The sequence below is a fragment of the Acomys russatus genome, chromosome 26, assembly GCF_903995435.1.
Source record: "Acomys russatus chromosome 26, mAcoRus1.1, whole genome shotgun sequence".
Lineage (NCBI taxonomy): Eukaryota > Metazoa > Chordata > Mammalia > Rodentia > Muridae > Acomys > Acomys russatus.
This window is the reverse complement of record NC_067162.1, coordinates 35631783-35702715: the sequence shown is the minus strand read 5'-3', so window position 1 is coordinate 35702715 and position 70933 is coordinate 35631783. Positions and strand designations below refer to the sequence as shown.

The following is a 70933-nucleotide window of genomic DNA, read 5'->3' as shown; positions in this document are numbered from 1 at the left end:
TCCTATGCTGTTAGATTACATCTATTTTTGCATTTTCCATCGAGTGGAACCTTTCCCCCTCAGTTTGAGTCCTTGGTTATGTATCATTTCTTAAGGCATCAATGTGCTTTAACTAGCTGATGGTTCCTGGTTGTGCCTTAAGTTCTTCAGAGAAGTATTATGACTTCATGCTGCAGCCCTGGCTGGTACTGCTTCCCATCTGCTTTCCTTGGTTACATATTTTTATATCCTAGCATTTATTATAGTGAGGAGACTACTTCAGTATATATACATTTACCTTAAAATCCATTCCATGGCACTTTTGAGTGCCACTCAACCTTTTCTGTCATAGCTTTTCGTAGTTTGCCCTCTGAGATGTTACTTGTCATAGAGGATTGGGTTCAATTCATACTTAGCATCCAACACTATTCTTATAAACTATATGTTGAGCTTATTAAATCTCTAGACTTGTACCTGCTCTCTAGTCAGAGTACTCAAATGTGTACTCCATGAGGAATCCTAACAAAGAATGGCTCAGGAAGGCAGAAGAAACCAGAACACCTTAAGTGGCTTCCCTTTTAGATTCCAGTACAGCCTGCTAATCCCCCTGAATTTTTGTCATTTGGTCCACTGTTGACCCTCAGGTTATAAGTCCATGAGTGTAATTCTCCCTCTCTTACTCCCATTGCCTGAAATTAGAAACAGTAGGTCCTAGGATAGAAAAACAAGGTGGTATCATACACTGAAGTGTTTTAATAGAGTGGGTGACTTCCAGCCCCTGATTACTTCCTAACTCAACCACGCTCTTACATTATAGATTATTGAATGTCTGAAAGAAAACAAGAAGCAGCTGAGTACCCGTTGCCACCAGAAAGTATTTAAGCTGCAGGAGACAGAGATGATGGACCCAGAACTAGACTATACACTCATGCGAGTCTGCAAGCAGATGATTAAGGTAAAGGGCCAAGTATGATATGAATGTCAGTAACAGCATGAGCCCCTTTCTGTTGTACCTTTTTAAACACAGCCACCATGGTGATATAGTCAGCTGTGGTCTGCAGACCAGCAGCATTGTCTTCAACCCCCACCTTGGGAATTCCTCAGCCCCAAGAATCCCTGGGGGTGGACAGTATCTGTTATTCCTCCAGGCAACACGGATGCTGGACAAGTTGGAAAAAAAATCACAGAGCTGATCTAACCAGCTTTGTTTTAACCAAAGCACAGTTGAATAGGGAGCCAGGATAGGTGTACTGAGAAAGCCACAATCCGGTGTCCTTATCTGATCATCTCACACAGTCAAGATGGTGCTTTCATTTCAAGATCTTTAAATGTTATTTTATGCATATGAGTCTTTTGCCTGTGTAAATGGGCTCCGTATACGTGCCTGGGGCCCACCAAGACCAGAAGAGGGCATTCGGTTCCCAGAACTAGAGTTATAGGTGGCTGTAAGCTGCCATGCAGATGCCTGGAGCCAAACCCAGGTCCTCTGGAAGAACAGCAAATGCTCTTAAGCATTGAGCCATCTCTAACCTGAAAAATGTGTTTCTCTTCTGTATATTCTGTTGCTTCAAGTAGCCCTCCAGGGGATGTTTTTTGAAACAGAGTTTCTCTGTGTTTAGTCCTGGCTGTCCTGGAAACTCAGTACCTGTGTAGACCAAGCTGTCTTCAAGCTCACAGAGATCTGCCTGCCTCTGCCTCCTGAGTACTAGGATTAAAGGCGTGCGCCATACCACTGAACTTCAGGAAATGCAGAAAAAAAAAACTTGAATAAAACTGATTTCAGCTTCCCTTAAAAATAGCTGATCCTATCAATAAACTTCAGTAGAAATGTAATGTTTACATGCGCAAACCAAAGAAAAGGGGGAAAGGAAGGATGGAAGAACATGAACACTAAAACAAGCAAGGGAAACCTTGTGGTGAAGGATCCTAACCCGAGTTTGAGGTGCCATGACTAGACATGGAGGTTAACAAATAGAGCCCTGAGCTGAGCTCTGAAGTAAGGACAGTAATAAGCATATGGGAGCTAACCCCATGTATTTGGTAAATTATAGCCCCAAACTTAAGGTAAACCACATTTATCTTTACCCCAAATCCATGTTTACATTGGTTAATAGTTACTTCCTAAGTTCTGCCACTGTGGTTGAGTAGATAAGGCTTGAGGGATGGATGGTACAGTATTCTATTCATACTCACACAGTAATTGAAGTGAGATGGTCTATACCTTAACATAGCCGTAGTAATAGGAACCAAACCCATGTAGAACGCAACCAGGGCTGGCAGAGAGAAATGTGAGAAATTCAAGAAGGAAGAAGTAAAGAGGGACCCTGGCTGGGCACTTACTGATGTTGTCTGTTCCCTGCTTACATCAAGTGATGCCTTTGACTTGTGCTTCTATGAGCTGTGCAGCTGTGAAAGTAACTGTAGATAGACTAGTTCCCAGTTTGAGATAGCATTTTTTATATGCTTTTGTTTTCTTTGCAGCGGTTCTGTCCAGAAGCAGATTCTAAAACTATGTTGCAGTGTTTAAAGCAAAATAAAAACAGTGAATTGATGGATCCCAAATGCAAACAGATGATAACCAAGCGTCAGATTACCCAGAATACAGGTACCACATTGGCTCAGCTCTCCTGGTCCATTGAGTGTTAAGCTCAGGTAAAACTGGCAAGACATGTGACCTGAGCAGCCTGCATATGAGCATGTGCCCTCCTCTTCCTCCTTTGCAGGCTATCCAGAAAAATAGAATGAAGGGAATGGGGCTGAAAATCTGGACAGCTGCTCTTAAAACAAGAAAGGAATCAGCATTAGGGCTCCTAGGAAGGAGAATTCTGGAGATTTACTCAGACTTCATGAGCACGGGAAATCATTTTCAGAATGAAAGTTTCAGCTCCTCACTGAGAAACCTTGTAGCTTAGTGGACAAAAAGTGTTAGATAATTCTTTCATGATGCTTTCAAAAATATTATGGGCAAAGTTTCTGCTATCTGGTTGATTTTATTTGTTTGTTTTTTAATGTTGGACCACAAATCCCCGCAGAGCTGAAAGATTCCTGAGAACTAACAAAGTGCTCTTGAACTGAGCTTCATTGCTGGTCAGCAACATTGGAAAACGGGTGTGGTTGCACACACACACCTAATCCCAGCACTTGAGAGGTTGAGGCAGGAGGATTGTGTCTAAAAAATGTGACTAGCAGACCTGCCGCCATGCCTGTCTAGCTGTGAAGGGTGTATCCCTGGAACTGCAGGAAGCCCTCACTTTCTTCAAAGACAGTCATCCTGGCATGATATCTTATTTGCCACTTACTAACTTAAATTGGTGTTTATATTCATGACTATTAACATAATATGCCCCCCTCCCCTTTTATGTGTAGGGGTTGGTTTTTCAAGTCAAGGTTTTTCTGTGTAGTCCTGGCCCTCCTGGAACTCACTCTGTAGACCAGGCTAGCCTCGGACTCAGAGATCCACCTGCCTCCCTAGTGCTGGGATTAAAGGTGTGTGCCACCACTGCCTAGTTAATATGCCCCATTTGGAAGATGAATTTCCAAAATTTGTGGAAATTTACAGGTGATCCATTTTATCATAAATTGACATGTTTTTATTCTAGATTACCGCTTAAACCCAGTGCTAAGGAAAGCTTGTAAAGCTGACATTCCGAAGTTCTGTCATGGTATCCTGACCAAGGCCAAGGATGATTCAGAGCTAGAAGGCCAAGTCATCTCATGCCTCAAGCTGAGATATGCTGACCAGGTACTCTGGTGGGGCTCTATAGAGAGCTGTATTAATGTGCATTTTCTCCACGGACATCACTAGCATACTCCTGTTGTTCTAAGTAAACCCTTTCGTATGACTTCCCCGAACTGGGGTGTGAGGGGACAGGTCGGAACCTGATGCTCTCCGGTGGGCTGATGTGTTCTCCCTTTGTCGTCTCTAGCGCCTGTCTTCAGATTGTGAGGACCAGATCCGCATCATCATCCAGGAGTCTGCTCTAGATTACCGCCTGGACCCTCAGCTCCAGCTGCACTGCTCAGATGAGGTAGGCTATCGGTGCAAAGGAGAGCTTCCCAGAAGAGGTAATGGGACAAGCTCTTTATCACACTCACTTCCCAACACGGGGCTGCTACAGGCCTGCCTTGTAGGAAAGACTTCCAGGTTCTACAAAACACTGAACCAGGCTTGGCATTGGTTTGTTACTCTACAGCATGGTTTCCACACTTCTCTGCTGAATGAGAGTGTTCTTTCATTATTACTTATATATGTAGTATGATCCTCACTTATTCTGGATAAATATTCAGAACTCAAGACTTCTATAATGTGATCTGATGCTTTCTTCTGGCCTGCAGGTGTACGTGCAGGTAGAGCACTGTATACATAATAATAAATAAATAAATCTTTAAAAAAAAAAGACTTATACACTATGGAATACTACTCAGTTATTAAAAACAAGGAATTCCCGAAATTTGTGGATAAATGGATTGAGCTAGAAATGATCATAATGAGTGAGTTAACCCAGAAGCAGAAAGACTTAAATGGTATATACTCACTTATATCTGCATACTAGCCCAAGGGGCATGTCCCACGAAAGCCTTCACTTACCAGGAAACTGGGACAGAGGGGAGGGCATCCTATTGGGACTCTAGATGAGAGAAGCATGGGAGAATAGCAAAATAGAAGGATCCAGAGGGTCCTAGAAACCTACAAGTAGAACATTATGATAGGCAGATTTGGGCCCAGGGGTCCTGCTCAAACTAAGGCACCAGCCAAGGTCAATACAAGCGGTAAACTTTAAACCCCTACCCAGATCTAGCCACTGGGCAGAACATTCTCCACAGTTGAGTGGAGAGTGGGATATGACTTTCTCACGTACTCTGGTGCCTCATGTTTGACCATGTCCCCTGGAGGGGGAGACCTGGTGGCACTCAGAGGAAGGACAGCAGGGTACCAAGAAGAGACTTGATACCCTATGAGCATATACAGGGGGAGGAAGTCCCCCTCAGGAGCAGTCATAGGGGAGGGGAATAAGGGGGAAATGGAAGGGAGGGAAGAATGGGAGGATACAAGGGATGGGATAACCATTGAGATGTAACAAGAATAAATTAAAAAAAAAAAAAAAAAACTTGCCAGAAAAAGTGCTCTTCTAATGGCTCTAAGTGCCTGTCCATGGAAATTATTGATCTTCCCAGCTAGAAACAGCCACCTGAGGAGCCCTGTTTAGATTGCTCTTGTAACTGTCCAAAGAAAGTTGTTTACTTGGGGCTGGAGAGATGGCTCAGTGGTTAAGAGCACTGGCTGCTCTTCCAGGGGACCCATATTCAAATCCTAGCACCCACATGGCAGTGCCCAGCTGTGTGTAATTTCAGTTCCAGGGGTTCTGACACCCTCACAACAGACATGCATGGAGGCAGGACACAACACCAATGTAAATAAAATTTAAAAATAAAAAATATATTCTAAACTCCTTTTTTTTTTAAATAGGGGTGAGGGTGCTGGAGAGATGGCCCAGTGGTTAAGAGCACTGGCTGCTCTTCCAGAGTTCCTGAGTTCAATTCCTGGCACCCACATGGCAGCTCACAACTGTCTATAACTCCAGTTCCAGAGGATCTAACACCCTCTCACAGACATACATGCACATAAAACACCAGTGCAAATAAAATAAATAATTTTTTAAAAAGGAAATTGTTTACTCTTTCCTCTAAAGATCTATGAGTTCATGTCATGTGCAACACAGGTCAAGTTGTAAATCTGAACCAGGTGTTGTTTTTTTCTGCTTCTAGTATTTTACTTGGCTGTTTGACCTTCCTCCTGTGGAATCACAGAGTAGCCTTCTTTATGACAAGTCCTGGAATAATGTGACATTTTCAGAACTGACAGTGTTTAAGTGTGAAAGGAGAACAGGGCTTGGAAGTGAGGATGGGAGGAGTGCACACTCACTAGGAAGTTGTTAAACTGACAGAGTCAGCCCTGATAGTGTTAGAGGCTCAGGTTTCTGAAGACAGCGGCATTGTCTCATCTGTCCCTGAGAAGCAGGCCCACTCAGAGTCAGCAGCAGGCGTTGTGTATTCAAGGCTGGTTGGACAGGCTTGGTCTTCTGGAAGCCAGTTGTTCCTCAGCGGGGTGGCCCTGTTTTCTTGTTTCCTGAGCAGATTGCCAACCTATGTGCTGAAGAAGCAGCAGCTCAGGAGCAAACGGGCCAAGTGGAGGAATGCCTGAAGGTCAACCTGCTCAAGATCAAGACAGACCTGTGTAAAAAGGTAGCCATGCCCTCATCCTTGCCTCATCTCCTGCCGCCTTTTCTCTTTTTCCTTTTTGTTTCATTCCATTATTTATTAGAGACCCATAGCCTCATGTTCAATGGCCATATTATGGCTTAGAAAGAAGTAATAGCATAGACAGCTTATATTTTGTATTTAAATACTTCTTTGGTTTCTTGAGACAGGGTTTCTCTGTGTAGCAATGGCTGTCCTGGAACTCATTCCATAGACCAGGCTGGCCTCAGACTCAGAGATCTGCCTGCCTCCGCTTCCAGACTGCTGGGATTAAAAGCCCAGGTTTCTGAAGACAGTGGTGTCTGAGCTATCCCTGAGGAGCAGACCCATTATCATAGTCGGCTTGGGTTTGATTTTCTTTCTTTTTTTTTGTTTTTTGTTTTTTGGTTTTTTTTGTTTTTGTTTTTGTTTGTTTGTTTGTTTTTGTTTTTTGTTTTGTTTTGTTTTTCGAGACAGGGTCTCTCTGTGTTGCCTTGGCTGTCCTGGACTCACTTTGTAGACCAGGCTGGCCTCAAACTCACTCAATCCACCTGCCTCTGCCTCCCAAGCTGGGATTAAAGGCATGTGCCACCACGCCCAGCTTGGGTTTGATTTTCAACCAGCTCCTACCGCTCCTCAAAATGTGCACTCAAACACTTTCAGCAATGTTAAATTAATGTCATAATCCCAACTCCTTAGTAATCAAATACAAGTTGAGCGTGGTGAGTTCAAAGCCAGCCTGATCTACAGAGTAAGTTCCAATGATGCACAGAGAAACCTGTCTTGAAAAGGGGAGGTGAGGGCAGAAGTAAAGTAGAACATTTTGTAAATACAAAATATACCCTTATGTGGTTGAGAAAGTAAGTTCTTTTATTTTTAATTATGTGTGTGTGTTGTCAGCATGTGGGTATGTGCACATAAGTGCCAGGTGCCCGAGGAAGCCAGAGGCATTTGATGCTGTAGGTGCTAGGAACCAAACTCGGGTCCTCTAGAAGAGCAGAACGTGCTCCTTGTCACTGAGCCAGCTCTCCAGCCTCTTGACTGAGAAATAGAATTCAAAAGTTAAACTTATAGGCTGTATATTAAAATTCTCAGCCATTCTCAAATCTAATTTTTGAATTTCACATTGTTAAGGCTTTTCTAAAGTAACAGAATAACTATTACATCAATAAAGTAGTGACATGTACATAAAAATAATGTGGCATAGCAGAATGCCAAGAAGCCCTGCCTGGTCATCCAGTCACATGTGTACTACCCTTAGCTCCCCTGGGCCCTTACTGGATTCCTCTGAGGTAGTTAGCAAATTAAATTGGGTGCAAATGTCTGTGCTGTGTGCATACATGGCCATATTACCACCCTCCTATCCCAGAGTAGTTTCCAGTTCCCCTTCCTTCTTTGGCATGTCTGTTTGCATGTTCTATAGAGTATTACAAACAACAGATTGGGTACATTTCCTCTTCAAAGCTCTCTCCACAATGGACTTCCTTTTCAGGAAGTGCTAAACATGTTGAAGGAAAGCAAAGCAGACATCTTTGTGGACCCAGTCCTTCACACAGCATGTGCCTTGGATATTAAACACCACTGTGCAGCCATCACCCCTGGCCGTGGGCGTCGTGAGTAATGTTTGTTCACTCTCTCCCTGTCTGGACGTCTTGAGAGGAGCAAAGGCTGCCTCTGAGTTACCACTTGCAGCTACTCTGCTCTGTGGCTGTACAGTATCTCCTCCTGTGTATCTGTTCAATGGAAAAGCTAGGCCTTGGTGGCTGTGAGTTTGGGAATCATGTTGCAGGTTTGAACTGACTAGAGCCAAGATTCAGTGAAAACAGAAATTTTGAGTTATTTATTGGGGAGTCAAAAATTCAGTTACACACTATTAATGCCAGCACTCAAAGGCAGAGAGAGACAGCCTAGACTATATAGAGGTATGGACAACCAGGCATACATAGAGAAACCTTGGATTCAAAAAAAAAGAAAGAAAGAAAGAAAGAAAGAAAGAAAATGTTCTGTCCCCTTTCCTACACTGAGCATCCCCAGGGTTATAAAAGGATAGCCAGAACCTGGAAACAACCTAAATGTCCCTCAGTCAAAGAATGGATAAAGAAATTGGTACATTTACACTAAGGAATACTACTCAGCTATTTAAAATAAGGAAATGCTGAAATTTGTGGGCAAATGGATGGAACTAGAAATGATCATGCTGAGTGAGATAACCCAGACCTAGAAAGACTCACTTGGTACATATACTCACTTATAATTGGACACTAGCCCAAAAGGGGTGTCCCATGAAAGTCTTCACTTACCAGGAGATTGGGATAGATGTGGGGACCTCCTATTGGGACTGTAGGTGAGAGAAGTATCTGAGAATGGGGAAATAGAAGGATCCAGAGAGTCCTAGAAACCTACAAGAAGAACATCATGATGGGCGGATCTGGCCCAGGGGCCTCTGCTCAAACTACTGCACCAATCAAGGACAATACATGCAGTAAGCATTGAACCCCTACTCAGATCTAGCCAATGGACAGGACATTCTCCATAGTTATGTGGAAAGTAGGGGATGACTCTGACATGAACTCCAGTACCCCATATTTGACCACTTCCCCTTCGTGGGGAGGCCTGGTAGCACTCAGAGAAAAGATAAGCGGGCTACCAGGATGAGACTTGATAGGCTGTGGTGGACGAGGAGGTCCCCTTCTGTCACAGACCTAGGGGAAGGGAATAGGGTGAAGGAGGGAGGGAGGGGGGAACGTGAAGATACAAGTTAGGGGATAACAATTGAGGTATAATCTGAATAAATCAGTTAAATAAAATAAAAAAGAAGTAACTGGGGGTTGGGGGGAAAGGTGCTATGGCAGCTTCTCAGCATCTGAAACTCAGATGATATGCAGTTTGTTTTTGAGCCAGGAACACCCAAAGAAAATAAGAAGTGTTAGAAGATCTTGAGCAGCTAATACTGGAAGCGACACTCTTTACCAGTGGGATCTTTCTTTAAAGATTTATTTATTTATTTATTTATTTATTTTATTCAGTATTCTGCCTGCGAGTCAGAAGAGGGCACCAGATCTCATTATATATTGTGAGCGAGCCACCATGTGGGTGCTGGGAACTGAACTCAGGACCTTTGGAAGAACAGCCAGTACTCTTAACCACTGAGCCATCTCTGTTCACCTTGATAGAGTTCCTAGAGAAAAATTTGATTTTGTTGGTCCTGAAGAGCTGAGTTCTCAAATGCTTGGGAATCTTCTCCCCGGCTTTACAGAATTGCTTCTGTACAGTTGCAAACTTCTTACTCATTTGCTCCCACAGAGATGTCCTGCCTAATGGAGGCTTTGGAAGATAAGCGAGTGAGGTTGCAGCCAGAGTGCAAAAAGCGCCTGAATGACCGAATTGAAATGTGGAGTTATGCAGCCAAGGTAAAGACCAAGAGAGCCTCTGACATGGCAGCCTCTTGTGCCAGTTTTCATCTCTGGCATATGCCATTGGTGTTATCTTTGCTAGAAATCTAGCACTAGATATATTCCAAAAACTAGGCCAGCCTGCTTTACATAGTGAGTTCTAGGCCAGCCAGGGCTATGTAGAGACCCTGTCTCAAAAGAAAAGAAAAATTACTAAGTTTCTAAATCTGAACTCTTCATAATCCCAGAACTACATCTCCCTTGCAGCAGACTAGGTCTGCAAAGCTTTGTCAGACTGGTCTTCTTTGTACTCAGTTTCTTGGAGTCCAACACTGAAAGGTTATTATTTATCTTAACAGTCAGCCAATTCCTCTCTAAGGGAAAAAGCTGCTTGTGGAGCCCCAGGTTAGGTGGAAAGCCGACACTAAGTCATCTTCCCATACTGTGTCCCCTCCTTTGAGCTGCTCAAGTTATAGCTGAGTGACTCAGAGGGACTCACTGCTCATTGTATGCTAACAAACCTCATTCATCCTGCACCTCCCTACTCTGTTCTTACATACGTGTTATGGATAGAGGAACCACACAGGTGTCTCTTGACCACATGCTTCCAGGATGATACTCAAAAGTTGCATGTACACTTAGAAAACCTTTGGAGCTGGGCAGTGGTGGTGCACGCCTTTAATCCCAGCACTACGGAGGCAGAGGCAGGTGGATCCCTGTGAGTTTGAGGCCAGCCTGGTCTACAAAGTGAGTCCAGGACAGCCAAGGCTACACAGAGAAACTCTGTCTTGAAAACCCAAAAAATAAAAAAATAAAAAGTAAATGTCTACAGATTGGTGTGTAGGAAGCATATTCTTAAGTCCTGCTTGACAATGTTTGTTTGTTTGTTTTGTTTTTGGTTGGTTGGTTGGTTGGTTTTTCAAGATAGGGTTTCTCTGTGTAACAGTTCTGGATGCCTGGACTTGATTTTGTAAACTAGGCTGGCCTCGCACTCACAGCAATCCACTTGGCTCTGCCTCCGTAGTGCTGGGACTAAAGGCCTGTGTCACCACGCCCAGCTTTGCACAATGGTTTTTATGTGAAAGTACTTCGAATGTAATGCTTAATAAATAAAGTCAAAATAGGAAACTTGATAGAGACCAGTGTGGTGATGCATGCCTGTAATCCCAATGCTTTGATGAGGTAAACGCATCACAAGTCCAGGGCAGCCTAGACTATATAATATAGCAAGACCTTCATCTAACAACAATAAAAAAAGACAAAATCACACTTTCTCTCCAAAACAGCAATAGAAGAAAAGAAAAACATACAACATGGTCTCAGCTTTTTGCCTTGTTGTTTATGAAAGATATCAAACACAATGAAGGACATAAATGTATCTGAAAACCTGTAACCTTGTGACGTCACTAGGACTGGATCCCAGACTGCAGTCTTTATTGTAATGTGGAGTGATGGGGTCTCTCCTGTCCTGGTGTAAGCAGAGAAAGTGAACGCATAGCCGGGCGTGGTGGCGCACGCCTTTAATCCCAGCACTCGGGAGGCAGAGGCAGGCGGATCGCTGTGAGTTCAAGACCAGCCTGGTCTACAAAGTGAGTCCAGGATGGCCAAGGCTACACAGAGAAACCCTGTCTCGAAAAACCAAAAAAAAAAAAAAAAAAAAAAAAAAAAAAAAAAAAAGAAAGTGAACGCATGCAGAGACCTCACCCAGGCTGGCATCACATCCACAGCCGAGGACGTGTCAGCATGCTAACAGCACAGAGGGTGATGGTGCTCTTTGTGGCCTTCTGGGGTTTGTTGTTGTTGTTGTTTGGTTGTTTGGTTTTTCAAGACAGGGCTTCTCTATGTAGCCTTGGATGTCCTGGACTCGCTTTGTAGACCACGCTGGCCTCGAACTCACAGTGATCCACCTGCCTCTGCCTCCCAAGAGCTGGCATTAAAGACGTGCGCCACCACGCCCTGCTACTCTTTGTGTCCTTTGGTATCTCACTTTGGGCAGGGGACACTTGCAGTTTTATGACCCAGAAAAAGTGTCATGGCTGTGTTGATTTTCTTTCTTCTCAGGGTAAATCAAAGTACACAAGATGGCTGAATGGGTAATAAGGCCTGTTGTGTAAACCTAAAGACCTGAGTTCAATTCCTAGAGCCTACTTAAAGATGGAAGGAGCGACCTGACTTCTGACTCCACATGTGCATCATGATGTGTGCATCCACATATTCACATTTTACACACATACACACATGCATAAAATAAGAATACTCTTTTTTAATCCCAGCATTTGGGAGTCAGAGTCAGGCGGACCTCTGAATTAAAGGCCAACCTGGACAACATAGTTCCAGGTAGCCAGAAAAAAAAGAGAGACCCCCATCTCAAAAAAAAAAAAATAAATAAAAATAAAAATAAATAAAAAATTTTTTATTTAAATTAATGAAAAAAATTAAACTAAGAATTCAAGCAACAGGCTAGATATCTAGCTCTGCCACCTACTTAGCACTTCTCAGAGGCTCATATTGCTGTCTCCTTTCAGGTGGCCCCAGCAGATGGCTTCTCTGATCTTGCCATGCAAGTGATGACATCCCCCTCCAAAAACTACATCCTATCTGTGATCAGTGGGAGCATCTGCATATTGTTCCTGATTGGCTTGATGTGTGGACGGATCACTAAGCGCGTGACACGAGAGCTCAAGGACAGGTAGAGCCACCTGACCACCAAAGGAACTACCTGTCCAGGGCCCAGTTTGTACAGCCTTCCTGTATAGTGCACCCTCTCACCTCGCCCTTCTCAAAGGTGGCACCAACACCCACAGTAGAACAGCATCAAGTGCCCATTGCATCTTCCCATCCAGACTTGGCCACGTCCTCCGTGTCCTCCTCCTCCCAGCTGCCCTTGCAGCATCGGCAGCTGGCTGCTTTGGTGGTAGCCTTTGTTGGCGAAGGGTTTACCTGCCTGTAGACAATTCTGTCATACCAACAGAACTGCCGGTACTTCCAGAAATGACTCACCTGACCTGCAACTCAATTTTTTTTAAAAACAAAAAGACAAAAGACAAAAAAAAAAGTTTTAAAGAAAGGAAAAAGTGTATATAGTAGCACATCTCTTTCAGTCTTGACTCGCACAGTAGGGTTATTTCTTTCATGTAAATGCAGCAGGTGACAGCAGGACTTGGAGGAGATACGCATATTGGTGCCTGATCATTGAAATGTCTGGGTCTTCTCCTAGAAGCAACTGTGGGCCACATCAAGACAGGATCTTCAGCAAGCAGTGGGGATGCTAAGCCTGCTCTGGGTCCTGTTTGCTTCTACTGCAGTGTGATGCCTTCCATCTCCCACCCCAGACTTCTACCCACAGTCCAATAGCAACAGGCATTTCTATGATCTCCACTTCAGTGCAGAGACATGAACCTCCCTGGGTCAGTGGCAAGTGGACTAGGGAAGGGACAGAAGTCTGTGAAGCAGGACTGAGCCCACAGCCAGCAGGGTCCCAGCCATCATCTTCCTCCAAGATGGGATGGAGTTGCCTCAACTTTATGGACCCTGTTGAGCATGGGGTTGCCCTGGAAGTTCTCTACCTCAACAGGAAATAGTTACTAAGTTGGGGTGTGGGGCTTTAAAATGACGGTGAGGGTGGCAGGACAAGGAGGAATGGGAGTTGGACACTTGTTTTGAGCAACAGTACAGACCAGAAATGATGGCTTCTAAAGACTTAGTATGGTTTTGGGTGTGTGACGGGCAGTGAAGCCCAACTTCCTGCACACACCAAGCAGACTTCCCCAACAAGCTCCTTTGTGCCTCTAAATGAAGGGATGTGGAAAGTGATTGCATTAAAACATGGAGGATTTTCTCCGTTCTTTTTTTTTTTTTTTTTTTCCATGTTAATTTGCTGTGTGTACCCACTTTAGTAGGCACTGGCTAAATCTTATATTTTGGTATTTGTCAGCCTTCCATAATCTGAGTTTTACTGGAGCAGGATTCCCAGCCATCTTCCCTCACTCCTCCAGTGTGAAGATGACGGGGTTGGGGCATAAGAGGGAGGACCCAAGGCATTGCAGTTCACCTTTGGCTCACCTCTGGTGAGTTTGGGCCATGGCGTCACAGTGGCTATACAGAAGGGTGGCATGTACAGTAGGAGATATATTTATATAATATATATTTTATTAACCTGTTAGATGTCCACAAAGTATTATAAATCATGTGCCTAAAACTGTCCACATAGACCCAGGCCCCTTTGCGGTGCCCTCCCTGCTCCTGCCTCCCGTTTGCACCTGCAGGTCCTGCTGCACCTGAGCAGTGTGTGTCTTCCCTGAGCTGTGTTCAGTGCAAGCTGTGTCAGTTATAGATCATTTGCTCCAATTACTCCTTGTCTGACCTGACTGACATTCATTTGAATACTGTGGTTTTCTTTCCCGCTGCCTTTTTTAGTGGCAGTGAATTCCAGGGCCAAGCTATATGTCCCCTGCATAGGATAACAGGAGTCAGCAAGGGGAGCTGTTTGCTAAGCTATCTGGTCCCCTAAGTACTGCTTTTAGGGTCTTCCTGATTCTCAGCAGCTGTCCTGGAATTCTTGAGTTTAATGAGACTTAAAACCCCTGCTCTGAAAGCAGCAGCCTCCATTGCTAACTGCCTGAGCCAATTCAAAGTCCCTCCCTCCCCAGGCTGTTCACTGGGGCTGATACCCAGAGCTGCAAACATTGTGGAAGGTAGCCGGCTGACATCTCTGTGGTTCAGGGTCACATTGATGTTCACCATTAGACTAGGGTAGGATCCTGGTTCTGATCGCTGAACCCCCACTTCTGATGTCTTGATACTTCTGTTTCTATACTGACAGGAATCCTCTCTGCCTGCAGCAGATTTGTAGGTTTGATGAGTTTGGTTCTTAAAACATTTGTCATTGGAAATGATCAGAATAGAAAAGATAGCTACTAGTGTCTTGAATTGCTTAGTACGAGGAAGTGTTCATCTTCCTTGGAGTAGTTCTGACTGGTTCTTGATGGTCCTAGGCCTGTTCTGGAGTACATATTTCTAGTCTGTGTCTAGGCGGCCCAGAGCTGTCTATTCTGTAGCTCAGTGGACATAGTGGAGTGGGCTCTGCGGCTTAATAAGTCAATCATAGTTACAAATTAGGTAGACGTGAACTCGGGTCAAGAACCCTGACCCTACTACAGTGGGAGCCAAAGTCTGAGCCTTTCCTTTAACTGTTCTGCTTCGTTACCTAAGAATAGGAATAGTTAGGAGGGTTTAGGCCAAGGCTTCAGGCACTGCTAGGTCACTGTGGTCTAGCCTTGCCAGCTTATGCCCGTGTCTTGGGGGCTGTTGGTGGTATACTTCCTTTTCCTGGTTCAAAAAATCAGAGGTCTGAGCCAGGGCCTCTGTGGACTAGGAGGTCAGAGATCTGGACAGTAAGCCAAAAACCAGACAAACTGAACTTCTTTTCTGATGGGGCATCTCCCAAATGAAGGCACACTCCAGGAGCAAGACATTTCTTTTACCAAGTCCCTGGACTTGACTGCTATTGCTGCTTTGGGCATGTGCCAGCAGTCTGACCCTGGGAAAGCCTTACCTTCTGCATGCCCAGAGAACACCTGGCTACCATTTCCAGCCCCAGTTCTGAGGATCAGGTCCGCTTGCTGAGCCAGTGCATCCTTAGTAGGTAGGGGCACTCCAGGGCGTTTAGTGGTCAGGCAGTAACAGCGCCTGCCTGTTACAGGTGCCATGGCTGCCACCTCCTGCTCGTGGGTAGGAGCATCCACGCCAGCATAGGACCAGAGAATTATGAGGAACCGTCCACTTCCCCGAGGCGTTGGCAGAAAATTGTTACTCAACTTTATTATGTCTTCCTGCTTCCTGAAATCAACTGTGGAGGACGCCCTGTTTATCAGACACTGTAGGACTAGCGTGTGGTTACATGGTTCTTGCCCTCAGCCTTCCCTAGAGAGCACTCACTCCTATGTGTTAGTGTGACTTCGGAACTCCCCTCTCCCCCTCAGAGGCTGTGGTGCCATTTCTGGGCTTTCTAAAAATAAACCTTCCTTCCCATTCTTTTCTCCCTGTCCCAAAACAAAACAAGCTTCCTCCACTTGCCCCAGGCTTGGTATCTCAGAAGTCATCCAGCCCAGCCTGGCACCTGAAGGCTAAGGCAGGACCACAACCTAAAGAAGGTGGTGGCTTTTTGAATGACATGCCTCTCAGAAGTTGAAAGCTCTCAAAGCTCAGAATGCTCCCTTGGGTTCTTACCCTTTGGGCACACTTTGTAGAATATGACCTTCAGGGCCCAGGTCTCCTGACATCTCTGCCCCTCCTGACTAAAGTTGCCGAAGGGCTGTTCCTGATGCTCTGGCCTCCCATTCCCTCCATGTGGCTTTGGTTTGCCATCTGTCCAGCCACACTTGGCCTCTCCGCTAGGGAGGGCCAGATCACCTGTTAAGATAATCAAGTCTAAAGCCAAATTTTCCTTCTTGCTACCCAGATCTCAGACAACAGTGAGTTGTAGGCAACCAAGATTAAACCTCAGGGTGACACACTCCCCTGAGCAGACAGTAAGACTGCAGTAGGGGCTCAGGGACTGCTTGTCACCCAGAACACAAAGATACAGTTGTCTGTGCAAATAGATTGTGACAGGATCCTGACAGGCGTCTTCTCTGATGTCTTTACCCTCTACCTGGGCACTGAGCACCAGGCAATGGAGAGCTTCCTAGGTAAGGAGGCATGCAGATGATGCCTCTAGGTCATGTTTTGCCTTTTCCCAACCCAGACAGACATGAGAACCTGAGAGCATGGGGTCCCTTGCTAGAACAGGTCCCAGATCACTTGGCCGCACAGTGGGTGTCAGGAGGCTTCCTAATGGTGACTTCCAGCAAGCAAGTCAGTCCCAGCAGGAAGGCAGAGTGCACTGCAAGCACTGTGCACGATCTAACCTGTTTTTGCTTTCGTTTTTGTTTTGTTTTTTTGAAAGAAGGAAAAGTACAATTAACAAGCCTTTTTGTAAATGGGTTTCCTTTCTATGTATAAAATCCCTGCAGTTCCTTGTTTTTACATGTTCATGCTGTGTAATTTTGAGATGTTACTGAGACTCTGAACATAATGTGCATTTTTTTTTTCTGTACAGATGAAATGGGAGAATTTAATAAAGAGTGTGCAGGTTTGTATTTGTCGGATCCTCTCTGTGGTGAGCAGGAAGGCTGTAACTGTTGCAAGCTGTGGGCTAGCTTACACAACACAACAAGCTGTGGGCTTGTTCGGGCCCAGAAAAGTGAGACTGCAGGATTTGGGGGAAAGGGAACCTGCTGCGGCAGGGTTGGAAGCCACATCTTGGGGTTTCTGAGTGGGGCTGATCCGTCCTCAATAACTCATTTGTCCATATGTTTAATTAAAGCTCTGTTCCAGGGAGGACACAGGTGTGCCACCTCCCCTTGGGGTCTTACACATGGCAAGCCTGGCCCTACAAGAGGTACCTGGCCTCAGTCCTTGCCTCTTCCTTCTTCGAGCTCCTCTCTTCACTGTCCTGAGCCAGGGGTGGTTTAGATGTTCTTCCTGAATCGTCACCTCTGACCCTCCCATTCTCCTGGGAGAATCTAGGTGTTAAAAGTTATCAGCTAAGGAATGTGCTCGGAGCAGGGAACTCTGAAGTGACTGTGTCTTTGTTGCAGTGAGAGAGGAAGAGAGGAAGCAGGCTGAGCCCAGGGCTTCTCCTTGGACTTGCTTCTGTTCAGGTCAGCATGTGTCACTTGGAACAAGAGGCCAGAAAAGGTGAAGAGTTAAAGAGGAAAGGACAGATTTGAGGGCCTGTGTGGCCTCACGTCAGGAATTCCTTTCTCCAGAGCCTTGGCAGGCATCAGCCCTGTGTGAGAATACTGCTCTCAAGTTTGTGAGGTAGGGTCCTTGTGGGTATACAGCACGAGGAAGTTGTGGTTCAGTTGCCCAGCCCTGCTCTGCCTTCCAAGAATACCAGAGCACCAAAGGCTCTGTCTGGCCCTCTGGGGAACACACTGCCCAGCTGCAGCCTTAGTAGCCACCCTTAAACTTTATGGGTAAGAATTTTTTTTGGTAGAGTGCAGGCCAGCTTTAGTCCTCAGAGGCGTTTGGCATTTGTTCTCAAGGGTCTGAGATTTAGAGGGTGTTAGCCAGAAAAGGGGAAACATGATGGGACCTACACACCAATAAAAGTGTTTTAAAACATCCTGGGCCTGCAAGATGCCTCAGCAGGTAAACTAGCTTGCTGCCGAGCCTAAGCACCTGAGTTTAATCCCTAGGACCTACATGGTAGAAAGAGAACCGATCCCCAAGTCCATATGAACAGGGAGCTCTTCTCCCCATACCCACACACACAAAATTTTTAAAAATCTGCCAGCCTATGAAACTAGCATTTTAAATAAAGACAGGCTAAAGACATGGCTTAGTGATTAAGAACACTGCATGCTCTTCCAGAGGACCTGGGTTCAAGTCCCAGCACAACCACCTGGCAGCTCACAGCTTCTGTCTATACCTCTAGTTCCAAGGCTTCATTTTAAAATCTTATTTAACGTGCATATAAGTATTTTGCCTGCGTGTACGTCTGTGAACCACATAAATGCAGTGCCCATGAAGGCCAGAAAAGAGTGATCCATCCCCTAGAACCAGTTGTACGTGGTTGTTGAAGACCGTGTGGATACCAGGAATCAAATGCGTGTCGTTGGGAAGAGCAGTAAACAAGTGCTTTAAACCACTGTGCCTTCTCTCCAACCACCAAAATACTGTTCTCTTTCATTTTAGGTAATAGAAATGTAGTGGTCCCAGCTCCTCCAGGGACTGACATAGGAGCTGACCGGAAACCCATTTGACCAACTGGACAGTATAGAAACAAATGTAAAAGGACACAAATATTACCAGGCTGGTGAAACTTCTTAAACTACATTACTGTGATGGCTGCATAATTCATAAGTTTAACTTACATGCTTTAAATGGTTGGAATCCTGGGGTTGGTTCCCAGCACTGCATACAGCAAGCATGGTGAGTCACTCCTGTAATCCAAGCCCTCTGGAGGTACAGGCAGCAGGGCCGACCCAAAAATATCTACAGTACAATTCCTAACAGTAGCAAAATTTCAGTTAGAAGTAGCAATGAAGTAGTTAGAAGTAGCTCATTTCATGAAAGGGTTTCCTAGTTTACCCTTAGCCCTTCCCTCAAATCTTAGAGTCTATCAGACACCTCTGTAACTTACTTGTGCTAATGAATGGTACTTCCCCTCAGCTCACTTCTCTTCCTGTGTAGAGTTACCATGTGGTGTTGAGAACTTTCCTGATGCTTGAGAAGATGGAATTAAGAAGCTGGCTGACAGCTGGCTGTGGTGGTGTACACCTATAGTCCCAGCACTCGGGAGGCAGAGGCTGGTGGATCACTGTGAGGCCAGCCTGGTCTACAAAGCGAGTCCAGGCCAAACAAGGCTACACAGAGAAACCCTGTCTTGATAAACAAAAACAAAAACAAAGAAAGAAGCTAGCTGACTGAGCTGAGTGTAGTGGCTTATGTCTTTGATCCCAGCACTACAGGAGGAAAAGGCAATCAGATCTCTGCAAATTCAAGGTCAGCCTGGCCTACATTGTGGGGACAGCCAGAGCTACACAAACCCTATCTGGAAACCAACACAAAAAAGAAGCTAGCTGACTGGGCATTTCGGCTTTCTCTGAATATGTGTTGACACTCTCTATACTTCCAGCTTCTACTTTCATTTAATAGTTTTCCTATTACTAGGTGTTTTAAATGAGTATGTTGCTGTTAGTTTAACAGTACGGCCAAATATTTATGACTAGGCTATAGTTATTACAGCAGTATTTTCTTTTTTTTTTCCCACAGCAGTATTTTCTAACCCACAATTAATAAAGACATAGACACTGGTTGTATTTAATTAAAATAGCCTTGATTTACCTGGGGTAGGTGTTAGGATTCTGTTTCAGTTGACCTACCTGCCACAGGGGTGGGGTGGTGTGGTGTGGGGTGTGGGTTGTGGGGGGCTGGGAGGTAAGGGGATGGGCTTTGGGGGTGTGGTCTTGCCCAGAGCTATATAAAAGGACAGTCCTACCTTGCCCCCCCTTCCTCTTTTACTCTTCCTCTCTTCCTCTGTCTCTGTCTCTGTGCTTCTCTCTCTCTCTGGGGTACCCTTTCCCCTTTTCCTTCTCCCCCATGCTCATGTAATGAACTTCATATAATAAAATATCTTCTGCCTGGTACCTTATCATATCTTATTGCCTTATATCTTATATTAAACATAAAAGCAGGGCAGATATCAATCCCCTAAACTACCTTCCATATCTCCCAGCCCCCATCTCATACCATATACTTCTAATAATTTCTACTGAGCTACCCTCTATCCATAATCCCAAAATATTTCCTAATGTTGTCCATCTCCTCCATCCGTGCCTCCATCAGGCCACCTGCTCTCTCCACCTAACCCATTGCTGTGGTCTTCTCCCTTCTCCTTCAGGACCTGTCTGCTTCCCTTTTCCCAAAATCCTCTCTGTCTTCCAAGCCCAAGAACCTTCTCTCTGCCCCTTCCTTCTGCCTTGCCCAGGTGTAGGCCTTTTATTCAACCAATCAGGGAGGCAAGCTTCAGGGCAGCAACTTGTTCTTGGGATCCAGTAATTAACATAAAAATGCATAGTGTTAGGCCAACCTTCAACATGAAGAAATGAAGTTTTGTTTGGTTTTGCTTTGTTTTGTTTTGAGACAGGGTTTCCCTGTGTAGCCTTCGCTGTCCTAGACTCGCTTTGTAGACCAGGCTGGCCTTGAACTCACAGAGATCCACCTGTCTCTCATAACACTTAATTTAAAATGTCCACCATTTGTAGTAACTTGGTACTATGTATCATTTCACATCTCAAAGGATGCCCTGTCCATAAAGCCCTTGGCATCTTTTGTTTTGTTTTGTTTTTGTATTTGAGACAGGGTTTCTCTGTGTGTAGCCTTGGCTATCCTAGACTCGCTTTGTAGACCAGGCTGGCCTCGAACTCACAGAGATCTGCTTGCCTCTGCCTCCCAAGTGCTGGGATTAAAGGCGTGTGCCACCATTCCTGGCTCCCCTCTGCATCTTGATACTAAATTGTAAAGTTTTGAAAACCAAAGTAAGAAAGGTACACACTTGAGTCTGACTCTCCATGCTGTGTGGAACTGGCTGTGGAGAGTCTCCCTTCTTCCTCCTGCGCTTAGTGTTGCTGACAATACACTTCACTGCAGTCTACCCTTGACTCATAGTAAGGACTGATGGGACCCAGCCCCATATGTATGTCTGCCCATGTTCATGTTGAAGCCGAATGGAAGGTATGTGCACGCCTTTCCATACCCAAGGAAGAACGACCTTGTCAGAGAGAAGCAGCTGGTATCCTTTCACTGCCTGAGTACCTTCCATGCATGGTCCACAGGGCACTGTGGCTGCACCTGCTGCCTGCTGTGCACCTGTTTCCTAGAGACTGTGTCAAACTGACTGACTGATGACCTACAGATGGCCATCATCTCTACTTCTGTGGCTTCCTGTAGTGCCTCCCTCCCACTTCTCTCCAGGGTCTCATGTAGCCAGGCTGGCCTTGAACTCTTGAACCTTTTGAGTGTTGGGATCACAAGCATGAGCCACCATGCCCAACACTCCTGGTAATTTTTGTTTGGCTTTTTTCGAGACAGGGTTTCTCTGTGTTAGTCTTGGCTGTCCTGGACTTGCTTTGTAGACCAGGATGGCCTGGAACTCAACAGTCATCCACTGCCTCTGACTCCAGTGCTGAGATTAAAGAGGTGAGCCACCACCACCTAGCACTAGCAATTTTTTATAAGCATGACAGTCATATTAGATTAGGGCACACCTAAGGACCTTATTTAACCTCAAATACCTTTTTAAAGACACCTTCTCCTGCCAGGAAATGGTGGCACATGCCTTTAATCCCAGCATTCAGAAAGCAGAGGCAAGCCGGGCATGGTGACACATGCCTTTAATCCCAGCACTTGGGAGGCAGAGGCAGGTGGATCACTGTGAGTTCGAGGTGGTCTACAAAGCGAGTCCAGGACAGCCAAGGCTACACAGAGAAACCCTGTCTTGAAAAACCAACCAAACAAAAAACCAACCCCCCCCCCTCCGCCACTTCTCTAAATCCTGGCACTCTAGATAATCTAGGACCAAGCAGGTGTGATACTAGGGCCTGAGGCTGGATTTCATCTGGTCACTGCCTTGAGAAATGTCCTCTTGACACTTTTCCTCCTGTGCTGTGGAAAGCTCAAAACTTAAGAGTATTTTTTTCTTTTTCCCTTTTTTTTGGGTGGTGGTGGTTCTCTGTGTAGCCTTGGCTGTCCTGGACTTGCTTTGCTTTGTAGAGCAGGCTGGCCTTGACCTCTGCTTCCCAGAGTGCTGGTATTATAGGTTATGGGCCACCATGCCCAGCTTAATTTATATTTTGTTTTTTGAGACAGGGTTTCTTGGTGTAACCATGGCTGTCCTGGTCTCACTTTGTAGACCAGGCTGGCCTTGAACTCAGAGGCTTGAAGTAAAGAACGGCAACTAAAGAGTTAAGGCAAAGGTGCCCTGGCATCGCACCATTTCTAGTTATGGGTACAAAGGATGTATTTACTGGGTGTTGAAGGTGCTGAGAAGCTGCGCCTGAGTAAGGTTTGGACCTCAAGAGATCAGGAGGCCGCGTCTACACCAGTGCAAGAGCACCCAGCGAACACACATATTTGAGCTGGTGACGAGCTCTGAGAAGGAAAGAAAACTGGGCGACTGTGAGCTGGAGGGGATGGAAGGTAGATGTTTCTGAGGTTCCAGTAAACAAAGCCTCTTCCCTCCGGGCAGAGACGAGCTGGGAAGGCGCAAGGAGGAAGCTGGGAAGTCAGGTCGCTGCTTCGGCCTCCGAGGTCCAGCCAGGCCCGCAGAACAGCTTAGCGATGGGCTCTGCCAAAGCCTGGCACGGGAAGGCCTCAAGCGACGTGCAGGGACAGAGAAGAGCGCGACCACCGGCCCGACATGTGGCTCCGGGCTGCGGACCCACCGCAGCAGGCCCGCGGCTCAGGCCTGCAGGCGGACGGCCACCCGAACTGCCCGCGCTGGGTCGAGACTGTATCCAGGCTCCGATGCCCGGGCTCTGCGCAGAAACGGAGCCGGAGGCGGAGGCTTCGCGGGAGGGGCGGGGCCTGGCGAGACCCAAACAAGCCCACGTGCGGGCCGGCCCGCCGCGGTGACGTCACGGCGCGCTGGCGCGCGCGCCGGCCTTACCCTTGCCGCGGGCCGTAAAGCGCGGAAGGTCGCGGGCCCCTGCGGTCCCGGAACTTCCCGCTCTGCGTCCCGCCCCCTCCCCATGCCCTGTCCCCCTTTCCGGCCGGCGCAGACCCTCTTCTGCCGTTGAGTTGCGCTTCACTTTGGCCGGGCGTTGCTGAGCGCGCTGCCCGCAAAGCCGCGGGCCCCTGAGGTAAGAAGGCGGGCTACGACCTGCCGGTCCGGGCGGCCTCGTCGTCCCGTGCACTCCTGCGTTCCCCACCCCCCTGTCCTCTGAGCTTGGCCTCCGGCTCCCGGCTCTTCCTCCTGGTCTCTGAGGCGGTGCGCTTGGGCGCCAGAATTCAGCCAGCGGAGCTGTGCGGGCCTCGGGGATCCGCTCCGGCTGCCCGGGGCCGGCGCGCGGGCTCTCCCAGGGCGGCCGGGCCTCGGGGCTGGCTGCTGCCGGGCGGGCGCGCACCTGCTGTCACAGCCAGCTGGGCTCTTGCCTCTCTGCAGGTGGAATTGCTTTCCCACCGTGAAACGTCAGAGACTGAGTCAGGGCGGTGGGGTTCCCAGTGGGCGACTTGAGGGGACTGTTGTGTCTGATCCTGAGGTTCCAGGCCACGCTCTCCAAGCCCACTTTGTATTTTGTCTTTGGGTCGGCGAGTGTCGCAGGGAGAGAGAAAGTCTGTGTTGGTCTTCCTGTTTAAATGGAAGGATTTCTGGAGACTCAGAAACCCAGGAACCACACAGCTCTGAGGTGGGTTGGCAGGGGGTTTGGAGAGCGGCTGGATCTGTGTGAGATTTAGGATGAAGACTACAGGGAACGTCCTGAGTAGTGACTGGAGAAGACAGATGAGAGAGGGAGAAACCTGGTGACACTCTGATTTATAGTATGTGGAGCCACTGGGGACAGACACAGTGTGGGAAGCATGGAGGGGGAAGGAGATGTGTTTGTGTTGGGATGTGCTGGGTTTTCCCTGTGGGGTCAGGTGGGCGTGGCCACTCTGCACCTGATACACAGATCTGAAGCTCAGGGTGCAGGGTTCTTGGGTCAGGCTGTGCATCATGGTGACACTAAAATCACCCTGGGGAAGGATGGGGGGAAGGCTTGGGGTAGAAGACAGGCTCCAGCAGAGAGGTGCTAGCCAGGAACCTGCCTGCAAGCAGGAAGGAGTGGCCTGTGGTCTTAGCAGCACGGTGTGTGAGAGATCCTCTAAAACCAGCAAATTAGGTGTATTGGGTGGGAAAAGTGTCAGTGCTGTGCTAGGGCCAAAGCCCCGTGGGGCGACTATTAAATGAAGAAAACAAGGAGTACGTGTGTGATGTTTTGCATAAGAAAGTATGTAAACATCTATCCTTTTTATCCCTTCCCCCTCCCTTTAAAGAATAGAGAATAAAGCAGAAACTGCTGAGATTGGTTACCCTCATGGGACAGGTGTGCCAAGGTTGGGAGCAGCAGGAGTATCGACACTTAATGTTTACTTTTGTTGGGGACCAATGTTCAGCCATCTTATCCAAGTCTGCACCTTTTAAGTCTCTGTCTTTCCCAGAGCTTACCTTTCACCAGAACCTAGCTGACCCTGTTGTGAATCAGCAGCTAAAGACAGACAGGGATAGAGCGACCCTGTTGTGAATCAACAGTTAGACTAAAGCTAGATGAAGACAAAGGTCATCAACCTGCCTGGAATTCCCTATGTTTTGAGAAAAACTCGCAACTGTGTTGCTATAGCGATATGCTTCCCTGCCTTCTGAATTATAAAAGCTGCTGCCTGACTAATAAAGTTGAGAGCTTGATCAATCAGACTTGCTCTCCTTCCTTGTGTCTTACATTTCTCAACAGGTGACCTCCCTCCCGAGTTTTAGTCGAACCCTGCAGGTCGGAACATACTTTGTGTAATTCTTTTATAGTGCCAGGTATGAAACTCAGGATTGGTAGGCAAGTCCTCTACCACTGAATTATATCTTCAGTCCAAGTTGGTGAGATTAAAACAAGCACATACAAGTTCCCCTAGGTAAATAACAAACATTGTGACCACCAAGAGGTGATCAGCACCTCATATGTACCGTCCATGTAAACATCAAGCAATAAACACAATCCAGATGGTTATGACCAGCTAGTCCATAGGGAAGTGGTTGGCAGGAAGCATCTGTATGAGTGTTATCTCTGTATCCAGCCTCTAAAGCAACTAGTACAACACGGTGAATGAGATTGGCTTTGTGAAAATGTCCAGCTGGGACTTGGGTGGTGGACCATGTGCTTAGCACATACAAGACTCTGGGTTCAATCATGGGCCCCAAGACAAATTTCTGTGCGTGTGTGTGTGTTTCCCTCTCCTCCCCACCCCCCCAGACAGGGTTTATCTGTAGCCCTGCTGTCCTGGAACTCAAGAGATCCACCTGCCCCTGCCTCATGAGTCCTGGGATTAAAGGCGTGTGCCACCACCACCTGTCAGCTTCTCAGATTTTAATACAAACTTCTAAGGTCTTCCAGTTTGCCCCAGGCCTAACCATAAATTTTTAGAAATTTATGTTTTGTTTGTGCACACAGTATACATATGGAAGTCAGTGGACAAACCACCAGTTCTCTCCTGCCATGAGGGTTGTTGGTGTATTGAACTCTAGCACTCAGGCTTAGTGGTAAGCTTTCACCTGTTGAGTCAGCTCCTCATGCTTAATGAATTTCCCAAGTTATTCCATCCCACAAAGATTTAAGGCCAGATTAAGACAAATTTTCCCAAAAACGATCACCAAAACTCAGTCTCTTTGTGGTCAATAGGTTTCTACCACTCAGAGCTACAACTACTTTCAAGCATAATTCAAAGCAGTGAGCGTTGGACTGAATTTGTACAAATTCATGTTGCCTCAGCATTAATGTGTGTGTATACAAAACTCACACCAAACGGGGTGTGGTGGCATAGGCCTTTAACCCCAGCACTCAGGAGGCAGAGGCAGAAGGATTTCTGAGGAATTATGTTAAACCACCTCTTTTAAGAGCATAACGTGGTGTACTGAAAGCAAACTATATGCCTTGGTTATTACTGGTAATGTCAAACAGCAACAGTGCTGCCTTGCCATGCATTTGTGCCTTAGTATATATGAAGTTTTAATTTATACTGTGCTTTGGTTGGTTGGATGCTTGTCTGTTTTCTGACAGGGCCTTTGTACATAACCCTCACTGTCCTGGAACTCAGAGACCCACCTGTTTCTGCCTCCTGAGGCTGGGATTCAAGGTGTGTGCCACCTAGCCCAGCTATGCTTTATTGTCTTTAAAGACATTTCTCTGGTGGCCCACACCATTATCCCTGCACTTGGGAGGCAGAGGCAGGTGGATCGCTGTGAGTTCAAGGCCGGCCTGGTCTACAAAGCGAGTCCAGGATACCCAAGGCTACACATGCTGGGATTAAAGGCACCACCGCGCCCGGCCCTGTCTGTACATTTTAAGGTGCCAGATCCCCTGGAATTGAAACTATAGATAATTGTGAGCTGCCATGTGGGTGCTGGGAATTGAACCCAGGTCCTCTGGAAGAGCAGCCAGTGCTCTTAACCGTTAAGCCATCTCTCCAGCCTGCACTTTTGTTTCTTACAGAATTTTCTTAAATTTTATAGCTTCCTAAATTTTTTCTTTTCTTTTGGAGGAGGAGACACGTATTCCAGGGCAGTCATGAGCTCCTGAACCTTCTGCTTTTACCACGTTCCTAGTGCTGGGATTTCAGGCCTGTACCACTATATACAGCTTAACCAGTTTCTTTCTGTAGCTGATTGAGAGGAAAGGCCCACTATCTTTGAATATAATAGTATTTTTCTCTGGGAAAGAAGCCCTTTTAAAAGTAAATCCTCAGAATGCCTGTATTTCTTGATGACTGTTTTTCTTCTTGGAATATTTACCTAATGAGTGTCTGTCTGGTTTATTTTCCAGGATGTTACCAGTTGGCCTCTAAGGGATCAGGGTCAGTATTTCCAGCAAAATATTTGTTAAAGTTGCATGGTGAGAGCATTGTGTCCCCACTGGCCAGGGACTGGGTGTCTAAGACATTTGTAATTGTCCCTAAAGGTTTAAGCTACATTTTAAGAATTTTGGTATTAGCCACCTCTCCGGCTAATACCCTTTGTTCCTCTATTACACAACCATGGGCTTGCTTGCATGCGTTTAGTACTGTTCATTCTTACCCAGAAGGTATTCTTCCCCACAACTATACTGCACAGGGAATTGGCCGTAAGCCTGTCTTTTCTTTACCTGGGTTTGTAAACCCCTTAGCATCACAAGTGTAAGTGTATTTTATCCTTTGAGAAGGCAAATAACATGTTGTGACCAAGTTAAAGAACATTTCAGAAGTGGACATGATATTTATCAAAGCACTTTTTATTCATTTATACACCTAATACATGAAAAGAAAATTTCAATTGAAATCCAGCCATCTAGAAATAATTCTGGCCATAAAATGCAGTTATCCCATGTATCTGCTGAGTTTGCTCTTGAAGAAAGTTTTTATTTACTCCAATGTCTAAAATGTCCTCAGGAGCACATGCTGACAGTACAGAGAACAGAAGGGAGCAAAATACACATTTATACCATTTAATAGTAGTTGTACTGGTGTTTTATATACTTTAAGTAGCGCCCAGAGAGTTAGGTATGAACTAGAAAAGCTTTCAGTGAAATGAGCTGCAGAACTTTTACCCACACCCAGATTATTCTGAGGAAGGAGTGCTGACGTCGGGGAGGAGAACCCACAGACTGAGCATTTTCTTCCTACCTCAGTCCACTACTGGACATTCTGGAGTGTAAGGCACTAGAACTGGGTTGAGAAAAATGTTCCAAGCTTCAGTTCTTGGTGTGCAAAGGAAATCTTGGCATAGATCTTTTGAAACATGATAAAAATAACTCCTCCTCGTCTTGTAAGACAAAAAGACAAGTAAGTAGATGTTTGCAAAGATTTAAAGCAGGTGAATCAAAATATGAAGGAAATGCATGATTATTCAGATGTGGACAGTGGCTTAGAGAGGCCAAGAGTCTTACACAGGAAAGATGCTGATGTTTAACAGATTAAGAAAAGGCAAAGGTGTGTGAAACACTCACTGTGAAAAAGTACTGTTAGGGACTGTGAGAGGAAGCCCCATATTGACATGAAAATGGGGCTTACAGATCAGCACCTTGGAGACCAAAAAGAAGTGACAGAGGAAGAGAGGTGCTGCCAAATCCACCCACTGCTCAGCTAGAGCTGAGCTCAGACGTCGCACTTCGCCTACTCTCCTCTATGTGCCTACAGATGTAAGTACAGATGAGCCTCTGCTGTGTTGACACTGTGCTGCTTATCTAGCAACACATGTGAGACGACGGGGTGTTGGGATGCAGAAAATTAAAAAGTGACAACTTATTCTTCGTTGTTCCAAATATTGTCAGTCAGTTACCTTGGCCAAGAAGTAACTAACAGATATAAGGATGGCATTTGTAGTTCACCCCTGAAAGCAGGATGATGGAACCGCTCTTCCAGTACTAGTAGAATTCTCTCCGAGGATGGTGATGAACTTTTCAGATGCTAACAAATGTTCATTAACTGTGAGTCTTCAGTGAAACAAACTGTACGCTTCAGCAATTCCTACTACTTGTAACTCATATTGGCACTGCCACCCACATGCAAAAGCAGAGCAATAGAATAGTAAAATCGAAACAACAGCCTAGAATACATTAAGTGTAGAGGAGACAGGCTTGAGCAAGTATACTTCCCAACAAGAGCCAAGCTGAAGTGGCTGTGTTCCACTGCTGCACAAAGGGCTTCTTGGAGACCAGACTGAAGCTACGGCTTAGTACTGTGTTGAGTGGTCCTGTGTGCCAGGACTAATGAGGCCTGTAGGGGACCCACGGAACAACTAGGAACACAGTGAGGTACTCTCAAAACTAAGGCTATTCTAGCCTTCCCTCCTTTCCCATTTTCCAACTTCAGTACCTCTGTCGTGGAAAGGACTGTTACAAGCTTGACTATATCTCAAATAACTATGGCAGTGCTGAGACAGAGGTGTTGCATGTGGCATGGACAGCTAAGGGAAAGAAAGCCTTTGTAACAGTTCACGATCATAGGAAACTGCAAACCATAAGTCCTCAGTGTACTTTGTCATCTTGTTCAAAGAGATTTAATTGTTATATAATCAGAGACGAGACCATGGAACGCCTCACCTCAAAGAATCTGTCACCTAAAGGTGAAATGTTTTCAATCCCTTAAAGCTAACTGGCTCCCCAGATTGTGTTGTCATGCAATGCAAACCAAGACAGCCTCACTGTCCAAGAGCTGAAGATACACAGTTCTTGGTCCACCTGGATTTTAAGTCATGCCTCTGGAATAGTGGTTCTTAATGCTGTGACCCTTTACTGAAGTTCCTCGTGTTTGGTGACCCACAACCACAAAATTATTTCGTTGCTATTATGAATCATAATTAAATATCTGTTTTCCAATTATCTTAGACAACTTATGAAAAGGTCAGGTCATTCAACCCTCTAGTTGAGAACCTCTGCTGTAGGCCTAGCATTTCTGATAACGTGCATCTACTCCTGAGAAGCCTAGAATGTTCTACCAACACTGATGGATCAGGTATTCCAGGTAAACCCCCCACCCCGACTGTCTTAAGGTGCTTATGACAACAATCACAGAAAAAGCTGCAGTAAGGCAGGCACTGCCTGTAAGCTCAAAAGGCCGACATCAACAACAGCCAGAACTCTAGCTGAAGACTTACTAGAAAGTGCTGTATGGTTTTTCAATATGGCAGTTTCTGTCTGACTTAGAAAGGACAGATTAACAAGTGAAGAAAAGAATCAAAATCTATGCTGAAAACACTCTTGATGACATTCGTATTTGAATAATATACTATGAATGTGGTACACCAAATTTTAAAATTATCATCATGTTGAAAGTTACGGGGTTTTTGGTTGGTTGTATTGTTTTTCTAATCCAGAACTTAAGTGATAACACTTCCAATATGTAAAGAGAAAACCTGCAGCTACATCTTCATTTTATTTTGTTCATGACAGTTTCTCTGCCTTGGCTGTTCTGAACACTCTTTGTAGACCAGGTTGGCCTTGAACTCAGAGACCCCCTTGCCTCTGCCTCCTGAGTGCTAGGATTAAAGGTGTGGTCACCACTGCCTGGCTTGCTGCTACATCTTTACTATTAATGCATAGGTCAGAAATTTCTTTTGTATTCAATTCCAAATAAACTTCCATTCACACAGACTGTGATGTCACAGCCATAGTTGAAAGAGCACAGAATACCTGGAGCTGTGCATATCTACTTCCATCTTTGTAGGTCAGCTAAGGACTGTTCTTGATGGTCTCAGAAGTTTGCTGCTGCTGCTTGCTTGGAGTGGAGTATTTCTCCTTTCTTCCCTTTGCCTACAAACAGGGCCTCTCATCTCATTAAATACACATTTCCTCCAAAACAGCAATTCCCCCTCACACCAAATTCTAATTGTGTGCCATTGTTATATGTCAATCAAAATCTTCTTGGAAGCCAAGTAGGAGTGCCCTAGTGGAGTAAACAGCAAGAAATGTGCAAACAGAGCCAGTCTGAATGGATCACAGTTCTATAGAAATGCCAAAGAAAGAAGACACTTGAGAATTTTGAGCTGTTCTAACAAAATGAAGGATTTCTATTAACAAAAATTTAATGGCTCTAATGCATCCAGGTTACTAAGAACTACAGTTGAATTAATGGCTTTCTCTCTCTGGAGGTTTTTTTGAGACAGGGTTTACCTGCCCTGGCTTTCTTGAAACTCACTTTGTAGATCAGGCTGTCCTTGAACTCACAAAAGTCCACTTGCCTCTGCCTCCCAAGTACTGGGCAAATTAAAGATGCTGAAATCCAGACTGGGGCAGTTTGTATACAAGAGAAAATTAAGTTTTGGTGTTATATAGCATAGCCTTGTAAAATCCAAGTTTGTCCTACAGAAAACATTGTCACACCTGAAATCCTGGTGTTCAGGAGACTAAGAGGCAGGCAGATCACTACAAATTTGAGGCTAGCCTGAGCTCCAGTGCGAAACATCCCACAAAAAGAAAACAGCAGTGCCACTGAAATGTGTAGTGCATTTGGTGGTACCCCAGTGGGGAACCTGGAAAGAAAAGATGAAAAGCAGTCTCTGGCCTGCACTGTCTTAACCACACTTGGTGGTCATCCACCTGTGGCTTTGTTCTTGCTCGGGATGAAAAGCTGGGGCTCTAGTAGCCCTCTGGATCGCAGTATGAACGGCATGTCTTACTCACCCAAGACAACCTACCTAATCCCCTGTCCCTCTTCTAAAGGGATAAGAATGAGTGTTGAGGTTGTAGGCACAGATGAGGCTAGAGGTCATCTGAAGAAAATAAAAGATAACTGGCTGACCTATAATTAGCTCAAAGAAAAGCCAGCACTCCTCTAATAGAAGGACTCAACATCTGCATTCACACTGCCTCTGCTGGGAAAAGCAACACAAAAGGCAACATGGCTTTTCCTTTATACTGGCATACATGTTTACTCAGCTAAAAAACAAACAACCTCATTATACAAAACCGCAGAAAATAAAATTACAGGCAGGTTGCCCTGGCACAAACATCTAAGGACAAAGTTGAGGGGAAAGAGGAGCCAGGTTAACTACTTGTCCCTTCCACAGAGCAATGTCCATGCAATCCCTCTCATTGGTGAGGTAGATGGTTAGGAGGTATCAGGTGGCAACTTACAGCACAGTGGAACAGAGTCATCTGCCTGGTTAAGACACAAGTTATTCCCAAGGCTGCATCAGACACAGTAATCTACAAAGTTAGGTTACTCTGTAAGAATCCCAGCCCAAGGGAAATGGACTTTTGCCCTAAGATTTAATACCTATATACCTTACTATGAGCTTAACAATCAGCCTGTCACCTTAACCGACTCCACAAGTGGCCTCTGCCTTCCACTGTGGGAATGTGAGCCTGCTGGAGGGATGAGAAGAGCCTGGATTGTTAGGAGGGGTAACAGCAAATGAAAGAAAATGGGAGGACAAGCAAGGCTTGAGGATAGAGTTTAAACTCTGTCAAATTGAAAAGTTAGGAGAGAGGACAAAGATACCTTCTGTAAGGAGACAAGAGGGAAAAAATCAGCTCCCAGAACGATGCTCCTCATGGTGAGACAAAAGGAGTAAGAAAGAATGTCTTGGCATTACTTCCCATGAAAGTCACTCAGCTCCACATCATCCTTTCTACGCTTGTGAGTGAAAAAGGAGGTGACAGGGTAGAGCTTGGCCTTAGCCTGAAACCGATGTCCTGCAATGTCAATTTCATATTCTCCTCGGTTGATGAAATCCGTTGTCACTACCTGCTCCTCCCCATTGTCCTCAGAAAAATTGTGTACATAACCCAGGCATACATGGCGCTCAAGAGTGTAGCTATAGGCACTACTGGTGGTCTTGCCAGCATACTTCCCATTCCGATAGATGGGTTCTCCCCACCAAGGCCACAGGTCCAGGTCTGTGTCGTGGTCATCCAGGATGAACATAGCAAGGCGTTTATACACCCCATTCTGCTTCTGCTGCAGCAGGGCATCCCGACCAATGAAATCTATGCCCTAGGAGAGAAAGGAAAAAAGCCTTAGATGCCAACCTACATGGCATGTACAGGTGGGGAGCGAGGGGGTAAATGGAGTAGAACACAGCTCACATAGATAACCTACATTCCCTACTAGCTTTTGGGGGGAAAAAATGGTGTTTGATGCATTATAAAAAAGCTGCATTCACAGCAGAGACACCAGAGAACTTTTGTAACAGGAGAAGTACATGCTTCTGTGAACAGATTTCAATCACAAGCCTACAATGGACAGTTAGAAAAACTGAAAAATCAAGAATACTCGCTAGAAGGATGACAAGATGGCTCATCACACAAACCTAGAAACCTGAGTTTGAGCCCCAGAACCTATGTAAAGTTGGCAACAAAGAACCAGTTCCACAAAGATAGACATACCCTTGGTGTTGTTTCTAGCAAAAAGCCCATGCATATGTATGTACCAATGTTTACACTTGTATGTACAGGTGAGCAAACTTAATGAGTTGTTACAATGAGTTAGTAACACTTTAACAGCACAAAAAAATGTGCTGCATGGTCAGGCACTGTGGTGCACACCTATAATCCCACCACTTGGGAAGGCAGAGGCGGGTGGATCTCTGTGAGCTCGGGGCCAACTTGGACTACAAGGCAAGTCCAGAACAGTTAAGGCTATAAAGAGAAACCCTGTCTTGAAAAACAAAATAAATAATTGCATATAAGTTTTTACATCTAGTTATATGCAGTGACCAAAAAGAATACTATAGCTGGGCATGATGGCACATATCATTAACCACTGCCTTTGAGAGGTAGAGGCTGGCGAATCTCTAGTTCAAGTTCAGCATGGTCTACATAGAAAGTTCCAGGCCATCCAGGACTACTTAGTGAGACCATCTCAGAAAAGACAGACAACAAACTACAGGTGTACTTACAGGGAACTTCCCAGATACATTGTTATAAATAAAGCAAAGCACAAATTTAACACCATGTAGGTTAAAGGTGGGCAGGGTGTCACACTAGCATACTGCCACCATGCTAACACTCCAGAAACAAGCTGCTGCTTTTCAGAAGCCAAGGGGACAAGAAGCTCTTCGTAGAGTCTCTTGAACTACAGTTTTCTAAGTACTGACACCTGGGGCTGGAGAGATAGCTCAAGTTAAGTGGTGGTGTCGTTTGTTTTATTTTTTCAAGACAGGGTTTTTCTATGTTACCTTGGCTGTCCTGGACCAGGCTGGCCTCGAACTCATTAAGAGATCAGCCTACCTCTGCCTCCCAAGTACTGGGATTATAGGCCTGTGCCACCACGCCTGGCTCAGTTAAGAGTCCTTGTAGAAGACCCAAGCTTAGTCCCCTGTGTTCTCTTTTGACAAGTGCACTCAAATGCACATACCTTACATAGACATACATGTCTATACAGAATTAAAAGTTTAAAAGGTTTTAAGAGCTATGCAGGTGGCTGTAAAATGACTAATTTGGATAAATACTGTGGTACATTAATGAATGACCACAATCTATTAAAAACCTATGCCAGTGTAAACAGGTGTTGTCAGGGTATTGGGACTTCATGTGATGATGTGCATCCCACAGCTAAGTTTCCTATCCTGAGAACACTACTTCTTGTGACTTACCTGATGCTGGCACTTCCTGTCTTTCTTGCTCTTATTTGCTCAGCTCCTCCTATTCTAGACAGATGACACTGCACAGGGAAAGGCACAGGGAGGCTGGGTGAACAGTACCTTCTCTAACTTCACTCGAGACTCTCCTCCACATTCCAGGGGCGTGGTCAGGGTGTTTAAGTCCTGACCCCAAAAGGCAAAAAATTTCTCAATTCGGAGACTTCGAAGAGCATAATACCCAGCATTCCGGATTCCATATTTCTGTCCAACACTCATCACCTCATTGTAGACATGCAGAGCATACTATATGAAGAGAAGAAAAGTTAGCAACCAGTGTTTCTAATTGATTGACGTGGCGTATCCCATGGTTCTTGGGTAGGCTGCAGGAAGCAGATTTTATCACTTTTAATAGTTAATTTTGAACAGGTATATTTACATTTAAAAGTAACACCCTGAAGCTGCCAAAAACATGGCTGTTAGCAGTTACAAAGCTCGGTGGTAAATACTTCCCTAACATACACATGACCCTTGGTTCAGTTCTGGGTAATCCACATGTAAAAACCACCTCATACCATGTATCAGATGACAGCCTAGAAAGAAGTATTAAATACAGAAGTACGTAAAGGGGCTGGAGAGACGGGTCAGTGGTTAAGAGCACTTGGTGCTCATTACAGAGGACCTGGGTCAATTCCCAGCACTCACATGGCAGATCACAACCATCTTTAACTCCAATCCCAGGGGATCCAATGCCCTCACCCGGCTTCCATGGGCACTGCACCCATGTGGTGCACAGACATACTTGCAGGCAAAATATCCATAAATGTAAAAATAGTATATTCAAGATATTTAAAATAAAGTACCTAGAAATATAAATTTCTCTGCTTCTTGACTATGGATGTGATGTAACTAGCTACAATTCTACCATTATAACTTACTGTGCACTGTGGAGAATACTCAAATTGAACCAAAATAAGCCCCACCTTAAAAAAAGAAAAAAAGTATATGTGTGGTTGGAGAGAAATGAACAATTAAAAAAAATTTTTTTTTTAAATCAGGCTCAGTGGCTGCGGCATTTGTTCCATGTACGTACTTGAGTTTGATCCCTGGATCCCACAAAGTACAGAAGAGAACCAACTCTCAAAATTTATCCTTTGACCTCCATACATGTACTATGAAACAGGTACCCTCTCCCCTGCCCCCAACACAAACACACTACATAAATCCAAAAATGCAATGTGGTATAAGGAAGCCTGGAAAAAATGGGTGTGGTTCCAGGTTGATGAAAGAAGGCAAAAATAGGAGGCCAGCTTGGGCTACAAAGCAAGACTTGGTCCTGGGGTGTGGTAGATGGGGAGGTTCCATGCTCGAAAGATATGACAAAAGAAAAAAAAAAAAGAAAAGAAAACAACAACAAAAAAACACCTCCAAGAAATGTCTACTCTGGCTTATTATGTGATATCTAAATGGTGAGATATAAAAACTTTACAAGGAAATCTCTGAAATATACAAGTAATATTGACTAGTGTTAAGTGCTACAGAAAAAAAAAAGTACAAGGAGACAAGTGAGGATAGTTTTCAATAAGGTCTCACTAGGAAGTGATATGGCTGGACATAGTGACGTACGCCTTTAATCCCACTACTCAGAAGGGAGAGATGGAATCAATCTCTCAGTTCAAGGCCAGCCTGGTTAACAGAGTGAGTTCCAGAACTGTTTTGTGAAACTGTCTAAAAGACAGAAGTGATATGAATGCTGGCGGGATGGCTCCGCAGTTAAGAGTACTTGCTCTCCCCAAGGACCCAAGTTGGGCTCCCAGCACCCACATCATTAGCTCAGCACTACCTGCAACCCCATTTCCAGGAAATCTCCTACTCTCTTCTGGCTTCCTCAGGCTCCTGCACACACATGCACACCAAACATAAATGCAGGCACAGATACATACAGACATACAAAAATAATAAAGCATAGTTGTGTATATACATGCACATGTGTCGGAAAAGGAAGAGTAGTGAGCTTGGGGATGTCTTTATGGGGAAGAACATGCCAGAAGGAAAACGGAGTTATTAGGAAACAAAGGAGCAGCCTGCCTAGCATGTTTGAAGACTGGCAAGAATGACAGGCCAAGGTCAGAAGCAAAGACGGTAGAGGATGACGGAAAGACTGTCAGCTCTGCAGACTCTACCTCATTCACAGGGAAAGGTAAACTCAACTGACAAAACCCACATGCAGCCAGGTGTGGTGGCCCACGCCTTTAATCCCAGCACTCGGGAGGCAGAGGCAGGTGGATCGCTGTGAGTTGGAGGCCAGCCTGGTCTACAAAGCGAGTCCAGGACAGCCAAGGCTACACAGAGAAACTAGAGATACAGATGAGCTGCCATGTGGTGCTGAGACAGAACCCAGGTATTTTGCTCTCCCTCAAGTTTTCATTTTTAAAAGAATGAATCCCTTCAACATTAACTGTTAAAAATTATAAAACCTCTTCCCTGCAGCTTACCCAAAACTCAGTAGGACACATCATTCCCAACCTGGCAGCGCTCAGGAATCTTAGGAAACTGGCAGCCCTGGCCAGAGGCACTGGAAAAGAAAGACTGAGCCCTCTTACCTCTATGGGGATATACAGCATGAATCCCGGCTCCCCTGTGTGAGTCATACTCATCACCCGGATCCCATTTGCATAACCCACACTCATCTCCTGCAACGAAAATGAAAGCAGTCAGCACTAGCCCCTCCTGATAGTTAGGAGACTGTGTACCTGAGGGGACCCTGTCCGTATCTACCCTCCCTGTTGAGAAGAGCTATATACCAAAGCATTTCATCCTGAAGGTGGAACACACCTTCCACATCCCATGAATAGTACCACTTCCTGTTTCACATTAAGCCGATAATGAGAAGTGGTGGCATATTCTTTGCTCAGTACCAAATATTTTTCATTACCAAATCCTGCTAAAACATTTGGACGAGCCAGGTAGCATCAGGAACAATGAGGACTAATCAGATGTCTTCTCGGGGTCTCTGCAGCCAGCTTTGGGCATCTGCCACACAAAATGGACAGTGTCCACAGAACGCGATTCATAAACCCTGGGACCAGAGACTTAGTTACAGCAGCTCAATTGTCTTGAAAGGGTCACTGGTACAAGAGCTACTCTACAAAGGAAGGTGGTAAGTCTGAGACAGCACTGAAACAAGGCACTTCCACAGGAATTCTGACAGGATATAGCATTTGGCAGGCATAGGGTATGGGTTGGATCACCCTTTAAAATACAGAGAGGGATCTGCTCACTAACATGAACATTTTCTGTCGTTTTCTCTGCCTGGGCGAACAGAGGAAATTATTAAACAATTTGCTATGAAAATCTCAAGTCAGGTTTGTACTTCCAAGTGCCTCCATCACTAATGGCAGATGCATGGCACAAGTTGCCAAAGTGGCTGTGTGACTGCTTCCTGCAAAGCACTCAGTTACTTGGTTGTAATGTGTACCAGGCAACTAGTTGTGTGTTGTTTAGGGTTCAGCAATCATTTCTTCCCTGATGATGGCACATGTACAGTACTGTGTGTATGAAAACAAAAGAAGCAAAGTAAGGAGAAAAAAAAATCTGACCTTAATATATTACCTTTACCTTTTGGCATTCTTGTCTATTTCTTTTACTTAAAAGTTTAATTCGGCCGGGCGGTGGTGGCGCACACCTTTAATCCCAGCATTTGGGAGGCAGAGGCAGGTGGATCTCTGTGAGTTTGAAGACAGCCTGGTCTACAGAGCGAGTTCCAGGACAGTCAAGGATACACAGAGAAACCCTGTCTTGAAAAAAATCAAAAAAAAAAAAAAGAAAAGAAAAAAAAGAATGAATCTCTTAACATTTAAAAAACAAACTTCTGCTAGGTATGTGGCTCAGTTGGTAGAGTGCTTGCCTAGCATGCATGGAGCCCTGGGTTTGATTTTCAGCACCTAATAAACCAAGTACATATGCATCTGCAATCACAGCACTTGGGCAAGGACATCAGAAGTGTAAGGTCATCCTCAGCTACATAACAAGCATGCCTGCATGAGACCCCCATCTCAAACAATAAATTTAGATTACTAGCACCTACCTTGCAAAAGAGAGTTGGAAAGTGGTCTGGAGTCATAGGGGCATAGGACAACTCAGACAGCACATCCACAGCCCGAGGACCAATCAGATTGAGGGCTACAGGGTAAAGAAGAAGAGATGTCCAACCTCTCCAGGAAAACAGTTGCGCCTATGCAAAAGGTCTCTTCTGAACCTGTCCGCTGTCTGTTTCTTTACCTACTACTGTGACAGAACACACTGACAAAAACAACTTAAAGGACAGCTTATTTTAGTTGACAGTTCAGGGTCAGCCATTGTGCAGGGTAGTCATCAGAAGCTTGTAGCTGCTGGCCATGACATCCACAACTAGGAAGCAGTGACAAGGCCTGCTGCTGCTTAATCCCCCCTCCAATTATACAGTATAGGATCCATGTCAGGGAATGGTGTCACCTCAATTGACACGGTGATCTCCCACAGGCGTACACTTATTTATCTCCCAGGTGATTCTAGATCTTGTCACGTAGGCATTAAAACTAACCACCACATGCACCTAGGACCTGGCCTAGGACTGGTTAGAATTATACAAGTGTCCTTTTCCTGAGGGACCTGAGGTTCAATGGCACACAAACCTCTGCTGACAGACCTGCTGAATTCTGACACTCACTTGGTAGAGAAATAATGAGGTGTATATGACGTAGAAGACGATCTGGATCTGCTTCTTTATTTGGCTGATCCCAAAAGGCTGATTACCTGTGTATTTCCAGGTGACATCCTCCAGCAGCAAGCTGCTATCTTTTGGCATGTATTTGTTAAGCCAGGCCCAACAGTGGACCTGCTGGTCAGTTGGAGAGATCATGAAGAAACTGAAAATGAGAACCCCCCAAAATAATCAAACCCAAAGGCAGAAAAAGAATCAGGAATCAATCAGGTTCTTATGTAGTTTCAAAGCCCCACTGAGAACTCTTAGAAACAATCTCTTTAACTTTCAGGGAGGGCTATTTTACATTCTAGATTCTATACCAATAATGGCAAAATTACACAGACTTAGTAACATTAACGTTCATAAAGAATCTTCTCCTATTAGGATAACTAACCTCTATACCCAGTTTTATATAACACAACTACTTCTTTTGTTTGTAAGTCAAGCTAGCCTGGAACCTTTCATGTTGGCCTCACTGTGGTATCCCTGCTTTAGGCCCTTGGCATTGTGGGTATGAGCCTCCACACCTAACTTGGGTTTCTTCTCTTTCTTTGCCCTTGCTGACTTGTTTACAGCTGCCTGATGATTTAGACAGGAATTCATGAAATAGTTTCTGGGTCCCTAGGACTGTGGGCTCTAGAGAAGTATTAAGGACCCTGCTTCCAGAGCCCTTGAAGTATCAGTTTAGTGGAAGGAGCAAAAAGGGATGGCAGCTCAACTCACCTGCGTTTGGTTAGGCGTGCAATGCTGCAGTCATTTTCATACCCTCCACATTCATTGAGCATACCAGTATGAACAATGTGACCTACAGGCACATCGAGGTCATTGGAGAAAAGATACTGCAGACTTTCTAATGCCTGATCCCCAGTGGACTGCAAGGAAAGGAATAAAGCAGAGAGAGTAAACACTTAACACCATGACCACACAACACTGCACCTTACTGAGAAAACTGAGAAATGACAAAGAAAGCTAACCTTCAGTACTTAAGATAAATGGGCCAGGGCTGGAGAGATAGCTCAGAGGTTAAGAGCACTGTTTGCTCTTCCAAAAGTCCTGAATTCTGAGTTCAATTCCCAGCAACCACATGGTGGCTCACAACCATCTATAATGAGATCTGATGCCCTCTTCTTGTGTGCAGGTGTACATACAAGCAGAACACTGTATACATAATAAATAAATCTTTAAAATGGGCCTTTGTAGGAAAATTTAAAACTGTTATAGGAGCTGAATTTCAGAAAAATATGATTATACAGACAAAACAGAGTTCTTTCAGAATCAGTTCTTAAGTGGCATGAAAAATACAGGTGCTCTTTCAGAGATCTTGAGTGAAATTCCTGGTAACCACAAGGTGGCTCACAACCATCTATAACTAGAGTCCCACAAGATCCAATGCCCTCTTCTAGTGTGCAGAAACATGCAGACAAAACATTCAAATACATAAATCTTTGCTGAGCTGGCAGCACACACTTGTAATCCCAGCATTCTGGGAGGCAGAGGCAGACAGATCTGCCAGCCTGGTCTACAGAGTGAGTTCCAGGACAACAAGGCTACACAGAAAAACTATCTCAAACAAAAGAAAACAAAAAAAAGATACATTTGGGGTCTGGAGGGGTGGTTCACTGGGTAAGAGCATTGGCTGTTCTTCCAAAGGACCTGGGTCAAAAATTCCCAGCATCCCCACGGCAGCTCCCAGCCATCTGTAACTCCAATCCCAGGGAAATCCAATGCCCTCTTCTGGCTTTCTTAGGCATTGCATGTGTGTGGCACACAGACAAACACTGAAGCAAAATAACCATACACATAAAAATAAAAACTAACATGAAAAATACATGAAAGGAAAAAGAAAAGAAAAACAAGCATTCAATAAGTAGAAAATGTTTCCCTCCCTGCTGTTTTGGTTCCCAAAACTTACAGTTATTTCAAATTTTGTGAAAGAAGACATGTCAATGACACACACAGCTTCCTTACAGCATTTGACTTCAGACTCCACAATATCAAACCAATCTGGCTTGTAGAAAGTCTTGCTCTGTTCCAATGCAAGAAGGTCTATGAACAGAGAAAACAAGGTGGAAATGAAAGGGTTTCATGCTGAGTAGTCCCCCACATATTTTGCTATGCCTACAAGATTTTATTTTTTTATTCTTCTAGCTTTATAGATTCTAGCTATATGCACTCAAAAATTACCAGTTTTAACAGGAGGGTAACTCAGCACTTGAGGAGGCAGAGGTAGGTGAGTTTGAGGCAAGCCTGGTCTACAAAGCAAGGCCAGGACAGCCAAGGCAGTTACACAGAGAAACCTTGTCTTAAAACCCCCTCCCAAAGGGCTGGAGAGATGGCTCAGGAGTTAAGAGTGCCACCTGCTCTTCCAAAGGTCCTGGGTTCAGATCCCAGCAACCACATGGTGGCTCACAACCACCTGTAATGTGATCTGATGCCCTCTTCTGGCCTACAGTTGTACATGCAGGTAGACCACTGTATATATAATAATAAATCAATAAATCATTTTTTTAAAAATCAGGTTGTTTAAAAACAAAAAAACAAAAAAGAAGAAGAGAAGGAAGAGGTGGTGGTGAGGCTCACAGAGACTGGATCGCCAACCAAAGAGCTTGCATGGACAGAACCTAGACACCTATACATCGGTGCCAAATGTGCAGCTTAGTCATCGTGTAGGTCCCCTAACAACAAGAGCAGGGGCTGTCTGATCTGCTACCTACCGCTGTGTCACTTTCCCTAACTGGGCTGCCTTGTCACTCCCAGTGTCACTCCCAGGTGGGAGAGGATGTGCTTAGTCCTACAGTGACTTAAAATACCAGGATGGATTAGGACTAATTGGGGCCCTCCCCATCTCTGGGGGGAAGGAGACTAGGTAAAGGGAAGAGGAGGGTTGGGGAGTTGGAAGTGGGGGGAAGGAGGGAAGGGCCTGAGGTGGGGATGTAAAATTATTAAACAAATAAATGAGGGTACGACGTAGAAGGAATTGGCTCAGTGTACCCCTATATCCCAGCAGTGATAGGCAAAAACAAGAGGGAACTGTGGGCTTGATGGCCAGCCAGTTTAGCCAACCAGTGAACTCCAGATTCAGTGAGAAATCTGTCTGAAAAAATAAGGTAGAAAACAATAGAGAAAACATTCAACATCAATTTCTGGTCTATACAAGGGTACACATACGCACATGCGCGCGCGCACACACAGGTCTATGCAAGGGCGTATGCATACATACAGGTCTATACAACGGTTTACACATACAGATACACACACACACATAGGTCTATACAGGGGTATAACATAGACACTCTCACAGGTCTATACAAGGGCGTACGCGCACACACACACAGGTCTATACAAGGGTACGCACGCGCGCACACATACACACACAGGTCTATACAGGGGTATTACATAGATACACACTCACAAGTGTATACAAGGGCGTACGTACACACACAGGTCTATACAAGGGTACGCACGCATGCACACACACATACACACACAGGTCTATACAGGGGTATAACATAGATACACACTCACAGGTGTATACAAGGGCGTACGTGCACACACAGGTCTATACAAGGGTACGCACGCACGCACGCACACACACGCACACACACACAGATCTATACAAGGGTACGCACACACACACACACACACACACACACACACACACACACACAGGTCTATACAGGGGTATAACATAGATACACACTCACAGGTGTATACAAGGGCATACGTGCACACACACACAGGTCTACACAAGGGTACACACACACACAACTGTAGTGGCTTATGCCTATAATCCTAGCACTTGAGATGATGAAACAAGAAGACTGGTAAGGATTCAAAGCCAACCTGAGATACAAAGTAAACTAGTTCTAGGCTAGAATGTGAGATTCTGTCTCAAATAAGACAGTCTTACCCTTGTTGGGTGGAACAAAATACTTTGGCCTCTCAAATCCATGTTTCTCCATCCACCTGGCTCCCTGAGCATCCAGCCGATCATAAAGAGGAGATGTACGTAACTGCCTCCCAGTCTGGAAGTCCCAACGGGGAACCTTCAGGTCATACATCAGAGCTAGAACAGATGAACACAGTCTGTCAGCTGGGCCCCGGCAGCACAAGCTTACCATCCCAGAGACTTCGGTGGCTACAGCAGAAGGACTTCAAATTCAAGGACACCTAGGATACCAACTAGGTTCCAGCCAAGCCTGGGCGCGTTGTGGAGGTTTGAATGAGAATGGCCCCACAGGCTCGTATCTGAATGTTAGGTCCCCAGCTGGTGGGACTGCTTTGGGAAGGATTAGGAGGTGTGGCCTTGTTGGAGAAGGTGTGTCACTGGGGGTGGGCTTTGAGCTTTCAAAAGCCCACACCAGAGCCAATGTCTATCTCTCTGCCTCCAACTTGCAGATAAAAATCAGCTACTGGGCTGGGCGTGGTGGCGCACGCCTTTAATCCCAGCACTTGGGAGGCAGAGGCAGGCAGATCGATATGAGTTCGAAGCCAGCCTGGTCTACAAAGTGAGTCCAGGACAAGACAAGGCTACACAGAGAAACCCTGTCTCAGAAAAAAAAAAAATCAGCTACTGCTCTAGTACCAGTCTTGCCTGACTGTTGCCATGCTCCCCACCATAATGGTCATGGACTCACCCTCTGAAACTGTACATAAGCCCCAGTTAAATTCTTCCTTTATAAGTTGCCTTGATTATGATGTGTCTTTACAGCAGTAGGTAACTAGGACAGCAACTTAGCAAGCCCCCATCTCAAGCAAAAAACCAAAAACAAAGGCAAGGACTGATGCAGATATATACTTAGCTAGTATGCATGAGGTTCTGGGTTCAGTCCCTACTACCATAAATAAAAGGGAGGTGGGGGATTGGAACAATGTCTCAGCAGTTACAAACACTGGCTGCCCTTCCAGAGGATCTGGGTTCACTTCCCAGCACCCACACTGTGGCTCACAACTGTCCTTAACTCCAGTTCCAAGGGATCTGATGCCCTTTTCTGACCTCCATGGGCATTAAGCATGAAAATGGCAGGCAGACATACACAAAGGTTTAATAATCATATGTATAAAATATTGAAATAAAATTTTTAAAAAATTTAAAGCCAGGTCCCAGCAGAGGCAGGGGGATTGCTGAGTTCAAGATCAATCTCATCTAAGGAACATGTTCCAGAAAAAGCCAGGGCTACTAAGTGAGACCCCTCTCAAATAAAAACAAAAAACGTTTAAGTATAAAAAAGGCACTTAAGGGCTGGAGAGATGGCTCAGAGGTTAAGGGCACTGACTGCTTCTCCAGAGGTGTTGAGTTCAATTCCCAGCAACCACAGGGTGGCTCACAGCCATCTTTAATATGATCTGATGCCCTCTTCTAGCCTGCAGGTGTACATGCAGGCAAAGCACTGTATACGTAATAATAAATAAATAAGATTTTTTTTAAAAGGTAGTGGCGTGCCTTTAATCCTAGCACTTGGGAGGCAGAGGCAGGCGGATTGCTGTGAGTTTGAGGACAGCCTGGTCTACAAAGAGAGCCCAGAACAGTCAAGGCTACACAGAAAAAGCCTGTCTCAAAAAAACAAAAACAGAAAAAGGAACTTAATTCTTTGCTGTGCTGCAGAGTCTCATGTTTTACAGACTTTTCCTTCAATATATAACCACTTTTGAAGAGAAAAGGTTTGTAGCATACATTCATTTACTGAAATCTGAAAGGTGACATTATTCACATAACAAAGCTAAAATCCAAATTAACTTCTCTCTCTTCTTCTTCTTTTTTTTTTTTTTTTTTTTTTTTTTTTTTTTTTTTTTTTTGGTTTTTTTGAGACAGGGTTTCTCTGTGTAGCCTTGGTTGTCCTGGACTCGCTTTGTAGACCAGGCTGGCCTTGAACTCCAAGTGATCTGCCTGCCTCTGCCTCCCAAGTGCTGGGATTACAGGCATGCGCCACCACGCCCAGCTCTCTCTCTTCTTTTTCTTTAAAATTTTTGTTTTTGGAGCTAGAGAAGTAGCTTAGCATAAGAACACTAACTAGAGAGAGATGGAGAGATGGCACAGAAGTTAAGAGAACTGCTGCTCTTCCAGAGGTCCTGAGTTCAGTTCCCAGCACCCACATGGTGGCATACAACCATCTATAATGTGATCTGATGCCCTCTTCTGGTGGGCAGGCACATATGCAGGCAGTACATTGTATATATAATAAATAAATAAATCTTAAAAAGAAAAGAAAAGAAAGGAAAAAAGAACACTAACTACTTTTCCAGAGGAACTGAGTTCAATCCCTAGAAACCTATGTAAAAGTAGGAGAAACCAACGCTACAAAGCTCTTGTCTAAGCCCCACACCTGCTTGGTGATACATGTACCCACATCCATACAACAGACACAAAACATACAGTTTTTAGAAAGAAGACAATGGATATTGGTAATATGGTATTAACATACCAGAGGCCCTCAATCCTCACCACCACAAAAAGGAAAAAAGAGAGAAGCCAACGAATGGTGGCACACACCTGTAATCCCAGCACTTGGGAGGCAGAGGCAGGAAGATCAGGAGTCAAGGCAATATAGCAGGTTAAAGATAGCCTGGATTTTGAGACTCCATCTCAAAATAATGGCAAAAACCACCAATGATCTTAAAACCTAGGTGGGAAGTTGAGGTAGCACTTAAGCCCAACTGAAAAGGTTGCACGGCTAGCAGCACGTACTAGGTGCAAGTCCTACCCTACTGTCTAGAGGGCAGCATGGTCCAATACACCAAAAAAGCTCCTAAGTGTCAGAAGAGGCATAAGTCCCTGTGCTCCAACCTGAATTAGCCACACACTGAGAAACCCAATTCAAAATAGTTACTAGAGAGCTAAGGAAAAGCTTGACTAATCAAACAGGCCACTTAATCGATTTCTGAACTCAATGTAATTAAACTAAAAGTACACTTACGCATGACTTCCATGACCCGGTGGCGCAGAAAGGTGCGGCTGCTCTGGAGGGCTCCAAAGCGCTGCAAGTCCAGTTCCCAGACATTTTCAGAGGGATAGCCATATACCATCCACTCAGCAAGGAACCTGTTGAGATGGAGACAAACAGCTGTTGAGCCTCAGATGATACACAGAAAACTAATTCAAATAATATCATACAACTAAGAACCAATGGAATCAAGGGTCTGTGCTGTCATAGAAGTTGAGCAATTCTGGGCAGTTTCCTTATATTTTCTAAAATGAACAAACATGAATCCAAGTACTATTCTCATAGAACCACTATGAGTTTTTGTTTTTTTTTTTCAACAGGGTCTCTATACATAGATGCTGGCTGGCCTGGAACTCACTATGCAGACCAGGCTGGCTCAAACCGAGAGCGCTCCACCTGCCTCTGCTTCACAAGGGCTGGGATTACAGGCAAGTGCCACCATACCCAGTTTTGAGGATTTTGAAAAGATTTATGTGTATGGGTGTTTAGCCTGCATGTAAATGTGTGTACCAAAATAGCTGCTGTTTGCAGAGGCCAGAAGAGAGCACAGGATCCCCCGGGACTAGAATTCCAGGTAGTTCTAAGCTGCCATGTAGGTACTGGGAATTTAACCCTGAGTCCTGTGGAAGAGCTAGCATGCTCTTAACTGGTGAGCCATCTCTCCAGCCCCACTGTGAAGATTTTAACTCTAATAATAGGATCCCCTAGAAAATGTTTAAGATATAATCCATATCTATGAAGAAATTTATGTATTCACTTTTTACAGAGCAGTCCCTTGGAGAGTATTTTATAGTAACCGCACCATGTCTTTGCTCCAAATGTTTCTGATAACTCTTCTGTCTTCAAAGCCATTTGACAAGTCACTCAAAGGGACTGACTTCATGAATTTAATTATTTTTCTTTCATTATTACTAGGCATATGTGTGTATGATGGGAGCTGGCACCTGTGAAGGTCAGAGGGTAACTCTGTAGGGTCAATTCTCCGTCCACCTTTACATATTCCTGAAATTAAATTTAAGTTGCCAGGCTTCTGCAAAAGCTCCTTTACCCACTCAGCATCTCACAAGCTCCTCAAATTCCCCAGAAAAATACTTTAATTATGATAAAATATAGTTGATTCTTGAATAGCAGGGTTTTGGACAGAGCAGGTATATTTATTTCTGGATCTTTTTAAATTGTTGCTTTGTGACAATCAGAAAAAAAAAAAAAACAGCTCATTTAGCCTACAAATATCACAAACACTGAGAGTTAGGAGGGCTGAAGAGATGGCTCAGCAAATTAAGACCACATCCTGCTCTTTTATAAAACCCGAATTCAGTTCCCAGAAACCATCCTATAACTTCAGCTCCCACAGGGAATTCAACAACTTGCCACCTGTACTAACGTGCATATACTCATATACACATAGTTAAAATTAAAACTTTTTTTTTTTTCTGAGAAAGGGTTTCTCTGTTTTAGCCCTGGCTGTCCTGGACTCACTTTTGTAGACCACGCTGACCTCAAACTCAGAGATCCAAGTGCATGGGGCGAGAGTGGGGGGATGATAATTAAAGGCGTGCACCACCTCTGCCTGGTATATAAAAACTCTTTTAAAAAGGGAAACAGAGCCCAGCGTGGTGGCGCATGCCTTTAATCCCAGCACTCGGGAGGCAGAGGCAGGCGGATCGCTGTGAGTTCGAGGCCAGCCTGGTCTACAGAGTGAGTCCAGGATGGCCAAGGCTACACAGAAAAACCCTGTCTCGAAAAACCAAAAAAAAAAAAAAAGGGAAACAGAGCAGGCCATGGTGGCATACACCTTTAATCCCGGCAGAGGTTGGCGGATTGCTTTGAGTTCCAAGCCAGCCTGGTCTACAAAGCAAGTCCAGGACAGCCTGGGCTAACACACAGAAACCCTGTCTCGAAAAATAAAAATAAAAATAAAAAAGGGAAACAGAGGGGCTGGAGAAATGACTCAGCAATTAAGAGCACCGGCTACTCTTCCAGAGGACCTGAGTTCTGGAATAGCATCCACATGGCTGTTTGTAAGCCAGTGCCAAGTGATTTGACACCCTCACACAGACATACATGTAGGCAAAAAATCAATGCAAATAAAATAAAAATAAATCCTTTAAAAAAAAAAAGGGCTGGGCAGTGGTGGCACACACCTTTAATCCCAGCACTCAGGGCTAAACAGAGAAATTCTGTCTTAAAAATCAAAAAGAAAAGGTATGCCAGAATGTATCATAGGTAAATCTGCTGTTTTATTTGCTAACAGAATACATAAACAACTATATTTTAACATAAAGAAATTCAAATTTGTTTTTGGAGGGTTTTTTTTGGTGGGGGAATTGTTTGTTCTTGTTGTTGTTTTTTAAAGTTTCTCACTTTCTGTTTTATTGTTTTGTTTTTTCCAGACAGGGTTTCTCTGTGTAACAGCCCTGACTATCCAAGAACTCGATTTGCAGACCAGGCCAGCCTTGAATTCAGAGATCTGCCTGCCTCTGCCTCCTGAGTGCTGGGATTAAAGGTGTGCGCCAGGCCCCAGTTTCTCAATCTTAACCCAGGCTAAACAGATAGATATCATTATGTAGTCCAGGCTAGCCTCAAACTCACTACAGTCTTCCTCCACCCATCTCCTAAGTGCTAGGATTACAGGCTTGTGTCACCATATCCAGATGATCAACTTTTTTTTTTAGCCTGAGAATAAGGTATCCTATAACCCTGAGAATGGCCTTGAACTCCTGAATCTCCTGCACTTTACCTCCCAAGAGCTGGGGTCCTATGTTTACAGCAAGGCCAACTGATCAACTATTTTTAGGTGTGGCTCAGTGGAATTAAGTACATCTACACTGTTGTGTAACCACTATCATAATCCATTTCCAGAGCTCATTTTATCTTGCAAAACTAAGACACTGACCTATTCAACAGTAACTCCCCATCTTCTTCCCCTGGCAACCACTGTCACTCTTTCTGTTTCTATGACTACTCTAAGTACCTCACATAAATGGAATTGTATGACCAGGCAGTGATGGCGCACCCCTTTAATCCCAGCACTCAGGAGGCAGAGGCAGGTGGATCCCTGTGAATTCAAGGCCAGCCTGGTCTATAAAGCGAGTCCAGGACAAGCAAGGCTACACAGAGAAACCCTGTCTCGAAAAACAAAACAAAACAAAACAAAATGGAATTGTATGGTATTTGTATCCTTCTGTGGCTGGTTTTTTTTCCTCCTCCGAGACAGAGTTTCTGTGTAGCCTTGACTGACCAGGCTGGGCGAGAACTCACAAAGATCCATCTGTCTCTGCCACCCAGAGCACTGGGATTATAGGCATGTAATCCCTGCTTTCTTTTTTTTTTTTGAAACAGAGTCTCACCATGTAGCCCTGGCTGGCCTGGAACTCTCTCTCTTCATGGACCAGGATGACCTCAAATTCACAAAAATCTACCTGCCTCTGGCTCTGCTTCCCGAGCTGGGTTTAAAAGCATGTAGCACCATCCCCAGCTGATTTTTATAAGTACCTATATTTAAACTAAAAATTGATTGCCTAGCTTGATTGCTTATTTCACTTACCATACCTGGCTACTTCTAACCTTACACAATCAAAACACTAACATTTGTTACAAGTGGAAAAAATAATTTCTTAAAAAATTTTCCCACAGGTTCTGTAGCTAACTAAATGTTGAGTTCCCAAAATATTTTATTTAGTAATATTTATGAAATATGAATAAAGTAACATCTTTGGACATAATAACTCTCGACTACAACTATTATTTGCAATTACTATCTGGCCACACAACATATTAACAATGAGTAATCTAAAAGGAAAGAACCTGCAAGCTGAGGTGTCCACAGGTGACTCTATGTAAAAAAGACTTACTTTCCAGCTCCTCCACCCAACGACAGGCCAGCAGAGTTCATCCCTGCCAGGACAAAGTAGCCCTGTACTACAGGAGACTCGCCCATGATGCACTTCATGTCTGGTGTGAAGGTCTCAGGGCAATTCACCAACTTCAAAATCTCCAGAGTCTCCAACACTGGCATCCTACGCAGGAGGGAACTCAACAGGGGCTCTGAGCAATCAAAACAAACCCAAACAGAGTCCTCACCTTTAGGGAAGAATTAAACTTTTTCAAGTTCTTATACTTTTTTACTCCTCCTTTCAAAAAAAATTCTCTAGAGGAGATTTTTTTCTAAGAGTCATTTGGTCAGTTAATCAGAAAGAAGAAAACTAAGGGAATTGCTGAGCACACCTGCAAAATGCCTGGCACTCAGAGTAAGAAAACCCATACCCTACAAAGGCAAGGAGCTACGGAAAAAAGTAGCACAAGGCTACAGACAGGAATCTTGAAGAGGCCAAGGTGTATGGAAAAAAATCTTACAGACACCTAACATTTCCATGAAAGACAGCGTTTCCTACACTGAGATGGATGCAAAAACAGGTTTGCACTTTGTTCTATTCTATCTCTGGCCACTGTCCCATGGGACAGCAATAACATGAAAACAGGAGTGCTTGTTTGATGGGCACAAGGGTTTAGATTCCCATAAGCAGCAGTTTACTTTTTTAAAAGCATATCAAGCATAGAAGAAAAATTAGGAGATCTTTTCATAACTCATAACTTTTCCAATTTATAACCATGTAAATATAATATTTTTCAATAAAGACAAATAAAGTTATTTAAAGACTTAATAAAGACCACAATCCTCCTGCCTCAGCCTCCCACAGGCTAGGATTACAAGAAGGCATACATCACCATGCCCAGCTAGTAGTTCAGCTTTGTAGAAACCTCTTCAATTTCATTAAGTCTGAATAAAAGGAGGTCCCCCTAGTAGTCTAAAGTTTGAGCAGTGATCTAAGTAATAGACGGTAAGTCAAAGTTCATTAAGCAGGACCCTAATAGACCCCTGAATCTAACCAGTAGCCATATCCTTAGATCAAGCACACTCTACACTACTCTTCATGATTACTACTGTACTTCCTGGATAAGTAAAAGACTGTTCATAAAAATGCCTTAAAAATACAAGGCCTTAGCTCAGTACAAGGCACTGTTATATAAAATACAAGACCTTAGCTAAGTACAAGGCACTGTTATCGTTTACTTCACATACCGAAGTGATCCCAATCTTCCCGGAGGTTCTGAATCTCCAACTGGTTCTTGCCTTCAGTGAAAATAGGCTTTGGATTCTTCTCAAAGCCGCCAGACAGGATGCCACCCTGCCAGTTCCTAATGTAAATCCTTCCATCCGCATCCACAATGGCTGAAGACGAGAAACAACAAGGAAGTAGGACAAGAGAAAAACAAAGGGTTAGAGACCAGCCAGAGTTCTAGATGGGAGGAAAAATAAAATACTCACGAATGGCTTTACCAACAGCACAGCATCCAATAGTCTTAAAACCCCACTGGAGGTCATGGGGAAGGACCTTCTTCTTTTTTTTTTTTTTTTTTTTTTTTTTTTTTGGAGACAGGGTTTCTCTGTGTATCCTTGGCTGTCCTGGACTCACTTTGTAGACCAGGCTGGCCTCGAACTCACAGTGATCCTCCTGCCTCTGCCTCCCGAGTGCTGGGATTAAAGGCGGGCGCCACCATGCCTGGCTGGGAAGGACCTTCTTACTCAAGATTACAGATAAGATGGTTTCTCTGATTACCCCAAACATTCCTGGGAACCTGAAAGCTTCACCAACATCTCACAGCCTAGTGTATTATATACCGCTACTGTGCCTGAACAAAGTCTAACAGGGAAGGAGGTGCAGCATTCATTCTCTGGCATGGTATCAAAACCCTCCTAAGCTCAGCATGCCTGCCTCTGCCTCCACGCCCACGAAAGTGAGATCCAGGTCAGACAGGACACAATGAGACCCTGGCTCAGAAAGTAAAAAAAAAGAACCTCCCCCCCCTTGCCGCCGCATGTCCCTTTGGTGGCTTGTAACTGTTAAAAAGTATATGGTCTACCCATCCACCTGTACCACTCAAGTTAAAAAAGGAAAAGTTATATTCCAAACTCTCAATGACCTCTATGAGAGATTAAAATTAGCTTGTTTCATAAAAAATAAACAAAAAGGTGCTGATGGCATGTTCCTTTTGGCCATCTTTTCCTAAGAAGTGATCAAAGAAAAGTTAGAGTGGATTCACTTCCCTGTAACTCCAGAAAGCTCCAGAAAGAACAAAGTCCTCTAGGCACAACATGTCCTTAATGAAAAGGCTTCCTTTCAAAGGACAGAATACTAGCAAGGAGATAAAACTGTTTAAAAAAAGAAAGAACAAGTCCTCACTTGGTGTGTTGCTCTGCAGAGGGGTGTCCCAGGGCCGAGTCAGAAGGTAGAAGTGTTCACAGGCATGTAACGGGATACTAACAGGCTCCTCGTTGGACAGACCCAGCTCGTACGCCCACTACAATGGACAGTTTGTGGGTGGGAAGAGGAACAGAAAAACAAATGAGCAAGTTCAGCCTCTTGAACTAATTCCAAGTGGCTTCAGAGTGCTCCTGCCACAGTGTCAGGCACAAGAAGTCAAGTTCAGCCTGCTTTATTTAGTTCAAGTACTAGGAGAGCAGGCAATACTACTGTTTTTAAAGCATAAAATTATCTTTTCAATGAAAAGAAGATAAAGTTCGCAGTCAAATGAGGCCTTATAAATAAAATGCCTAGTCTCATCTAGAGACCCCAAATGCCAATTACTAAATACACTTTACAGAGCAGAAAGTGTTTCCTAGGTCCCCTTCAGACTGTAGAGTGGAAAGCAAATGACCAATCTGCCTCAGAAGTAGAAGCAGTTTACTCTCTAGAAATTGGATCCATGGTTCTGGTATTTTGAGTTTGTAAAATGGATTCATGTTGATGCCTATTTGCTGGCCTTCTGAGTAAGACAGCACTCCTTTATTTACTCAGTGTGGAGAAAAGGACTACAGCAACTGACTCTATCTGAGGACTAAGTGTAGGTTTCTGGTTTAAAATACAATTTGGATACCCAGCCCAAATAAACAGTGTGGTACCTGGTGTCTCTTTAACCAGTAAAATGATAATCTTTCATCTCAGCAAAAAGTCCAAGTTAAAGAAAGCTAAGCCTAGTACTGTTGCCAACCTACCTGACCTGCACAGTTGACAAAATACTGACATTCAATCTGTCCTTTATCTGTCTCCACACCAGTAACTTGACCTTTTTTGATCAGCACATGAAGAACACTTGTCCGGTCATAAATCTGAACACCTGTTCCAAAATAAAGGAAAAAAAAAAGGCAAATTATTAGCCGCACAGTGATGGAACACACCTTTAATCCCAGCACTCAGGAGGCAAAAGCAGGAGGATTTCTATGAGTTTTAGGCCAGCCTGGTCTACAGAGCAAGTTCCAAGACAGCTAAGGCTACACAACTTGGAAAATACCCCCCCCCCCCCCAAAAAAAGGCAAATTATTCGATGTTACAAAAGTAAACTCTGTTTTTCGAGACACAGAGTTTCTCTGTGTAAAAACAGCCTTGGCTGTCCTAGACTCACTTGGTAGACCAGGCTGGCTTCAAACTCAGAGAGATCTGCCTGCCTTTACCTCCGGAGTGACAAAATTAAGGTCTCTGAAGCGGATTCTCTAAACAGACACTAAAGCAGAGTTGGTGCTTTTATTTAAAAAACAAAATCTCAGCACTTCTAAGTCTGAGGTTTCAGACCAGCCTGAGTTACATAGTAAAACCCTATTTTAAAACAACAAAGAAGGGCTGGAGAGATGGCTCAGAGGTTAAGAGCACTGACTGCTATTCCAGAGGTCCTGAGTTCAATTCCCAGCAACCACATGGTGGCTCACAACCATCTATAATGAGATCTTACGCCCTCTTCTGGCCTGCAGGTGTACATGCAGGCAGAGCCACTGTATACGTAATAATAAATAATAAATCTTTAGAAAAAAAAAGACAACAACAACAATAAAGAAAACTACAGCTCAGTATCAGAACACCTGCCTGGCATGCCCAAAGCCCTGGGCTCACTTCTCAGCACTACAATGGACCGTGAAATATATGTAAGACTTCCTTTGATTTACTGTGGATCACATTTTTAAGCTACAGATTAAATTCCCAAGTTTTTCTCTAGCCTTGGCACTTCTCAAGTACAAGGGCAAAGACTCATAAGTCTGACATATACTAATAATCAGCACAAGTAGTTCCTTAGAATAAGAAAAAAAATGATGTTGAGGAAAAATATTCAGTGGATACTACTGAAAAAAATCCAGTGCAGTGGCCAAAACTGGAAAACTGAATAACCCGTACCTTTCTTTCTCCAAACCTAAGCTGGTGTTGCTACCTACTGTGATACACTCTCTTCCTCCCAAGCCCATGCAAATGATAATATAATTAATTAATTGATACACAAAGACCTACTCACCATTCTGTGAGGCAGCACTTGCCAGGGCAAGAGCCACATCAGCAGAGGACACTACTGCATCCTCAGGAACATGCATGGCGCCCACCAGATCGTGCACATTGAGGAGAGGGTGAAGTTCAGCCACTTTCTTCGGGGAGATGATCTCAGAAGGGATACCTATCACACTGCCACAGAACACAAGGGGACAATGACAGTTTTGGGCTCTGGCAGAGGTCAAGTGTGGCAAGCCAAGAGGGGTATCTAGTCTCTTACGTACTTCAGCCTTGAGTTGATACGCTTTAGAGAGATCAACCGGTCCTGAGTTTGGGCCAGAGAGATTGAGCCTGTCCTTAAGTAACCTGTAAGAAAAGTCCACCAAGTAAGCAGTCCAGTGGGATGCACTAATGTTATAGGTTAGACCTGGTATAAATGCTAGGGCCTCCACTCACTATCCTTGAGTAAGTGAATTTGCTCCCTTCGGGCTTCTAGCAAAATTTACAAGACCAGACACATAACTACTGACAGACAGCTCAAAGTTTTGTGAGAATCGACTAGAATTTTAACATGTATAAAAGCACCATCATCATAAGAGCTACTCTGGTTAAAAGTCTTGCTAGAGCAAGAACTCCTCCCTTTATTCCTTTTAGATAGTTTACCTCTTTCCCTTTTAGTCTCAGCGGGAGTACATCCTTGGTAAAAAGCCATTCATAGAGATAGATCCCCACTCCGCCCCCAGTACAAGCTGTTACCTAAACAAAGCCAAGTGGACTTCTCAGAACATTCAGTCGTGAGCAAGTGGGTGACGACTGGAGGACTCTCATGTCCTGAAGAGGCAGTCACGTGCGAGACAGCTCTTCCCTCTTCCCTGTATTCTGGATCCCTAGCCTGTCCACAGCTGGAAGGGTGCTGGAACTGTTATTTAATAAGTTTTGATTCCTTCAGATGGGAAGGTCTTCTGAAACCAAGACTCATGCCATTTCTAGCTCACCTTCTTTCATACTGATTTTTTTATGGCCAGACCTGATAGTGCAGGCCTTCAATCCCTGCACCTGGGAAGCAGAGGCAGGTGGATCTCTGAGAGTTCAAGGCCGGTATGTCTACATAGTTAAGTTCTAGTCTAGCCAGGGCTACATTTTGACACCCTGTCTCAAAAAAGCCAAAACTAAAAATGTATTATTAATGTATTAAGTGATGGATATGAGTAGGCATACAAATGCCATAGCCTGTGTGTATGGGTTGGAGAACAACCTTCTCAGAGCTCAGCTCTCTCCTTCCACTATGGGTTCAAGGACTGAACTCAGATGTCCGCCTTGCATGACAAGAAGCTTTACCTACTAAGCCATTTCACCAGCCTGTGCTCTTGCACTCTCACGCTTTCTCTCTCTCCCTCTCCCCCCTCTCTCTCATTTTAAAAGATTCCAAGTATTCCAGGCTGTCCCTGAACTCCTGACCTCCACCATGAAGGGCCCAGGAATTGGACTCATGTTGTCAGACTTGGCAGCAAGCATCTTCCTCAGCCATCTTACATCACTCAGTAAAAAATTTAACTTTTATTTTTTATTTTCTACATTACTAGGAACAAACTCAGGGCAAAGTCTCTACCACTGATCTACATCTGCACCTATTAACATTTAGTCATATTGGCTCCACTTACTTGACAAAATGCTGTCACATGCCAATGGAAGAACCATGGTTGTGATGACACACATCTCTAATCCCAGAATTTGGGAGGCAGAGACAAGAGGATCAGAGTTCAAGGTCATATTCTTCTCATTAAATTTAGATTACACAAACTGGGCGTGGTGGCGCACGCCTTTAATCCCAGCACTAGGGAGGCAGAGGCAGGCAGATCACTGAGTTTGAGGCCAGCCTTGTCTACAAATTGAGCCCAGGACAGCCAAGGCTACACAGAGAAACTCTGTCTTGACAAAAAGCCAATTTTAAAAAATCTTTTAAAAATTTAAATGAACATAGCGAAACCTTGTCTCAGGGGGAAAAAATTCAATGTGCCGGGTGGTGGTGGCGGCGGTCGTGCACGCCTTTAATCCCAGCACTTGGGAGGCAGAGGCAGGGAGATCGTTGTGAGTTCAAGACCAGCCTGGTCTACAAAGCAAGTCCAGGATAGTCAAAGCTACACAGAGAAACCCTGTCTCAAAAAACAAAACCAAAAAAATTTCAATGTAAACATGTCTTAAATTGTGGTGTACTTGGGACTGAGTTAATTGTTATCTAAGTATGAATACTTTTTTTTTCCCAAAATTGAGCTGTGCTTAAATATGGCTAAAGAAAAAGGATCTGGGCCAGACTCTACAAGTCCCCGTCCTGCACTGATTACAGTAAAACTGGATTGAGCTGAGTTTCAGCCTTGTCTTTTTTTTTTTAATATCTTATTTATTACATATACATGCCAGAAGAGGGCACCAGATCTCATTATAGATGGTTGTGAGCTACCATGTCATCGCTGGGAATTGAATTCAGGACCTTTGGGAAAACAGACAGTGCTCTTAACCTCTGAGCCATCTCTCCAGCTCCTTCAGTCTTTTATTTTCGTGATCATTTCCCCTGCCTACTGTGAAGCCTGCAGAGAATCAGGCAACAAACAATAATAACAAAGCAAAACAAAAAAACAGCAACAAGTATCATGGTAGTTTATGCATGTATACTGCTCTCTGCCTTTTTAAAAATTATTACTTTTTTTTTTTTTTTTTTTTTTTTTGGTAGAAGAAGCTTATGTCTGCCACAATACTTGAGTGGAGGTCAGAGGACAATTTGTGGGGGTCAATTCTCTTTCTACCATGTGAGGTCCCAGGTATTGAACTCAGGTTGTCAGACTTGGCAGCAAGCATTTTTACTCACTGAGCTGTATCACCAGCCCATATACTGTTTAACAGAGAATCTCAGCCAGGCGGTGGTGGCACACCCCTTTAGTCCCGGCATCAGGAGGTAGAGGCAGATAGATCTCTGAGTTCCAGAACAGCCAGGGTTGCATAAAGAAACATGCAGAGAAACAGAAGGCCATGTGCATGCTGCTGGCTGGCCAGGGCCAAAGCTAGAAAGAGGAGGTGGTGAGCAAAAGACACGTGGAGGCAAGGCTTGCTCGAGCCCACCTGTCTGTGTGGGCAGCTTCCCAAGTTGAGGATGGAGACCTCACCCTGTACCAATCCAATGCCATCTTGAGGCATCTGGGCTTTATGGGTAAGATCAGAGGCAGGCTGTCCCGGTGGCTATGGGAATAATGGGGGAGGACCTCTGCTGCAGATACATCACCCTCATCCACACCAAATCTGAGGATGGTAAGGATGACTATGTGAAGCCCTGCTCAAGCCTTTTGAGACCTTGCTGTCCCAGAACCAGGGAGGCAAAGCCTTCATCGTGAGTGACCAGATCTCCTCTGCCAGTTACAACTTGATGGACCTGCTGCTGACCCACCAGGTCCTGGCCCCTGGCTGCCTGGACAACTTCCCTCTGCTCTCTGCCTATGTAGCCCATCTCAGTGGCCCGCCCACGATCAAGGCCTTTTTGTCCTCCCCTGACCATGTGAACCGTCCCCTCAATGGCAACAGCAAATAGTTGTGGACTGAAGAGAGGGAGCTGTTTGTCCTCCCTTTTCCAGGTCTAATAAAGTTTGTAAAACAGAGAAAAAAAAAATGAGGGAAAGGCAGGCAGGTCTCTGAGTTTGAGGCCAGCCTGATCTACAGAACAAGAAACCCTGTCTCAAAAACAGAAAAAAAAAAAAAAAAAATTCAATTAAAACAAAAAATCATGGGCAATATTGTGGAACTACTTTTACTAAGCTCGTTTCAGAGTCCTTGGTGACCAAGTTGTTACCCCACAGGGAATGTTGGTGATGTTCCCACGGGGTAGGGACTAGGAGAGGCAAACAAAACAACAGCATTTCAGGTGGGCGGTGCTGGCTCACGCCTTTAATCCCAGCACTCAGGAGGCAGAGGCAGGTGGATCACTATGAGTTCCAGGCCAGCCTGGTCTACAAAGTGAGTCCAGGACAGTCAAGGCCACACAGAGAAACCGTGTCTTGAAAAACCCAAAAACAAAATAACAAAACAACCACCGCAAAAAAAAAAAAAAAACCCAGTATTTCATTTTATTACCCAGAAAACTGAGCTATACTTAGTCTCTGGATAATCCAACAATTTTGTCCCAACTAACAGTCCCTTTTCCCATTTTGTCATCAAGTGAGATCATACTGTCTGTGAGCATCCCTTCCAGCAGTTCAGCTGTTCTCCCTACATCCCCTTGGCTGGCCTCCTCACTAGTTCCCAGTACTATTATAATACAGTTTAATGGACAATTCTAGGTCTTCTTTCCCATAACTACACAGACGATGTGTTTCTGTATTTCATGTTAACTGGTGAAGTTTATGAGCTGAACTATGATTTAACTGCTAAGCACCTGAAGATATGCTCTTCCTCCTCTTTGTTTAGGAGCTAAGTGCTCCACGAACTATACTTAAATGAGTGCAGTATACTTAAAAAATAGCTAGGAAAACTTTCATATCATGACAATAATGATTGAATCTGCAGGCCCTGGGTTAAGCACACTCACACACACAAAAAAAGTGTTACAGAATCTGAAAATGTCCTGAGATTACTGAGTGCAATCTCTTCATCTATAGGTAAAGAAGGTGAAGATAAGCTACATGACCTGCCCAAAGAAACAACCTGGCTTGAGGAAAATGCCAAATAGAAGTCTTAACGCCCAGATCAGACAGCCAGAGTACTCTACAGAGTACAGTAAGGGTTTGGAGACGGGAAAATCAACAAACAGCAGACTCCCTGCTTACCTTACCTGTTTGGATCCCTGTTTCTTGCTCTAACTGATGGTAGAGTTTGTTTGAATAGTCGGCCATCTTCTGTTCAATGCTTGAATGCCTAGCAGTGCTCAGGATGCCAGCACAGAACCTTGTTGAGCCAGCAGCCAGCCTGGAGCATAGATGCAAGATGTTGTTAGAAAGACTCACTTGTGCCTATGGATATATGTCCAGATTCCAGGGCTACAGAAGCCTCAGCAGATTAAGAGCAGTGGTTGTTCCTACAAAAGACCCAGGTTTGATTCCCAGCACCCACAGAGTGGCTCACAAGTATCTGTAACTCCAGCTAGGCATGACATCATACACCTTTAATCCCAGCACTCTGGAGACAAAGGCAAGCAGACCTCTGTGAGTACCAGGCCAGCCAAAACAGCATCATAACACTTTGTCTCAGCAGTTAGGAGTACATGTAGCTCTTGCAGAGGGCCTGGGATTGATCCGCAACACATACACAGCGGCTCAGAGACATCTGTAACTCTAATTCCAGTAGTTTTTTCCAACACACCGTCTTCTGGCCTCTGCAGGCACCAGGCATGTATGTGCTATATAAAGACATATGTAGGCATAGCCATACAAATAAAAAATAGCCGGGCGTGGTGGTGCACGCCTTTAATCCCAGCGCTCGGGAGGCAGAGGCAGGCGGATCGCTGTGAGTTTGAGGCCAGCCTGGTCTACAAAGTGAGTCCAGGATGGCCAAGGCTACAGAGAAACCCTGTCTCAAAAAAAAATAAAAAATAAAAAAAATAAAAATAAAAAAATAAAAATAAAAAATAAATAAACAAGAGCACAAAGGACTGGGGAGATGGTGCAGTGGTTAAGTGACCTTGCTATTCTTCTAAAGAACCTGAGTTTAGTTCCCAGCACCCATTCGGTAACTTACAATCACCTGTTAACTCCAGCTTATTTGATGCCTGTGGCACCTGCAGTCATGTACACATACACAAACACACAGAATCAGTTTTAAAAAATCTTGCCAGGCAGTGGTGGCACATGCCTTTAATTCCAGCACTTGGGAGGCAGAGGCAGGTGGATCTCTGTGAATTCGAGGCCAGCCTGGTCTACAAAGAGAGTCCAGGACAGCCAAGGCTACACAGAGAAACCCTGTCTCAAAAAACAAAAACTAACCAAACAAAATCTTTACCCACCCCCTAAAAACATGGGTGAAAGAGAGAACCATCCATATACATACACTAACATACAATAATAGCCTTTTTAAAAAAAAGATTTATTTATTTATTACATACACAGTGCTCTGCCTGCATTTATGCCTACACACGAGAAGAAGGCACTAGATCACATTATAGGTAGTTGTGAGGCACCATGTGGTTGCTGGGAATGGAACTCAAGAGTAGCCAGTGCTCTTTACCTCTGAGCCATCTCTCCAGCCCCCAATAGTCTTTTTTAATTTTTTAAGCATTTATTTATTTGTATATATAGGGTGTTTGTCTAGATATATCTGCATTCCACACGTGTGCTTCACACCCAGAGGCCAGAAGAGAGTTTCAGATCCTCTGGATCTAGAGTGACAGATGGCTCTACCTGTCATGTGGGTGCTGAGAACAAAACCTGGGTCCTCTGTTCTCTTAACTGCTGTAAATCTAGTCCTGTAAATCTAAAATTATACTGAATCAAAGGAAAATTAATAAAAGAAAGCGGGCAGAATATAGCCACTTTTACGCCGGGCGTGGTGGCGCACGCCTTTAATCCCAGCACTCGGGAGGCAGAGGCAGGCGGATCGCTGTGAGTTCGAGGCTAGCCTGGTCTACAAAGCGAGTCCATGATGGCCAAGGCTACACGGAGAAACCCTGTCTCGAAAAACCAAAAAAAAAAAAAGAATATAGCCACTTTTGTTCAGCTCATGAGCACAGGACACAGCTTTGCTGTGTGAAGAGGATGACAACAAAGACTAAGAGGAGCTGGATTGTGATACATGTCTTTTAACACACTCCGCTGAAATCTGCTACCTCTCTAAAATGCAGAAAATATGAGTGCTAGAATATAGCTAAACAGAGTGCAGAGTTCACCTTGGGTCTTCTCACAATTACATTAGCTACATAGATGACATGGAAAAGATGGAGAGTAAAGAAGCCCTATACTGTCACTGCAGCCAAACCCCAAGTCAAGTCAATTTGATCCTTACCTGCCCTGTTCCAAAAGGACAATATCTTGCCATCCCATTCTGGAGAGGTGATAGGCCACGGATGTACCCATGATTCCACCCCCACAGATGACCACCTGGGCCTGGGCAGGCAGAGCTATAGAATGTGCCTCCGCAGCGGATGTGCTGCTTCTCGCTGATGACCAACCCTGCCATCCTGGGCTAGTTCTTTGTCTTTGGATGATCGACAGCAACCGGTAAAGCATCACCACCTGGAAGATATGTTGTCACTCAGCTAAGAAGATCCAAAGAATCCAAACTAGAAAGAAAAACACATTTCATTCCATTTAAATCAGTTCTCAGGACTAATGAAAAAAAGTTTGAATAAAGAACAATAGTGGGCTGGAGAGACGGCTCAGCAGTTAAAAGCACTGACTGCTCTCTTCCAGAGAAGGGTCTGGGTTCAATTCCGAGCACCCACATGGCAGCTCACAGCTGTCTGTAAGTCCAGTTCCAGAGGATCAGCACCCTCACACATACATACATACATACATGCATACATACAAACAAACAAAATACCAGTGCACATAAAAGTAATGAATAAATTTTTAAAAGAACAACAGCTATTCCTTTGACATATTTGAGGATCCAAATATCAAATTCTGCTAAAGGAAGAAAGAAAAAACAACTAGATGTGGTGCATGCCTGTAATGGCAGCACTTAGGAGGCAGAGATAGGTTGATCTCTGTGAGTTCACGGCCAGCCTGGTCTACAATGTGAATCCAGGACAGTCAGGGCTACACAGAGAAACCCTGTCTTGAAAAAAGAAGAGTAAGAAGAAAAGGAAGAGGAGTCTAAATGAGGCTTGGCAGTACAAGCCTATAATCCTAGTGCCTGAGGAGGGGAGACAGGAGGGAGGATCCCCAGAAGTTCAAGGTCATCCTCAGCTACACTGGGATTTCCAGGCCAGCCTGGGTTAGAGATCTTGTCTAAAGATAGGTACTGACATAGAGACACAGAAAGAGCGAGCCAGTCAGATGTCTTAGTGGGTGAAGGCACTTTGCCACAGGGTCTTTGTTTTGTTTTGTTTTTTCAAGACAAGTTTTCTCTGTGTAGCCGTGGCTGTCCTAGACTTGCTTTGTAGACCAGGCTGGCCTCGAACTTACAGTGATCCGCCTGCCTCTGCCTCCTGAGTGCTGGGATTAAAGGTGTGCACCACCACACCAGGCTTTGCCACAGGGTCTTATAACCTGAGTTCAACACCTATAATCCATTTAAGAATAAGGTCAGGAAAGTGAGGCACGGAGTGACACTGAGAGATGAGAAGAAAGCAGCTATGTGAACGCTTAGGCAGAAGGACAAGCACATGCAGAATTGTGAAGTAAGACAAACCAATTTGATGAGGGTCTCCCTCCTCAAAAAAAATAAAAAGCCAGTGACCTCAGTATGGTGATAGAAAATGATTAAGACAAACATGAGAAAAAGAGGCAGAAATCAATCTACAGTTCTTGAATGCCATAATAAAGAAGTGGAATTTTGCCCCAAGAACAAACAAACAAAAAAAAAAAAATCACCAAAGCAAAAGAATCAAATGATTTTGTATGTTTTTCAAAAGTCGGTCTGGCTCTATGGTGGAGAGTGGATGGTAAATGAATGAAAAAAAATGAGAAAGGAATATACTACAGCAGTTCAAGGATACACAGTGGCTTAGAGTGAACATGGCAGAGAAGTCAAAAAAATAAGCATACTGTTCTGGAAGCAGAAATGACAAAACTCTGCCTGTCATGACGACGCACAAACATAACCCCACACTCCAGAGGCTGAGGCAGGAGCACCCCACATTCAAGGCAAACTTGAGCAGCACAGAGACTAGTTTCAGAACAGAGAGAATGTTGTTCTACTTCTGCTGTGAACGATCCAGCAAAAGGGCCAGGAGGATGCAGAACAAAGAACAGAGTCCTGCCGGGCGTGGTGGCGCACGCCTTTAATCCCAGCACTCGGGAGGCAGAAGCAGGCGGATTGCTGTGAGTTAGAGGCCAGCCTGGTCTACAAAGTGAGTCCAGGATGGCCAAAGCTACACAGAGAAACCCTGTCTCAAAAAACCAAAAAAAAAAAGAACAGAGTCCTTAGGAAGAAAAAAGGCAGGACCAGAGAAAGAGGCCTGGGTCACCCCAAGGAAGCGGCAGAGACTAAATATTAGACGCGTTTCCATGGAAAGAAGAAAGGGAGTTTTAGCTTACCATTTACAGACAAGTAGTGCATATTTCTACAAGATAATAACTATAATAGGATAAAGGCTAAAGTCATCAGGAAAAGGACCATACTCAAAGTAGGATATAAGTTGAGCCTTGGAGGGGTAAAGTTTCAACAGAGACAAAGACATAGGAAACACACATACACTAAAGACCACAGAACAGGTCTGATTCTCATATCCGATTAGAATGGCAATACAGAATTAAGTGCTAGGTAGCCGGAACTGAGAAAGAACTCAACCACAAGAGACTGAATATTTGATCTAGTGTGGTCCAGTATACAAGAAGTTATTACTACTCGCTGAAAACAAAAAAGGTAGTAGGGTTTGACACAAATCTAACAGGAATACTATTAAGTCTCAAGAAACTAAAGGCTGACCTACTATGGCAACATTAAAGAGCTTAAGACACAGGGTGGCATATATGTGGGAATCAGGGCAGCACACTACCAGTAAAGTTGCTACCACCTCCACTATCAGCATCTGGACTTACAGACTCCCCACTGGTCCATGTCCCCCAAAGTCAAAGACACAAACACACCATCAGTTCTCTCAGAACTGCAATCTATTTTTAAAATGTCTTTTGTGTGTGTGTGTATGTGTGTATGTGTGTGTTATGTATGGTGGTGGTAGTGGTGATGGTGTGTGTGTGTGTTATGTGTGGTAGTGGTGGTGTGTGGGTGTGTGTGTATGTTTTATTTGCATGCGTATGTGTGTACCACATATATGCATGGTCCCTGAGGAGATCAGAATAGGGTGTCAGAACCACTAGGACTGGAGTTACAAATAGTCATGAGCTGCCATGTGGATGTTGGGAATCAAACCAGGGCCCTCTATAAGAGCAGCCAATGCATCCACCACTCAGAACTGCAATCTTAGCAAACAGGGTGTAGAGAGAAATCTCATGCAAATGGAGACCAATTATAATTTCTGCTTCCTATTGGGCTCTATCTCAAGGTTCTCAGTCTGGTACAGTGATGTACAACTATGTCCCAGCACGTGGGAGGCTAAAGCAGAAGGATTTTAAATTGTAGACCAGCCTGGGCTACATATAAGCATGTCTCAAAACAACCCAAGACAAAAATAGCAACAACGTAAAACTTCACTACATGAGTAGTTTTCTGAAGTTTCATCTTCATATAACCTTAAATTTCTATCTATAAACCCAACTTCACCTAAAATTCTCCACTGCACCTTCTAGGCCACACTTCCAAGCTAAATATCCACCCTTTACTAACATTTTCTCCATCTCCAGTCCCAAAGGAAACACAGCTCTTCCTAGAGAATTTAGTCTTCTTCTACTGCCCTTCCTCCTCCATTATCAACCATTAGCACCTGGGTCATGCTTGGAAAAGACCCTTGGGTTGGCTGGTTTTATGTCAACTTGACACAAACAGGAGTCATTTGGGAAGGAGGAATCTCAACTACCAAATATCCTTATCAGATTAAACACAAGTCTGTGATATATTTTCTTGATTAATGATTAATATGGAAGGACTCATCTGTAGACAGTGCCAACCCAGAGCAGGTGGTCTTGGGGGTGTAAGAAAACAGGTTGAGCAGCCAGGCATGGTGACTCACACATATAATCCCAGCTCAGGAGGCAGAGGCAGGTGGGTCTCTGTGAGTTTGAGGCCAGCTTGGTCTCTATAGCAAGTTGACAGACAACCAGAGCTATGAGAAAGATTATCAACAAACAAATAAAAAGCAGGCTGAGCAAGCCATGGGAGTAAACCAATAAGCAGCACGCCCTCCTCCATGGCCTCCCATCAGTTCCTGCCCTATGTTCCTGCCCTGGCTTTCCTGGATGACCGACCTGAGGTTTGTAAAATGAAGTAAACCGTTTCCTCCCCAAGTTGCTTTTAACCATGGTGTTTAATCACCGTAACAGAAATCCTAACAAAGACACCTCTGCTCCTTTGTGATTCAGGTTAGCACAGTGTACCAGATCCAGGATACAACATGGAAACCTCTAAGCATCTCTACTTAGGGTTTCTGAGCCCACAGCATGCTCTTCTCTCTTCCCTCACTACCAGACAGGCTCTCCCAGCTCAATCCTGAAACCTTCAGTGGCCTGACAGCACTATCTCCAAAAATGTTAGAATCCCTCATCCTGCCTTGTCTGTACCTGAGCCCAATCCACTGGCCTCTTTCACACCCTGCAATCAATGATTCCCTGCCATTTGCCCATTCTCCTCAGCATGGTAATTCACTCAAGCCCCTCCTAGGTAATCTAATAAAAAAAAAATTGAAATACAGAAAGGAACTAGCAGTACCCGTATCACAATCATCAATATCACAGTGCATGGTAATTTCCTAGAAATGTATGCTTTCCATCATCCAAACCCTAAGTTCCAATTTCCTCATACCTTAGTGACTAGACAATGGGCACAGATGGGCTTTGTACTGGTTCTTTTTGAGACAAACATATTCTAGACTGTGTAACCAAGCATAACCTTGAGGCCTAATCTTCCTACATCCACATCCCAAAGTGGCAAGATTACAGGTGTACACCAGCACCCTAGTTCTACCTCAGAGGTTGTTTTGTTTTGTTTTGGAGACAGGGTTTCTCTGTGTAGCCTTGGCTGTCCTGGACTCACTTTGTAGATCAGGCTGACCTCGAACTCACAGTGATACGCCTGCCTCTGCCTCCCGAGTGCTCAGAGGCTTTTTTGTTCGCTTGTTTGTTTTGTTTTTTGTGTATGGGTGTTTTGCTTCCATATTTGTCTGTGCACCAATTATATGCAGTACTCAAGGAAATCAAAAAGACTCACCAGATTCTCTTGGAACAGACTATGGTTGGTACCATGTGGGTGCTGGGAATTGAACCTAGGCCCTCTCGAAGAGCAGCCAGTGCTTTTAAACATAGCCATCTCAGAGCATTCCCCAAGCAAATTTTTTGTTTTCTTTTGGTTTTTATCGAGACAGGGTTTCTCTGTGTAGACTTGGCTGTCCTGGACTCAATTTGTAGACCAGGCTGGCCTCGAACTCACATTGATCCACCTACCTCTACCTCCAGAGTGCTGCGGTTAAAGGCATGGGCCACCACGCCCAGCTCCCAACTGAATTTTTTATTTTTTATATATTTTTTAATTTTTTTAAAGATTTACTTGTTATATATACAGTGTTTTGCCTGCCCATATGCCTGCATGTACACCTGTATAACAGCAGTATTATAGATGGTTGTGATCCACCATGTGGTTGCTGGGAATTGAACTCAGGACCTCTGGAAGATCAGCCACTGTTTTTAACCTGAGCTATCTCTCCAGCACCCCAACTGAATTTTTTAAACAAAAATTTATTCTTGAGGGTGGGAGTGGTAACAAACACCTTAATCTCAGCACTCAAGAGGCAGAAGGAGGCAGATCTCTGGATCTCTCTCTCTCTCTCTTTCTCTCTCTCTCTCTCTCTCTCTCTCTCTCTCTCTGTTTTGTTTTTCAAGACAGGGTTTCTCTTGTAGTCCTGGCTGTCCTGGAATTACTTTGCAGACCAGGCTAGCCTCAAACTCACAGAGATCCACCTGCTTCTGCCTCCCAAGTGCTAGGATTAAAGGCGTGCACCACCACGGCCAGCCTCTCTGGGTCTCTTTTATTCCAGGCCAGCCTGGTCTATGTACATCCCAGGACAGTAAGGACGATGTACAAAGACTCAGGAAAGAAAGAAAGAAAGAAAGAAAGAAAGAAAGAAAGAAAGAAAGAAAGAAAGAAAGAGAGAAAGAGGAAGGAAGGAAGGAAGAGAAAAAGAGAAAAAAATTTTCTTGGGTGAATAAATTCTGTTGAGAGGCAGAACCAGCCATTGACCAATACTTGAGACCTTGTGTTTCATTACCAATACTACACTAAAAATAAAACATTCTGACTGGACATGGTGGGACTACACCTTTAACCCCAGCATAGCGTTAGGCCAGCCTGGTCTACATAGCAAGGTTCGGGCCAGCCAGGATTATGTAGTAAGACCCTGTCCCAAATAAGTAAATAAGTACAAACTTGAAAAAAATCCATCTTTCACTTTTCAGTAAATTAATAAGCAGAAAATATCCCTTTGCAACAAAAACAGGCTTTGACCCTACCACACAGCACTAACACTTTTCTTACCAAGAACACTGAATTTGCTGGGTCTGTGTGAATGTGCTGTGTTTTATGTGCTTTCTATTACCATGAGAGATAGATACTTCTAGCCCATGTAACAAATAAGAAACCTGATGCACCACAACATGCTCAAACTCATGCAGGCGATAGATGTAAGGAGATGTAACACCTACATGTCCTTGTCCAGCCTGGATCCCCCCACTGGACTGCTGTGTTACTCCCCCATTCACTTCCAGATAACTGGAAGGGATGAAAAGTTCTGTTCTGGGAGAAGTACAGAATACCCTGAAAGGACACAGAAGTCTCCCTTACCCAAAGGCTACACTATCAGGCGTCAATTAGGCTGCATTCTGAAAAGGTACATCTGCTTGGCAGACAAGTGGCAGGAAAGGTGGCAGGAACGGTGGCAGTTAGACAGTTCACACAGGTCCTGCGCATGGAGGAGAGAGTTAAGCCTGACTTGTTTGAGGAGCTGCCAGTAGTCTGCTCCAGCTTGGTGAGCGTTTGAGAGGCAAGAAGAACAGTGAGGCCAGAGATAAAGCAGACTGTGAAAAGTGTTGCACCGGGTAGTAAGGAGGTTTGACTTTTTCCTGCCTGTCTCTGGAAGGTTGTGAGAAGGGCAGTGAAATAAGATTTCCATTGTGGAAGCCTGTTCACTCACTGCTATGTGTGAACTAAGGCGTATGGGAGAAAGGTGTGCACTGAAAGTAGACGCAAAGAAGCTTCCACGTATGTTGGCAGGGGGTTTGGAGAGCAGCTGGATCTATTTGAGATTTAGGATGAAGACTACAGGGAACGTCCTGAGTAGTGACTGGAGAAGACAGATGAGAGAGGGAGAGACCCGGTGACACTCTGATTTATAGTATGTGGAGCCACTGGGGACAGACACAGTGTGGGAAGCATGGAGGGGGAAGAAGATGTGTTTGTGTTGGGATGTGCTGGGTTTTCCCTGTGGGGTCAGGTGGGCGTGGCCACTCTGCACCTGATACACAGATCTGAAGCTCAGGGTGCAGGATTCTGGGGTCAGGCTGTGCACCATGGTGACACTAAAATCACCCTGGGGAAGAATGGGGGGAAGGCTTGGGGTAGAAGACAGGCTCCAGCAGAGAGGTGTGAGCCAGGAACCTGTCTGCACGCAGGAAGGAGTGGCCTGTGGTCTTAGTGGCACGGTGTGTGAGAGAGAACATAGGAGGAGAATGTGAGGAGTCAAACAATACAAATGGGTACCTGATGTCAAAGCTGCACTCAGAGGCTAAGGGGTGGGGGTGGGAGGGTATGAGACCAAGGAAGAGAGAGAGAAGGGAGTAATGGAGAGGGGAAGAGAGAAAAAGAGAACCCCTCCCATTCTCCAGAAGTCTCTCTCACTTTTCCTTAATAAATCTATGCTCCCTCTGCAAGACAGAAAGAAAAGAGAAAACATGAGTTTCAGGAAAGAATAAATCAAGCTCAATGCCCAGCCTGTTAAGGCCAAGAAAAAGACTGTTGGTTGACTTTGCGCTCACCATGACCTTCAAGAGCGAAGAGATGAGAGCAGAAGGGATTAAAAGTACACCATGAAGGGAGGGCTAGAGAGATGTCTCCGTGGGTAAGAGCTTTTCTTGCTCTTACAGGGGGCCAGGGTCCAATTCCCAGCACCACACGGGGGTGGGGGTGGGGCTCACAATCGTCTGTAACTTCAATTCCAGTGAATTCAATGCCCTCTTCTGACTTTCGTGGGCAGCAAGCAAGCACATGGTGCACAAACATACACGTAGACAAAACACTCATAAAATAAAATGAATACCTATCTATTTATTTATTTTAAGTAACTTAAAAAAGAAAGCAGTACACCAGGAAGAGATGGTATGAAAATCTACTCAAGAAGGTCTGGCAGCAAAACCAAAGCAAAGCTCCACAGGAAAAGGAGGTAAAGCTAGGAAAACAGGCACTGAAGACCTCAAACTCACTCAAAATGAAACATCAGCAAGTTTTTAAATTTTTTTATTTTCTTGAAATTCATGAAAATAACTATATCTCCACTAGTAAGAATAACATCCAATAACCTTAAGACCCAGACTGATTCCGCTCAGATCTTACACAACAAGGTGACAGCCCTATGCTGCCATTAAGTGCTCACACCTGTAATTCCCACCACACCGGACGCTACATCCGGAGCAATGTCCCAGGTTCCAGGTGAGCCTGGGCTACAGTGCGAGACACTGTCTTTCAAAGGCAGAAACAGTGACAGTTTTAACAACTCCTGAACTCTTCCTCTGGAAACAGCTCGAGCCACAGGCCACAGAAAGAAGGCAGAATGTAGACTGATCGATCTCCCACACGTAGCTCACAGGAATCACCAGGACACGTTTAAAAGCAACAGAATCTGCCTCTGAACAGTATGATCCTGCGGATTCAGGATGGTGTATTTTTTTTTTTTTTCAGCAAATGAACTGGATGCTCAACAGAGTTTAAGAAAATGACACAAGTCCCTGCCACCAAAAAGCGGACACTTAAAAGGATGTCTTTACAACTAGACTCTGGACCACATCGCCGGACTGCATAAATGTTGAAAGAAGGTTTGGAGAGCGTGGCCTGGAACCTCAGGATCAGACACAACAGTCCCCTCAAGTCGCCCACTGGGAACCCCACCGCCCTGACTCAGTCTCTGACGTTTCACGGTGGGAAAGCAATTCCACCTGCAGAGAGGCAAGAGCCCAGCTGGCTGTGACAGCAGGTGCGCGCCCGCCCGGCAGCAGCCAGCCCCGAGGCCCGGCCGCCCTGGGAGAGCCCGCGCGCCGGCCCCGGGCAGCCGGAGCGGATCCCCGAGGCCCGCACAGCTCCGCTGGCTGAATTCTGGCGCCCAAGCGCACCGCCTCAGAGACCAGGAGGAAGAGCCGGGAGCCGGAGGCCAAGCTCAGAGGACAGGGGGGTGGGGAACGCAGGAGTGCACGGGACGACGAGGCCGCCCGGACCGGCAGGTCGTAGCCCGCCTTCTTACCTCAGGGGCCCGCGGCTTTGCGGGCAGCGCGCTCAGCAACGCCCGGCCAAAGTGAAGCGCAACTCAACGGCAGAAGAGGGTCTGCGCCGGCCGGAAAGGGGGACAGGGCATGGGGAGGGGGCGGGACGCAGAGCTGGAAGTTCCGGGACCGCAGGGGCCCGCGACCTTCCGCGCTTTACGGCCCGCGGCAAGGGTAAGGCCGGCGCGCGCGCCAGCGCGCCGTGACGTCACCGCGGCGGGCCGGCCCGCACGTGGGCTTGTTTGGGTCTCGCCAGGCCCCGCCCCTCCCGCGAAGCCTCCGCCTCCGGCTCCGTTTCTGCGCAGAGCCCGGGCATCGGAGCCTGGATACAGTCTCGACCCAGCGCGGGCAGTTCGGGTGGCCGTCCGCCTGCAGGCCTGAGCCGCGGGCCTGCTGCGGTGGGTCCGCAGCCCGGAGCCACATGTCGGGCCGGTGGTCGCGCTCTTCTCTGTCCCTGCACGTCGCTTGAGGCCTTCCCGTGCCAGGCTTTGGCAGAGCCCATCGCTAAGCTGTTCTGCGGGCCTGGCTGGACCTCGGAGGCCGAAGCAGCGACCTGACTTCCCAGCTTCCTCCTTGCGCCTTCCCAGCTCGTCTCTGCCCGGAGGGAAGAGGCTTTGTTTACTGGAACCTCAGAAACATCTACCTTCCATCCCCTCCAGCTCACAGTCGCCCAGTTTTCTTTCCTTCTCAGAGCTCGTCACCAGCTCAAATATG

The 70933-nt window shown here is 45.0% G+C and overlaps 2 protein-coding genes and 1 pseudogene across 4 annotated transcripts in view; 2 read left to right on the top strand and 1 right to left on the bottom strand.

The window, feature by feature from the left end:
• Window positions 1-13462, top strand: part of Glg1 (golgi glycoprotein 1) — a 93313-nt gene extending 79851 nt beyond the window's left edge. Inside the window, exons 19-26 of one of the 2 annotated variants that reach the window (XM_051169150.1) lie at window positions 797-934; window positions 2461-2584; window positions 3579-3721; window positions 3906-4007; window positions 6115-6222; window positions 7709-7829; window positions 9520-9626; window positions 12134-13462. In XM_051169150.1, coding sequence (XP_051025107.1) covers window positions 797-934; window positions 2461-2584; window positions 3579-3721; window positions 3906-4007; window positions 6115-6222; window positions 7709-7829; window positions 9520-9626; window positions 12134-12301 — 1011 coding nt within the window. In that variant the 3' untranslated portion in view covers window positions 12302-13462. Of the gene's footprint in view, window positions 1-796; window positions 935-2460; window positions 2585-3578; window positions 3722-3905; window positions 4008-5446; window positions 5625-6114; window positions 6223-7708; window positions 7830-9519; window positions 9627-12133 lie in introns of those variants that run through there. The other variant, XM_051169151.1, reaches the window with a different exon arrangement.
• An 18187-nt stretch (window positions 13463-31649) lies between these two features.
• Window positions 31650-70366, bottom strand: Pdpr (pyruvate dehydrogenase phosphatase regulatory subunit). 2 transcript variants are annotated; one of them, XM_051169247.1, is made up of 18 exons: window positions 70201-70366; window positions 60927-61156; window positions 58765-58898; window positions 54236-54317; window positions 53980-54143; window positions 52697-52818; window positions 51885-52002; window positions 50723-50872; window positions 49494-49686; window positions 45613-45737; window positions 42609-42764; window positions 40611-40744; window positions 39422-39570; window positions 38749-38861; window positions 38042-38136; window positions 36558-36647; window positions 34078-34260; window positions 31650-32369 (listed from the first exon to the last, which is right to left on the bottom strand). In XM_051169247.1, the coding sequence occupies exons 2-18, from the start codon at window positions 61148-61150 to the stop codon at window positions 31965-31967; spliced, it is 2637 nt and encodes an 878-aa protein (XP_051025204.1). In that variant the 5' UTR covers window positions 61151-61156; window positions 70201-70366; the 3' UTR covers window positions 31650-31964. The 2 variants fall into 2 exon arrangements, with proteins under 2 accessions (XP_051025204.1, XP_051025205.1); XM_051169248.1 differs by lacking the exons at window positions 49494-49686; window positions 51885-52002; window positions 52697-52818; ... (3 more) ...; window positions 60927-61156; window positions 70201-70366 and having other exon boundaries at window positions 50723-50871.
• Window positions 56976-57528, top strand: LOC127209612 (glutathione S-transferase P-like; annotated as a pseudogene).
• Window positions 70367-70933: the final 567 nt, after the last annotated feature.

What these genes read in the sequence shown, in the direction of transcription:
- Pdpr (XM_051169247.1), bottom strand. Translation starts at nt 61,150, where the DNA reads ATGCTTTACCGGTTGCTGTCGATCATCCAAAGACAAAGAACTAGCCCA. An exon ending in GGAAGATTGGGATCACTTCG is followed by an intron (nt 49,687 to 50,722) that starts GTATGTGAAGTA and finishes TTGATTGCTCAG; the next exon opens with AGCCCCTGTTGAGTTCCCTC. An exon ending in CTCGAGTGAAGTTAGAGAAG is followed by an intron (nt 32,370 to 34,077) that starts GTACTGTTCACC and finishes TTTCTCTCCTAG; the next exon opens with GGCATAGATTTCATTGGTCG.